General features: G+C 43.1%; 1 long non-coding RNA gene across 1 annotated transcript; it reads left to right on the forward strand.

Moving 5' to 3' along the window:
• The first annotated feature begins 33,583 nt into the window (after positions 1-33,583).
• On the forward strand, positions 33,584-36,253 carry LOC143382294 (uncharacterized). Its single transcript, XR_013088953.2, has 3 exons — positions 33,584-33,769; positions 35,701-35,773; positions 36,133-36,253. It is a non-coding gene; the product is annotated as an uncharacterized LOC143382294 (long non-coding RNA).
• The last annotated feature ends 35,836 nt before the right edge of the window (positions 36,254-72,089 follow it).

Here is a 72,089-nt window from a genome sequence, read left to right on the forward strand (position 1 = left end):
TAGGGAGAACACAAAAGAAATTGCTTGGGGTTTTTTTGCTCTTAAATAAAAAGCTTGAGCTAGTTTTCAAAAAGTTCTTTGTAATTTTGGGTTCTATTTCTCACTTGGTCTTCTGGTCTACCTAGGAAAGTGCTATTGAGGAAACAAATTAGAATTTGATCAGCTAAAAAATATTGGGATAATATTCCACTACACAAGGGAAAAGAAATACATGTCCGTATAGAAAAAAATCATGTTTTTACTTTTAAACTTTGCTCTTGATTTCCAACCTATTACATAATCATCCTGTGGAAAATGCAAGACATTTTAAGGAGTAGAAGATAAATGCCCCTATTATCTTATCCATCCAGATATTTCTTTCCATTTTGTTTGTAGGCATTATTTTATACATAATTAACTCAGTTAGAGAATGAACTAATTTGGAAATCAATTTCAAGTTGCAAGACAGTTTCTGAATTTCTTCTGGTCATCATTCTCTAAGCCAGATTCCATTTCTTCCACAAAGAAGTCTGCAAGGTTTGAGTATAAAGTAATGATGCAGATACAGCAAATCTCCCACAACTTACGCATCTAAGTGAACATCTTCCCTTGAATGTAACTTGGGAGAAAGTGAAATGGTACCATCATACATTTATTTTAATGCTGCTGACTTTGCTTACAATGTTTCTGGAATTTCTCTTATGAAATTATTTTCAGAGCCTCGAGCACTTTCTTTTATGCATTATCAGATTGACAAGTTCTCCTCCTTTGAGAGTGGGTTGGATATTTAGAAATGGCCAAGTTATCAGGGAGGTTAGGTTGAATGAATAAGGTGAGTGATCTCTCAAGCTGGGCAATATTGTTTGGGGTTGAGAACATGTTGAGTCCAAAATGTAACGAAACTTATTTTCTCATTCAGTTATAGGGTTTTGAAGAGGAAATGTTTTAGTAAAGGGAGATTTACCCTCTATGAATCCCAAGGAATTCTATAGTGTGGAGTAGAAAATTGTCTCCATAGGACTAATCCATATGGAGTCCTCTGACTTGTAATTACATCTCTGGTGGCCAAAAGCTGTTTGTTTTATAAGCTGCATGATAATTCCATCCTCAGTTTCTGGAAAACCCAATGTAAGATAGTCACTGAGGCAAATTGTTCTTAACCAATCAATTAACTAAAACAACACTTGCTGCTACTATTATCTCTAGATGCAAAAGACTCTTTCCTGCTTTTATTTCCTTGTTACCCATTTGCTATGTTCTTTATATTTATTTTGGCCTGAATGTTATTTCCCAAGTTGCTACCTCAATCTCGTCGCATAAAAGAAAATTAGATGGCCTTGTTGTCAGTACAGATTTCTAATATTGCCAATACAGAGTCATGTGTAGCTTTCTGAATCTTCAAGCTTGCATAATATTTTAAGTACAAAGCATAACTTTTCTCAATGTACTTTTATTATATTTCTTATATTTGAAAGATTGTAAGCTTTTTAAAAAATATAATTCAAGAATTTTAGTAAACAACTAGAAGAAGAGCTCAAAACATATCCCCTTACATGTTTTCCCTACGAGTTCCTCTTTCTTCCTGAGACACTGGGTTATGTAAATGGTGTAGCTGGGAAAAATAATATACATTTTATGTATTAATACATCAGTGTATTAAAATAATACATATTTTAAAATGTTTTTGCTGACTTACTCTTCACTGTTTTTTTCTTATTCCTTGGATACTAGTTTCCTTTTTTTCACTTAAAATTTTTTTTGCCCCTTTGCATTCATCAATTCTGAGAATTCTGTAAACAGTAAAACAAAATATACCTATAATCTGTGTGTAATCATGCTGCCATTTGACTCAGGAAAAAAATGGCACATGGGGAGCTGTACATACATATTACTCATCTGTGCATAGATTATTTCTGGAAATATACACAAGGCCTGTTTACATTGCTTGACTCTGGGAGAGGAATTGTATAGCAGGGGTGGGAGGGAAACTTGGCTCCATATCTTTTCTTTAAACTTTCAAGTTTTGAACAACAAAGAATGCAATGCCAATTACTAATTAAAAACAGACCAAGACAAACTTCTGTATGTTTATAAAAAGAAAAGAAGAATCAAGGAAAAAAAAAGAAAAAAAAATCTTTTTTTAGTCTGGACTTTAGTGTGAAGATCAAAAGAAATTTATTCTAGTCAGGCTCAGTGGTACACACCTGTAATCCCAGCTATTCAGGAGGCTGAGGCAGGAAGATGGCAAGTTCCAGACCAGCAACAGCAACTTAGTGAGACCCTGTCTAAAAATAGAATAAAAAGGGCTTGGGGATGTAGCTCAGTGGTAGAGTACTTGTAATACGTGCAAGGCCTTCAGTTCAATCCCTAGTACAAGGAAGAAAAGAAGAGAAAGGAAAGAAAGAAAGACAGACAGCAAGGAAGAGAAGAGAAGTAAAAAGAAAAGAAAAAGAGAACCATTCCCTTTCTTTATAACTCCATCTCTTCTCTACTTTTTCATTCTGGCCAGCAGCTTATAGCTTCTATTGATCCACTAAGAATTGACAGCACACAGGTACCAACTGCATTAAGTGTCCTCAAGCTGCCCTTAAACCTTGTAGGATCCTCAGTAGACAGACAGGGTCCTTCATAGAAGAGGGGCAGAGATCACCCTCTGCTTCCCTCATCACAGCCTGATTCTGGCTTTTGTTCAATGTGTTCAAAGCCACGTCCTTCCCGATGTTCTCCAGAAGTATTCTTGTTCTTCACTGTTCTTTAAGCACCTGTGTTTCAGTCACCTCTTGGCCTTGCAGCATATTTTTCTCTTTGTCTTGATAACTTTTGTCAACCTTTGAGGTTTAGTGGCTAGTTAGATGCCTCTCACAGTGGGGGAGAAAGGAGGAGACCCCCTTGATGTGTATTTCCTCTTTTCCCCATCTACCCCCAGAACATAATTTAGGACCCCTGTTTTATGCTTCCCTGTTGGACAAGACAAATGCCTGTAGAATGAATAGATGAATCAATCAGTGAACAGAACTTGTCCCTTTGCTCTACCCTGCTTCCTAGCCAGAAGAGATTGTGCCACCTCAAAGGCTGTCTATTTTTCCAGGGTTTCTAAGAAGGGGATTTTCTTAGGCCCTGAGCGGTACAGACCACATATATTCAACCTTCCTTAACTGAGTGCCCATTCAGTTGAGGGGTGCTGACATTTCCTTGCCACAGGATGGGAAAACACTCTTAAAATTGAGTTTGAGTAGAAAGACTGTATGAAGATAATAAACTCCAATTTGACCTTCTAGGACTTTTATTTTCTTGTCCAGGCCTCTGCTTTCAATGCTTGTTCAACATCTATAATAGAGGCAAAGTAAACAGCCATCTTTTGAGAGCTAAACCATAAAAAGTGCATTCTGTGGGGCTGGGATTGTGGCTCAGCGGTAGAGTGCTCGCCTAGTATGAGCGGGACCCAGGTTCGTTGCTCAGCACCACATAAAAAAATAAAATAAAGAAATAAAGGCATTGTGTTGTGTCCATCTAAAAAAATATATATTCTCTCTCTTAAAAAAAAAAGTGCGTTCTGTGGAAAGTGTACTTATTAAACATGCTTATGCAATACAATCAGGAAGACTGATGACAAAATAATTATCCAAAGAGCATTTGTAACATTGTGAAAATTTGAAGGTAAAAAAGATGATATTTAGTAGGAGTAAATTAAAACTCTGCATTTGGGTTTAAAAAACTCAATTGCATAAACATAGGGTGAGAGACAGCAGTCTTAGAAACACTTCATATGGAGTAAGTATTATAGATTTAACTGATTTAAATGTTCAGTCAACAATATCATGCTGTTACTTTAAAATTAAATACACAGAGACAACTTTAAAATTAAGACACCAAGCTTAGGGCTCAGGAAATAGAAACCCTTTTTGGTCACATAGATCAGTCTGCAGTATCAGGGCACCAACTTCTAAGAATATTTACAGGCCAGAGTGAATCTAGAACAGTGTTTTTTGAGCTATGGGTTACCACCTATGAATGAATGTGAAATTTATTCATAGTATAGCAATCAGTGTTTAAAAAAAAAAAGCCTAACAAAGCAGAACCAAAGAGAGAGAGAGAGAGAGAGAGAGAGAGAGAGAGAGAGAGAGAATAAAAAAAAGAAAGAATACCATAGTGCAGAATAAAATGGAGTTGAATTGGAAAATGTATGTGTTCATAGTAGCTAATAAGGCTAAATATTGTTTTATGAAACTTCTGTTGCAGTAATATATATGCATATTGATTATATAAAAAGTGAATTTCTTTCTGTGGATCATAGTCAACTGAATTTGAGAAACACTAATGGAGGTAAAGATGTCCAGGTGATGCAAGAAGGACATCTTAAGAAGTATTACTTAATAAACAGTTGCAATAACCAGGAATGTTTAGCCTAAACAAAATACTAAGAGATGACATAAAAATTATTTTCCACTAGTTGAAGAATTGTCATGAAGATGGGAAATGACTTTATTCTCTTTTGATTCAGATGATAGCAGTTCAAGGGAGGGAGTTTTTAGATTACCATCCAGTTGACTATCTGACAATTGGAGCTGTCCATCAATGAAACTGCAAAATAACACACTCCAGGAATCCTTAAGTCCCCAAGAGGGTACCATCTGTTAGAGTTACTAAGGAAGAGGATCCTGTGCTGGGAAAGAGCTTGCTTAGACATCCTGGAATGTCTCTCAATCATTTTGTTTTCTCCTGTGGGATTGTTTGAATTTCATAAGCTAAGTCAGGCAAATAATATAGTGTAAACTTTAACCAAGTGGTTATCTCTATGCATGGAAACATACAAAAAATGTAATTCACCAATTTGCCGATTATTCTTATAATGTTCTTATAATTTCATAATATTAAATATTTAGCTATGATATATCTATTTTACTGATGAGATTACTAAGGTCACTTGGGTACTTGGGTAGAAGTAAGAATAGAGTCAAGGACCCCTGACTTCTAAGTTTTACACTTAGTTATGGTAGCCTCTCAATCCTGAGTATCATCAGTGATATTAGCCAGGTTGTGACAGAGACTACTGGATCCCTTTCTCAGTATCTGCTTTCTCCTTGCTTATAACAAAGCTGCCAATTTTTACCTGGCACCATGACCACCTGTAAACACCATGTTTCCTAAGCCCTCTTGCAGCTAGCTATATATATGGTCAGTGGACTTAATTAGGTAATATGAAAGAAAGGCAGTTTCTGGGAAACTCAAGAAAAAGACAGCTTAGCTCCTCTACTTCTTCCTCCTTCCCTTTATCCTTCTTCTTGGGTGGATTTCAAGCTGCCATCTTGAACCATGGAGTGGAAACCACATTCAGAGGATGGTGGAGTCCAGTTGTTTAAAATCATGCCATACTATATCAGCTCTGGAGTGTTTCTTTTATGACAGAGAAATAATAAAACTTCTGTCTATCTATTTATATGGATATATTGGGTTCATATAGTTGAACCCAATCTTAATCAATAAGTCTGGTTTTCCACCTCTGGACATTGGGTGTCTCACTTTTATTTTCTGTGACATTCTGATGCCAGATAATCTACGTTAGAATTTTTGCATCTTTTGTAATAGACAAGCACACAATAGTGTTTGTCTGGTTTCTTTCTAGTATCTCATGGTTAAGATGGGGTCTGTTATTCTTGTAGTGCGTTAAATGCTTCTTCCTTAGTGGACACAATAGGTGAAGCTTACAAAGGGTCCTGACTCAGGCATTCAGATAAATATATTCATAGCTCTTTTTTCTTACAGAGAACCTGGGCAAAACTGTAGCCCTTCATTCTTTTTCTAATCTCAATTCACCCTAGCAAATAAACTGGAACTTGTTTGACCCTCCTTTACCACTTAATATAATTCAGTGGGGTTTTAGTTGACCATGATTTGGGGCAGGGCCAGGATTTCAGAGAACTCAGAGAGCTTGTAAAGTCTTTCCCATTTTTTCTAGACAAGAGTAGTGTGAGATGCTCCTAATATCTTCTCACAATCAGTCTGGCTGAAATATTTGCAGAATCCTAGCACAAAGAGCAAAGGATGATGCATAGGACCTGAAGTGGAACTCTATTGTCTCCTTTCAGATTTTTAGCAACAAGTAGAATCTACTATACCTTATGGTTGGTCTGGACTTAGAACTTTATCTTGTGACTTGAAATCACTGTGATGTTTGAGGACAATAGACAGAAGACTCTGTGTGCGTGCGTGTATATGTTTGTGTGTGTTGCTGGGGACTAAACCCAAGGCTTCACGCATGCTAAGCAAGCACTGAACTGCTCCTGCAGCTTTGATTCCTGGTTGTGAACTCTACTCATAGGGGTATTCAGTGGCCTCTCTCGGTGATCTCTGAGAGTAAATTTGACATATTGAAAATTGATAGCACACATATATGTCTTCCATAAATTTATAAAATTAAAACAGAGAAAAAATATTAGGAAGATGAGTCATGGTTTTAAAGCCATGATTCTCATGGGAACAAAAATCCTGATGGTGCCATACAATTGAAAGATTCATGGTATTACTGAGCTTTGATCTAAAATCCAGAGTTCTGGCTAGAGTGTCTTTTAAAAGTTTATTTTCCTTTAAGGTTAAAAAAATCGCACATGTGTTAATGGAATGCTATGCATATATTACAGGAGAAAAATAATTATAATCCACTGAATAGCACTGATACCTACAAGTACCTATTTCAAAGACAATCTAGAGTCTTTATAAGAAAGCTCCATATTGAACTACAGTAGAACAAACCGAGCTTTGCAGAAACAACACATTTTCTTTAATACTTCAAAAATATTTTTTAAAGTATTTGTTAAAGACTCGTTCATAATGAGACATCAGAAAAAAATGAGCGTAGACCAGTGTTGAGACTCAGAAAACAAAACCCCTAAGTATGGCTTTTGACATGCGGAGTCCGATTCAGAATCCAAGTCTCTCTGGCATTCTCTGTCCCCTGCCTCTCTCTCCCTTCTGTTTCTCCTGAAGCACAAGGAGGGCTTTTTCTGAGGTTCCCTTATCTTCCAGAAGGAATGCAATTGTCATGAGCCCTCTCCCTATAACTCACCAAACAGGAGCGATTAACTTGCAGGAAAGACTACAGGTGACGCTTCACCTAGAGACCAGATGAACTTTGTCCTAGCCAGAGCCTATTCATCGACCCTAAAAATCATTTACTCTCCCTCTAAAGTTGCTCACAGCCCTCTATACCCTTAAAGAGTACATATAAGCTTCTAAATCTTATTAAGCTATTGGGGACTCACTTTTCATTGTTGCGATTGCCCCGGGTATGTAATAAATGTGTGTGCCTTCTGTCAATCTCTCTAGTGTCCATTTATTTAGCAGACTCCATTATCAAAACTTCAGAGGCCTCTAAAATTCAACTGTAACACACACATTCCTCTCTTTCTCTTTCTCTTATGCTTCATTTTCTTGCTCTTTCTCTCTCTCTCTCTCTCTCTCTCTCTCTCTCTCTCTCTTTGGGGTGCTGGGGATCAAGCCCAGGGCCTTGTGTACGCTAGGCAAATGCTCTACCACTGAGCTACACCCCCAGCCTTCACTCTCTCTTTCTTAAAGTGAACCACCAGGCTGTTGTGGGAAAAAAAAAAAAAAAAAAAAAAAAAAAACACTATTAATACAAAATGGCTTTATTTATTTCTCAGATCAAGTCCTTTCAGAAGGATTTTTTTCAATGAATGTCTTTAACGTGAGATGCATGACTATGTTGAAGTCACTACATAGCCATAATGATGGAGTATGCCAAGGTTAGAATGGGTGTCCTTTACTTCATATTTGACCTCACCCTGTGTCACTTTGGACCAATCACACTGCTTGTTTCACCAAATATAAGGACAAAGCAATACCTAATTCTCAAATATAGAAATACATTATTGTCTTGACTTAAGTCTGTTCTCAAGAACACAAATTTTAGGAAAATTAGAATCATTTTAAGGTTTGATAGCTCAATTATTTTGATAAACAAAATTCTGGTAAAACAAAAGTCTTTGGGCAAATATACTAATGCTCACTGAGATAAAACTGACTTATGTTCAGTCTGTACCCAGTCATTGCAGGGGCCAAACGTAATTTAAATGCAATGTCTGTGAAATTCTGCCAACTTGAAAAACTTCACCTAGAGGAGTTTGCTGACAAAGAGGTATTTCTTTCCTGCCCTGACTGAAGGCTGCATTACTCAGGCTTCCCCTCCCAGGTGACTCTTTCCAGTATAATCACCGAATAAGGTGACCCTGCAATGGAGCTAGCCTCCTATTTACTGGAATTGTTTATGAACAGGAGGATTGTTAAAAGGGTACTTGGTTCTTTTTAGATATCATTTCCTTTTTGATGCTCTTGACTCATCAAGCCAGGGAGAGGATTGGAAACCTTATAGACTTGTGGTTTTCAAACTTAGTGAACAATGGAATCACTTGGAGAAATTTATAAATGTATTGGCCCAGGCAGCGGGACATGTAAAAATTTCCTCAGGTGATTATAATGAGCGAGTAGGTCGGAGTGGGAGGAGTTGTTGAGAACCACTGTTAGAACTTAATATGTGTATGCTTTTAATTCCAGAAGCCACAGATGGTAATACAATTAGCTGTCACTAATTGAGCACTTGCCAGGCCAAGCACTATGGTAAGTGCTTTACATACATGACATCATTGTATCCTCATCACAACTATGTGTCAAGCCCTGGTGATAATCTTCATCATCAGCGTAACGCAGCAAATACTAATTGAACACCCGTATTGTTCTAGTTACCAGATGAATAAATAGATGAGTGAGACACAGTTCATGCCCTCAGAAATTTAACAATCTAAGATGGGATGATAACAAGGATTCATTATACTGACATTATAATTCAAGATACTTTTCCTTTTCTTCATCAGGGAGTACAAATTACTAACAAATTTCAAAAGAGAGAAGACATGCTGCACATTGGAAATATCTAGAAAGGTGATATTTGTGACCAGGTAGAATGCCAGAGTCAGCTCTTAGTGGCCTCTGGGATATATTAAATCTAAACCTCCTATGTAAATGTCTAATAGAGCCTGATACATAGTTTGTGTTTAAAAAAAAAAAAGTCAATATTCTTTTTCTCTCCAATTTACTTCTCAAATAGAATTCAGACTCCCAATATTAAGGGCTTTCTACAAAAGCAGTATGGAGTAGGTATTTTTTTTTTAATAAAAAAATGATGAGACAGAACTAGTGAGGTGAAGAAACTTGACAAAGAACATGCATTAATTGTGCTTATGGGATATATTAAATCTAAGGTGAAGTAAACAGCAATTCTAAGAGGGTAACTGGGAGGATGGAGAATGGCAGCACCATCTGCAGATGGAAAAGAATTTAAGGCAGATGCGCTGAACTAAAAGGTTGGTTGTACACACATGTGGCAATCTGTGGCAGCAAAGGTAGAATTTGAGAGAGAAGTTCAGGCTAGATGCATTGTTTGCAAGTCAGTATCCAGGGCCAGGTAAGCATGAGCCTATTTTCCTTTCTTATAATCTGCTGGGCTTTAGGGCCCGGGCTTCTCCCTCTCTATTCCCCTCTTAGAGCCTGGGCAATCTGCACTGATCTCAGGATCCTGCCTCAGCTCCAGCTCACTAAAAGTACTAAGAATCCAGCAGACCTTAGAGATTCAGGTCAGTCTCTAGATACTGGGGCTTCTTGGGAGTCTCAAACTGCACCAGGCTCTTGAAATTTCAGCAATGATTTCCATTCATAGGTTGGGGGGATCTCTGAGCAATCTGGTCTCTTCCTGGCTCTCAGGACTGGGAAAACTTGGCTTTTGGTCAAGGGAATGAGGCAGACTTCTGTAACCCTTCCCAGTGTAGCCTGACCACCTGATGATAGCCAAGTGGATGGTGGGGTAATATGCCGTTCTCTCTGTGACTAGCCTGTGGTAGATAGTCCATCCCCGCAGAGCATAAGGAACAGGGTGGAGGGTCAGAGGAATCCATTTTAGAAATAGCCATTCTATCCAGTCTCATCACGGACAGATGCTCCAGGCACATTTTGAACAAACTCCTGAAGCACAAAAACTAGCCAGGGATGGAAAACCTTGCTTCTCTGCTCTTTTTCTGAAACCTTGCATACTCTGAAGAACATCTTTTAATCCTAGACTGCATTAAAAAATTTCTGGGTACAGATTGTTCCAATTAAATTCTTAAATGTCAAAAGTTTCTTAAAATAAAACTCCTTAAAATAAACCAAATCAGCCATTCTGGATCACGGCCAACATAAATCAAAGTACCTAACCAGATGGGGAGTCTGTATACTAAAGGTAAGAACAGTTGTTCACAGCACAGGGCCTGATGGGAAAAGCAAAAGGCTTTGCACAGGCCATTTTTCCTTTTCAAATTGTTTTTCAAAACACAGGCTAACAGCCTAATAAACAAATGAATCGTGCTTCCTGCAGCACCTGTTCACAAACAGAAACCCCAAGATGTGCCTGTGAGTTTTGAAAACAAGGAAGCCATAGTCCAGTTAGCAAAGTAACTGACTTTATTCAAAGTGAGAGAAGATAAACCCAGCTCCCTGTGCAACCTGGAGAGAAGGCTGTGGGAGACATCACTCACTGCCGTTTCCAGGCAGCCAGGATGAGGGCATCGGCAAGATGCAACCTGCCCTGACCCAGCAAGCAAGGTTCTGCTGGCCGCGCCACTGAGACCTGGCGGTGTCCTTGGCAGTGAGGAGATGCAGCTGTGTTTGAAATAAATTGTTCCTGTGCAAGTACTGGCCACCCCATGAACATAAACCCTGCACGGAGCCTGAGTGATTTTCCCAGCCCCCAGAGCAAACAATAGTCTGCTGGGAAAGAAAATGCTTTCTAATAAACCAATAGGAAAGTGATACCATCACATCTCTTGCCACCCAGCTGGGTGGGGACCCTGTGGGCTGTCAGCACCAATATGAGAGAAATGGGGTGGAAAATGGCCCAGACCAAGGTCAGACAGAGACAAGAACAGAGGCAAGTCTCCAAGTCCTGGCTGTAGAGCTGTAAGCACCGTGAGGCATTGGGTAAGGTCAGGATGGAGTCAACAGTTTGGAGGTGCCAAGTCAGAGCAGGGGCACTCCATGGACGATCAAGGAGCTGGGCTGGCTGGACTGGGGAAGAGGCCGGGTAGGGAGCAGGGAGCTAACTTCCACCTTTCTTTGCCTGGCTCGCCACTACTCATCCTTTGGGCCTTGACATTATTTCGTCAAGGAAGCCTCTATTATACATACTGCTGTTACCCTGCAATTCATCTACATAGTCCTTAAAAACTAAAGAGGTTCAGTTGATGATTGATTTTGCAGTTCCCCCTACTAGGACACAAATGCCTTGCGCTGGGTCCTGACTCTGTCTCCTTAATGTGATTATCTGTGTGTATTTTTAGGGCCACATCTGCATCTCTAGGACCCAGCACAGAGTGTGGCTCATTGTCAGCCTCAATCTATCTTAGTGTGAGGAAAGAAATATGAATAAAGTTCATAAAAGTGGAAGAAGGAGGGGGAGAGAGGAGAAAGTGTACCAAAGCCTTCCTCTTGTTCCAGATCCCCGTCTGAGGACCTCAGGGCAGGCTTATGAATGCAGGTGGGCTTGAATGATTCTGAAGGCACCAGCAACTGACCCACATGGTGGACCCAGTGAGGGCATATGGTTACTGAGCCTGAAACATGAATCCCTCCTGGAAAAACAGTTGCATTTTATTTCTTAGTGTTTCATCTCCTGATGGAATATTTTTTCCTTTCTCCCGTATTTGAGATGAAAACAAGCTGTAACCTGAAAGTACACTTCTCAAGGATGACGGTATGTTGAAAGAATGCAGTTAAAATGCTCATTAGGAGTCATCCACTGTGGTAAAGAACAGGATAGGGATCAAATCCTCTTCATCCTTGGATTTACTCAACGGGATTTTACCCAAACAGGATGAACCTCTGAAAAAAAGAGACAGGCATTCACAAGAGCACAGCAAACAAAATCTAATGAGAGACATCTGAAAGGAACAGGCCAAGGAGTAGCTTTGAGAAGCCTGCAATTTACAGGCCAAGACTTCTGCCAATAGCTTTGACAGCCATTGAATTATTGATGTGGTTTATCAAATATGTGAGGGACGGGCAACCAGAACTGCAAAGGAGATTGGGACAACAGAATTGGGACTATTTCTGAGGGGAGCAGAGGGTGTCCTCAAACCTTAATGTTCTTATGATTGACCTGGGTTGAGTAGGCCTGAGGCGGGGCTGCAGATTCTGTGTTTTGACAGTCTCCTGGGTGAAGCCCATATGAGTGACTTTTGGACAACATGTAGGGTGGTGAGGTTGTAGATCACTACAAGGGGGTGAGATGCTATGGGGAGAAGCATGGGTGAAGATAGTAATCTCCTGGTGTGGAGGGAACCACCTCTAGGAATTTTGTCTTTTCCCACAGGCTCTTGTACATAATAATTGTTCACATATTTCTATTTTGTTGAGATTCTTCAGGTTGTAAGGAGTAAAGGGGTCACTCAATCTAATTCAAGTGATGAGATTTATGATGAAAAAATGCAAAACAGGGTGATGGAAACTTCCAGAAAACAGCATCTGAGGACTAGCAGGTCTCTCTAAAGTACTGGAACCAAATGTCATCCTGAATTTAGGGGCACCTGGCGGGGGGGGTGGGGGTGGATTTGTGTGTCATTCTTTACCCTCCTGCTATTCTCCAAAGGGTTTTCTTCTGTCTCTTAGTTTTCACTACCTCATGACTTCTGCCTGCTCACAGCCTCTTTGAGCACACCCTGTGACTCAGAGCCTCTAGTGCTACTCCCCTACAAGGAGGACCCTCTCCAGTTCCTAATCCAGGCTCTTGAGAGCAGGCAGAGCACATCATCCTGCAGCCCCCTGGGCCGTGCCAGCCCTTGGACCAGCAGGGCAGGATGGGCTGCTTGGTACAAGCCAACTGCCAGGGAAGCAGGTGCAGCCTTCCAGGAAGGGCCTTTTAAGGACATGGTAGGTGTGGTCTTTGCCTCCTCCAGGAAATCAGGGCTGGCTAAGATCTAGGTCCTTGGAGAGTTACTTGATCTTGCTGGTTCTCTGAGGCAAAAAATATCTTTCTTTAGAAAAGTTTTGGGAGACTTCCTATTTGGAAATTTCTGGTCTGATGCACGGAAGTGGGGGAGGGGTCACTTTATAAAGTTTTAATAGAGATGGTGGTTTTCCCAAGCCTTCCTCTGGGGTTCAGAATGCTAATCACAGCTAAAACCTTCCCCAGGCCTCCTGGGGAGCAAGGATCAGCTCAGGGTCAGTCTCGCCCTGCTTCTCCTGAGAGGGCCAAAGGCGCATGCCACGCATACAGAGGTGCACATTTATTCATTCCTTCTCCTAGTATTTATGGAGAACTTGATGTACTAGGCGTAATTTTTAGGCCTTGGAATATAGCAGTGAACCAAAAAGACACACATCTCTGCCTTCAGAGAGATGATGTTTTAGTTGGAGGAAGCACTGATAAATATAATAAATACATGAATTATTCCCTATGTTAGATGGTAGTAAATTCTTTGGAGAAGAAAAACATAGCAGAGTAAGGGGTAGGAAATATGGTGAGAGAAGAGAGATGGCAGAAATTTCTGGTAGTGTGGGGAGGGTAAGGATCATTGAGAAATTGACATCTGAGCTAAGCTCTGGTGGAGGGGAGGGAAATTCTGAGAATTTTGTAATATCCCTCAGGATAAGACGCTAGAGGCACCTTGGAGTCTTGCAAAACCAGTGCTGAAAACTCTGGGAATCAACAATGGAGGAGAAAGAGCATGACAAGTTCAGGGCTTCGCACCAAGAATAGCCCAACACAAATATTGTAGGAGCAGTAGCAATGAAAGGATCTGAGAAAGAAGGAGCGCTGCAGCCATGTGACAAATCACAGCAAAGATAAGGTTCATTTCAGCATATCACGCTTTCAACTTTTCTATAGTTTAGAAAAATTCAAATTTCAAAATAATGTTGAAAAACATCATTGTTATGATAATGTAGGAGAATGGCCTTATTCCTGAGAGATGAAATGTTTGAAGGCAATGCGATGTCTTCAACTTTCTTTTATACAGTTGATAAAAATATTTTATATAGAGTAAAGCAAATATAGCAAGCAAGCTATTACCAACTGAGGAATAGAGATAAAGGATTTAGAATGTATTAGGCTTTCAGTTGTACTACAGATTTTCAAAATAAAAAGTTGGATTTTGCTCTTGGATGTGTACTCAAAAGAAATGAAAATATATGACTATACACAGGCTTGTATGTGAATGTTTATAGCAACGTTTTTCCCAAGAGCCCAAACTGGAATTAAGCCAAATGCACCTCAATTGTTAATGGATAAACAAAATGTGGCATATCCATACAACTCAGCAATAAGGAGCAACTACTGATATTTGCTATCGCCTGGATCAACCTCAAAAACATGCAATCTGCAAGATGCTAGAAGCAAAAGATTGCATATCATATGATTTCATTTGCATTAAAGCTCTTGAAAGGAAAAATCTATAGAGACAGAGGGCAGATCAGTGACTGCCTGGGGCTGGGGTGGAAGTAGGGATTGCAAATAAGCATGAGGGAACTTTCTGGGGTGATGGGAATGTCCTAGAACTGGATTATTGTGCTGATTGCACACTCTACAAGTAATTTACTAAAAATCATTGCATTGGACACTTACGAGGGATGAATTTTATTGTATGCAAGTGAGACCTCAACAAAGCTGTAAAAAAAAAATTGAGAAAAAAGATGAAGGTTTCCTTCTCCACCTAGGAATCTGGTGGTGTAACTTTATTCATTCATCAAATACTTTTTTTTTTAACCTTTACTATGTGCTAGTTGTCATGCAAAACCCTGAGGATAGAATGCTACATCAGGCCTGAAGTTTGATATACTTTATGAGCTATTTGGGGGTGTATTTTCTATGAGAGGTAGTAGAAGTATGGGCTGCATAACCTGCAGTTCATTTGCCATCTGGTTTGTTCAGGTTCTGCTAAAAGCAAATCCTGGGACCAGAATTTGGGATGAAGTTGTTTATTTGGCAGGTATAGTGGGTTGAATGGTGGCCCTCAAAAGGTATGTTTGTATCCTAACTCCTACTACATGTGAACCTTACATTATTTGGAAAAAAGAGCCTTTTCATATGCAATTAAGTTAAAGATCTTGAGATGAGATATCCCTGAATTAACTCTGTGGCCCCTACTTCCATGTCAAGCGTAGAAGAGGCCACCATGTAAAAATGGAGGCAGAGATTCGAAGGGAGGCAGTCACAAGCCAGGCATCTGGCGCCACCAGAAATTGGAAGAGATAAGGAGGGACAGTTCCCTGGAGACTTCAGAGTAAGCACAGCTCTGCCCACACCTTGATGGTAGACTTCTGGTGTCTAGAACTAGAGGCAAATGAATTTCTATTGTCTTAAGTCACCAGATTTGTGGCCATTCCTTATGGCAGCCCCAGGAAAGGAAAGCAACCAGTGACGCCAGAGGCACAGCGAGGGAGGTAGAAGTGAGACACAGAGGGAGGCAGACCGGTAAAACAAGGTGGAGGAGTACCTTTCTACCCTGGGGACCTTCTGAGGGACCATGAGGGAGCGGGGAGAAATCTGGAGAGACAACTAGCTCCATTCTTGCTGGTTGAGGGTCACTCTTGGGCAGCCACAGCCAGGACTTCTCGTCTGCAGAGCGGGCTGCCAAGGTGTAGTCTGTAGAGCTCTGGGGTGGGCTTGGGGACTTCTGATGGGGTGGAGCCCATTGGATCTGTTCCTGGCCCTTTGGCTTCATATTGATTAGCTAAAAGCCCAGTATGCACAGGCGTGGAAGACAAATGAAGGTAGAGACTAACCCATTTGACATCTAAAGCAAACGGCTAGGCCAGTGGACTCTGATTAGACTGTCCAAGACTTGATCAACTTATGTAGAAGTACCTGACAAGAATATGACAGGTAATCCCTCTCTGTACAACATGGGGATATTAACCCTTTTATTATTATTATTATTATTATTATTACTGTAGGATATTATTGGTTGGAATTTTTTTCAGGGATTCTTTGAGAACATATTTATTTACTTACTCTCTGTTTATTAATATCAGTTCTCAGATTTCCATTATATTTGAATTACATGTAAGCTCTACCCCGATGTTTCCAATCAACCATCTTCTTGTGGTTTGTGCTAGAAATTCTGTGAGATGCTGTGTGGAGGCTGAATCTCCTCTGGCTCCAGATCTCAGAGCACCTAGCACAGCTGGGCATGCTGTAGATGTGCGGTTGGGCTTACCCCACCCCTTCCTGATCTCTCCCAGCACCCTGGTCTCCATCACAGTCATGGCCAAGCAGTGCTCCCACACCTTCTGTCTTTGCTAGTCTGTTCTTTGTTGCTTCCGGCCGTCAATGTTCTTTTCTTGTCTCTTTTCTTCTAGTCTCTCTGGGTAGAAGCCTGCAGTGCTTTGTGGCATGGCTGGGTAGGGAGCTCTCAGTGGCTGTCTATATCATTTTACAAAGCTCTTGATATCAGACTTCAAATCCAGCTTCAAACATGGGTGAACTGGTGCCTTCATTGCCCCCCATCCCCGCCCAGTGGAGATTCAAGGGTGCAATTTAGCACAGAATAAATGTGTATGTCTGGAATGAAATTTTAAATGTATCTGCTCGTTTTAAAATTCAGCTTCTCCTTTTCAGGTTTGAGAAAGTGCTGCAAATGACCTGTTTTTGCTGGTGGGTTCCAATCAGGCCTTCTGGGTATGATCCTGGCTGCAGCCTCCCTTTTTTCTTAACTGTTTACTTCTTTTATGAGTTGGAACCAGGAGAGAGAAGCATCCAGAGGACTCAGGCAATTTCGTTTGTAGCCATCTTTGGCTTGAATCCTTTTGGCACCCTCTGACAAGCAGAAATAGCATCTTCTGTCTGTACTAATGGCATTATCTTAGCTGGAAGAAGGGATTTATTCCAGTGCTCTAATAATAGCTCACATCTATTGAATGTGTTCCACATGCCAGTGTCTTTGTGCTAAGTGCTTGGAAATCTTTATCTCCATTTTAATCTTTATAAAAACTTCATGAAGTCACTCTTTATCATCCCCATTTTATAGATGAGGAAACTGAGATGGGGGAAGTCCATGCACCTGGTGGAGGTCACACAGGTGAGGAGCTGGGAGTCAAGCCTAAGTCTGTCTGACTTCAGAACATGTGCGGGCATTCTGAATATAACCTTCAGGGCATGTGGCCTTAGATCAGAGGAACCCTTATCTTTTGCTCTTTTCAAGAGAGTTAAACAGGGAGGTTAAAAAGGAAACCACTTCTGAAAGTGTCCTTAGAGAACCTCACAGTTAGGAGCTAGATCTAGCCAAGTCAGGGTAAATAAAGCAAGGGATGCTGGCTAATCACAGAGTTGGCTTTTTCTTTTAGAAAAACAGGATTGCCTTTTTTTTTGGGGGGGGGATGGGGGGAATACCAGGAATTGAACTCAGGGACACTCAGCCCTATTTTGTATCTCCATTAGAGGAAGGGTCTCGCTGAGTTGCTTAGCACCTTGCTTTTGCTGAGGCTGGCTTTGAACTTGTGATCCTCCTGCCTCAGTCTCCCAAGCCTTTGGGATTGCAGGCGTGTACCACCTTGCCCAACAGGATTGCCTTTAATAGGAGATTTACTGCAAGTGACATTAGAAGGAGAATGTGAACACCTTGAACCATGGAGATGGAGGGGTACTGAGACCTGAGCATGTTCAACCATGTGGAGCAGCAGCAATGTTTTCCTGGCACCCAACTCAAGTCATTCAAGCTTGGTGTTCTTGGGGGCACGGGGACAGCAGGGCAGAGTACCAACCACTGAGCATCGAAGACTTCACTAGGGCCTGAGCGATGCATGAGTTAGATAGGGTCACTGGTTCCTTCAAGCATCAGTGAACAAGTAGTACCCTGACCCCTGGCCTTGTCAGATAGTAGGTGTGGCCTGGCATGATGATGCTGGCCCAGCGTGTTCCTGCTGAAGTGTGGCCTGGCTTCCTGTCTCTCCTGGCCTGGTCATCTGGCTTTTATCACACAGGAATAGAAGAGTAAAATATATAGGGAAGACAGATAACATTTAAGTGACTCTGAAAGTTTTGTGGCAACATGGACCTGTTTCAAGAATTATTTTTAGCTGCAGACATTTGGTCCTGTTGGGAAATAAAACTTAAAAGGACAGTTATAATTAGGTCACATTTGGAGAAACTTATTACATTTTGCTGGGTGTCCCAGGAGTAGTGGATCTTAAATGATTTTAGTATTTAGATTCAATCATGGCGCAGAATTCCATTTTTCTATGCAACAATGGGAAGCAAACAAGAGAAATTATGATTGCAGTGTTAGATAAAAGTAAAGACAGGAATACATCTAAGTTGGGACAGAAGAAAGAGAAATGTCATACAGTTGTCTCCTCACTCCTGTCCTTTTCTTTTCTCCTAAAGTAACATCCAGGAGGGGAGCCTGGAGCGGTCCCTGCATTCCCCACTAAATGTCTTTACTTCTGCTCAGGATGACTGTTTGTTCAAAGAAAACCTTTTTATTTCCCAAGTACAATTTAGTGAAGCAATTTAGTGGAGAAAAGGCTGGTGTCTTTTGGGGAACAAGATAAACTTTAACGGTGGCCTCGATATTGTTTCTGTGATCTCTGTACAGGTTTCAGAGCTGAGGACCAACTGGGAACTAGTTGGAGGACCCTTGGGAGTGCAGCTGGCAAGAAAAGGGGAGAAAGGTTGGAAGCAGGGTAAGGAGAAGACAGTGGCCAAAACAAGGGGTCACACTGCTCTTTGGTGAAAAGTGTCCCGGGAGAGCTTTATGTGACTGACACCAGCATATATGCCAGCCCTGTGCCCTGGGTTCTGTAGGCACTTGAACAAACGGTGATCTCTGGCCAACTGCCTTCCCCCAAGCCATCCCAGGCACTAAAAGGAAGATTTGAAACAAGTATGTTAGCAAATTAAAATGGGCCAGTGATGTTCTCTTCCTCTGGAAAATACATAATACATTCTTACAACTAAGGACCTGCCCATGGAGATGATTTTACCAGATATCCCCTAACCATTTTTAGTTTGGTGTTCTTTAGCATTCATCTGGAATTAAATCATAATTCGCCTTGGATAAGTGAATTTGTGGCCATTTACCAGTTAAACGAGATAGAAGCCTTGTACGGAGAGATCAAAGCGATACGTACCCCTAACTCAACCTTGGTAATCAGCAATGTGAAGGCTAGTGGCAACCATTCATGACACAGTAGCTATGGCAACAGACAGCTCACTGAGCATCCACCCCCCTCCCCCTGTAGCAGGTCAACATTTCCAGCCTCACCTGCCCTTTCTACCTCCTCTGCCACTCAGAAGTCAGAAAGTGTGTTTCACCATTGTGGAATCTATCTTGAGGAGATCAGTGGAAGTAATATTGCTCAGGGAAGTCAGGGATCAGTTTTTCATAAATAGCCAGTGAGGTCATCCTCTTTTCTAGGTCCATTCATCTCCCTGACCCAGGTTCCAATCTTTCCCAGCCCACTGTTCTCTATGTCATTCTGAAGGGGGGGGGGCTTCCCTCATATTGTGCTTCTGTATGGAAGACCTTCCTGTGACCTGGTAGACTAATCTGATGGATGATGGATGTATTACGATTTCCAGAGCACATACCACCAACACCTTATCCTGGAAGGTTACCCACTCCAACACTTACAGGACCCAGGCAAGTAATTTAACTAAGCATAGGTCATTTGAATTGAAGAAAATATACTCTTTTGTGATAATGGGTATATGGTATTATGTTGCCAGACTTCCTTTTTTTTTTTTTTGAGAATTTAGGGATCTAAATTATTTGATTTGAATATTATCTAATGTTCAAAAATTGGGTAATTAATTTAAATATTAAATAACTCTCATAGATCAAATGAACAAATTAAAACACAAATCAGACACATATACACACATGAACACCTCAGCACTGACTCGGGAGGAATTGTCTGTGTGTGGAATGTCCTCTTGGTACGCCAAACTGATGCTCGTGGTTACTCTGGGGAACAGGAGTGGGAGTAAGTGGGAGACTTTTACATTTTTCTCAGTATACGTTCCTATTGTTTGAATCTTTGACAATGGGAACACATTCATGTATTACTTTTATAATTATTTGAGAAAATCTATAGTCTGAAACTCCAAGAAAGACTGCATTTAGGAATTGAAAGACATTTAAGAATGGTTGGAGGCTGACAAATTGATTGCATGCAAGATAGACACTCCATCAAAAAAAAAGAAAAGAAAGAACGAACTTGGAAAAAGCAGAAAAAAGATCCAAAGGACTATCAATTCATAAAGTTTAAACAGGATCCTGTAAAAATCAGACAACATGAAAGAGCTCTTAGAAATTAAAAGTAATAATAGAAACAACAAAACAATAAAAGCAATAATAGAAACAATAACATTCCAAAGAAATGTTCGATATTAAAGTAGTAATACCAACTACTTGGAAGGCTGAGACAGGAAAATTGTGAATTCAAGACCAGCTTGACACCATAGAGAACTTGTCTCAAAAAAAAACAAAACAAAACAATAAACACAAAATAAGCAAAAGTTTTAAAAAAGTTAAAGTTGGTAAAATCTCATGGCAAATTCTTATTATGAATGAAGTTAACATCTCTTAGATATTTAAGAGCCACTTATTTTTCTTTTTCTCTGGACTCTGATTATGTCCTTTCCCCACATTTCTACTAGTTTTTGACCTTTTCCTTGTTGATTTCTAAGAGCTCTTTACATTTTAGGAAAAAATAATTGTTCATGTTACAATTTCGGGGGGTAGTGGGGGAAGTTTCTTTGGTCCTTACTATTCTGCTAAGTTTTTGATCATATGTAGTAAGATTTATAAATATTTCCTTTTATAGATTCTCCTCACTCAAAAACTATAAATATAATTCATTTATTTTTCATGTTTTCTTCTAGTAACTTTAAGATTTTCTTTTCTACCTTTAAATCTTTGATCCATTCAGAATAAATCCATGTATATCTTTTCCAGGTGAGTACGAACATACCCTAACTTTATTTATCAACTACTTGACACAATTAAATAGATGTATTACCATGATTTAAAAAAAAAAAAATCAATGGTGGAGAAGCCGCCCTGATATCCCCAGGAGGAGAGAGAAGGGAGGAAGTGTAAAGGTCACATCCTTTCCTCCTCCACTCCGACTCAGGTGGCCATCTCTGTAGAGGTAGCATGCCCCAGGGAGGTTTTGTCAGGGGGGGATACTTGACTGCAAACCAGAAAACAAAAATGACCCTGAGTCATGGAAGCCCCCGAGGGGCCCAGTCGGGGGATCCTGGCCATGCTCAGACACTGGACAGGTGAGTTGGATACCAGACCCTGGGAGGGAGACAGCAGGAGCAGCTCCGGGAAGTCGTGGTGGAATTCCCTGCCCCGGGATGACTCAGCGTGAACAAACTTCCTGTGTGTCTGTGTTTAGGCTTCTAATCCCTGGGAGTGAGCGTCAGTTGGCCGGGCTTGGTCACCGGCCTCTTCCCTGTCATAGCAGTCCTGGTCCTTGGATTAGTGGAACACCAGAACCGTGTGGGCGGGGTGGGGGGCCCAGTTTATCCAAGGAAGAAACGGGGCAACAAAGCCAAACAAAGCCTGGTAGCAGCTGCCCACGACATTTGTAAAAATAGTAACCATCAAAAATAGCAACTATTTGCTGACTGTTTTCCTAGAGGCCCGGGATTGTGTTAAATATTTTATCTCAGTTCTCTTCTTTTTTTAAAAATTTGTTCCAATTAATTTTATATATGACAGTGGACTGTACTTTGATATTTCACATATAAATGGAGTATAATTTCTCATTCTTCTGGTTGTACATGATGTGGATTCCCACTGGTCGTATAGTTATATATGTACATAGGGCAATAATGTCTGGTTCTTTCTACTATCCTTCCTAGCCGCCACATCCCCTCCCCTCCCTCACTTCCTCTACCTAAAATACCAGCTCTGTGAAGTGGGTAGCGTTCTTCCCTTTGACAGGTGAGGAAAATAAGGCTAAAAGGAGAATAAGGGGCTTCTCTAAGACACGGCTCGTCAATGGCACAACCAGGGCACAAACCTGAACATGTCAGCCCCAACCCAGCCTCCTGCCTTGTAACCATGAGGTGACATTGCCCTCTGAGGAAGAGACTGAGCTCTGAATGTTGTGCCTCTGACCTCCACAGACTTTAAACAGTAGCCTAGGCTTGCACTGCCACCCAGGGTACCCCTTCATGTCCCCTTCAGCCCTTTGGGTGATTGTTGCTGTTTCATGGGAGAGAGGCTCACAGCAAGAAGGACAAAGCCTTCTCATTCATTCTTGCTTCACTATCTTCAGCAAAAGTCCTCTGGGTTGGGCCATTTGAGCACAGCAGGTTGCCTCTCTTGCTGCATGCACTAGATGCCCCTTGGACCCTGCAGCCAATGTCTGGACAGTCTATGTACCTTCTACTTTCTCTTTCCTTGGGTTGGGGCTCCTCTGCATTGGCTACACTGTGTGGGACATTGAGTGATGGCCTTTGTCCCAGTGGTTTTATTCACCACACTCGAGGTCAATGACTATGCATTGAATAGGGTTCATACACACAAACACACTTCCCTCCTTCCATCTGCCCTGGAGTCTCTTCAGCTGTGCCTGGTGCTGCATCTAATCCTCATCTTGGAACCTGCACCACACAACATCCTAGTCAGTGCCAGCAACCGTTTCCTGGAGGACTAGGTGTCCAGGAGTGTGTGGGCTCCTGTAGGCCATACCCAAGCTGCAAAGTCTAACCCCTTCATGCTGCAAAGATCTTCAAATTCTGCCATTCCGTGGCACTTTGGAGAGGGGGTTGTCACCTGCCTTGTTGGGAGGACATTCAAGTGGACCAAGAGGTCCACAGCAAGAGTAGAACCTGACAGTCAAGTGAGTGAGCCATTTTGGAAGCAGATCCTCCAGATGTTCACAGCAACTTCCTGAGAGTCCCCAAACCAGAACTGCCAGCGGAGGCAGTCCTGATCCCTGACCCACAGACACTGTGAAGATAATAAACGTTCAGCATTGTTGAATCCACTGTGTTTTGGGGATAATTTGTTACACGGAGATAGAGAGCTAACATAAATTCCAATTTACCCAGCGCATTTAAAATATGACTTGCTTTTTCAGAATTTGGTATACTCTCAACCTTATAGGAAAGTGCTACTATAAATTGGATTACACCTGCAGATATATAAATAGGGGGAAGGGTTCTGGAGACATAAAATGTGAAAAATTGTCATAGTCCCCAACCTGGCCTTCATCTTGAGACTTGGGAATGTCATTTGGAGGCAGTGAATCCCTGGGAGCAGCATGCGTCAGCCATGATGATGACACAAAGGCTGGAACTCTGGCTCAGTGGCACATGCTCAGTGAACGCACTGGTCCTCTGGTTCAATTGCCCGTCATTGGTTTGTTAACGGTGCTGGTGCATAATGAAGCGCAGGACTGGGGCGGGCTCCGCAGCTCCCAATCTGGATACAACAAAGGCTGCAGCTGCTGTTGTTGTCTTCACTTAACCTCACAGTGACCTTAAATTATATCCCCTAGTGGTGACACAGCCAGAATAGTATACCGTTGGGGATGTTAATTAACCCCCTACAGGATACACAAGATAGAAAATAACCACTCAGAGAGCGACATAGGCTCCCGCATCTCTCCAGATTCACGCAGCCACTGTCCCTTTGTAGCATGTATCTATTTACTGCTGTGAATGGAGCCAGACAAGAGGCTTCGGGGGCTTCCAGGGCCTGCCCTTCTGCTACCAAGAGTCACCAACCAAGGCCTGCCGACTTGATGGTACAGAGAGGTATTTGGTCCATAGAACCCATTCCTGCTCTTAGTGTCACTGCCTGTGTGGTTTACAGAGGTGCAAATAAGGCCATGCTGAGCGGCCTTTGGGCCATTTGAGAAACTTGACCCTCATGAGAATAGTTGGATTGGGTTTTGGCAGGATGATTGCAAGTTCTCCTTTGGCTCAAATTCTCTTAGTCTATCAGATAATGGGAGGAAAAGTAGGTGAGGCTTTCTGTCAGCCTTGTTTAACAGGTGAAAGCAAAAAAGCCACAAAAAGGGGATGTTTACGGGGACTGTGAAGAGGAAGTCCAAGTTTCCTGCAGACTTTATTTGCTAGTGATAATAATAAAAACAACTATAATAGCAGATGATGTTTATTGAGCATTTGGTCTCTGCCAATGGCATGCTAAGCATTTGTCATCTATTTTCCCCTACAAGGAAAGTATTGCTTTTATCCCATTGTATCATTGAAGAGGCTGAGGTTCAGGATGGGAAGTTATTCTAGGTGACGTGGCTGAAATAGAGTCTCTCTCCAAGTCTGCCCACCAAAGAACTTTGTCTTCCCTCCAGTGTTCCCATGATGAGGCTTTGATTTTCCCTGGCTGGAGGCTGGTGATGATACATTTCCTAATATTAATAGGCTGAGCATTGATTTTGCCATCTCTCATCTGTGGGAGTTTGCTCTACCCCTTATATCTGTAATGGACCTAAGAAATATCTAGCACCACGGTAGGCAATCAGCTCAAGTTTGGTCTGAACTTGATGTCAAGGAAACAAGGGACTATTAAACTGGTAATTGGGATAAAGTATCAACACCATTATCAAACAACATTTATTGATATACCAGTAAGCAAGTAACAAGTAATGTCTGTGAGTCATCAAGAAATCATACTATCTAATGTATTATGTCTGAGTGTCTAAACCAGACATACTCAAACTTTAGCACAAATGATGATGACATGGAGTTATTATTAAAAAGACACTTAAGTCAGACTTATCCCTTGAAATCCAGGTCCTTGCTGAACATGAACATCTTCATATTTGAGGATTTCACTGTTGATTCTGATTCATACCTAAGGCTGAAAGCCAGTGTCTTTGTGGAATACAGAGCCTATGAAGAATGTATAAGAACATTAAAAGGAAACTATAATTTAAAAGTAAAATTGCTATATTTTTACTTGCATCATGTGTTCTTTTTCAACACAACAGAGTGGATTCACCTATGGAAGAACTAATATTTGTTGGGCAGTCTAAATGCATGTAGCACATTGCATTCCATAGCATTCAAAGTCCAAGCAGGAAAAAAAACCCAAAAAACTGAAATCATGCTAGGTATTTTAACCAGAGGGTATTTAATACAGTGTATGGATTTCACAGATGTTAGAACATCCAAAAGGGAGAAGTGAAATTAGCAACTACAAGAAGCAATCTTAGGGCTGGAGCGACAGAAGTAGAGGTATAACAAGAATCTCGGAGTCCAGAGGAAGGTCCACCTTAGAAGCTGAATTGCTGTAAGTACATCAAGTATTTGGTACTGAACTGCCAGTGAGCCACTATGTGGCTGGTGATAGGAGGGTGGCTTGACCCCAAGGCTAGAATATCAAAAGATGCTAGAATTGTAGCTGTCTAAAACAAGGTGCAAGCAGGGAGAGAGTCCTTTCTTCTCTCCTGCCTTCCAGTCTTCCAGTTGTACCTGCCAATTGTAGACCAGAACTGGAAATTGGTTTGCCAGGGAATTTATAATTTTCAGCCTCCAAGGCCCCAGTATCGCCACTTGCAAGACAGAAGGGTACACATTGAACTGAGAGAGAGTAGATAATGGCAAGCACACATTAGTCAATCTCAATTCATACTCTGCAACCCTGGAAAGAGTAAGTCGAAGAACCAAAGTTCAACCTGAAGAATCTAATACCAGAATCTTTGCTCTTCCTATCGCAGTAAATTTTAAATGCTTTAATTCAGTTTGTACTTATACTTTACCCTTGACTGTTTTCTCTGAACATTTATTTTGTACTGGCTGTGTATCAGGTCCTAAGTTAAATGCTTAGGTTATGTTTATCCTGCTTAATTTTTAAAATGGTGCAGATAATATTGGTGCAAATTTGCTCACTAAATAATCAAATGAAAATATTAAGGAATAAAGCCTGTTTCTTGAATTGGGAAATTGTGTGTGTGTGTGTGTGTGTAAATATTAATTAAGACCATTCTGGTGAAAAATACCATGATTAAAGAATATTGTCCTAAATTATTCAGCATATGCTTTTTGATAAAATTCAATTAATTTCAAAGTATAATTGTTAAATATATATATTTGTGTTCAGCACTAGAGATCCAGGAGACACAAGAAAAATACTCAGTAAGGGTCCTGTTCTTAAGAAGCCTTCTGTTTAGTCTGAAAAACAGCAGGATGCATCATGAAAACATAAGTGTGGGGGAATGCTGGGGGAAATCTTTGTAAGCTGTAGCTGTCAGGGAAGGATTAGGAAAAGACATGCCACTTGAGGGCATAGTGAAGGTAGCACAGGTGTGGAGAAGTGGATAGAACTTTCCCTGTTGGGGAAGAGTGTGAGTAAAGGCTTAGAGGTGGGGCACTAACCCAACATTTTGAATGACAGTGATGTGAGCATTGGTGAGAGAAGCAATGCTAAGTTAGCTGGGGCGAGGGGTGGGGTGGGCTGGATCACAGCTGAATTTCCCAATGTCATTCTCTCTCTATTTTTTTTAGGTCATAGAAGTTTAAGCTGGGCATATGGCCAGCCTCCCTTGCAGCTAGGCATGATGGTGCAACTAGATTCTGGCTAATGGGATATCAGCAGAAGTGTTATGTGAAATTCCCAGGTTCACATGTTTAAAGGGAAATGGACTTGCCTTCCACTCTCTTTCTCTTTCCTTTTTTCTGCAGGCCAGAGGGTGGACATAGTATTGAACTTTCCTGGACTGTTTGGATAAGGATGAGCAGAGAAACAATCTGGAAGAAGTCTGGTTTCCCAACACTGACAAACTGCCCTACCAGCCCTGGACTACTAGACTAAGAGAGAAGCAAGAGGAAGATTCCATCTGTGAGGCACAGGGGAGTTATTTTCTCTCAGGCACCCAGAGCACTGAATTGAAGATTCTGGCATTTGTCCATCTGAAGTAGAAATAGTTCCTCCAAATGTAGCTTTACCTTATCCACACATTTGCATGATTGCTACATAGAATGTCATTTGGGAAGACCTTTTAGAGAATGGGTACAACAGTGGGTGGAGCATTTTTTTTTCTCCATATGTCAGGTAGGGACACTCAAGTCTTTGGCCAAACATGTTCAGAAGGAATCAGGGGCTTGCTGCAAATCCAGAAAGCTGCTGTGAGATCTTACAGTTGGTGTGGGGGAGGTATTAAAAAACACTAATATTTCTGGAATTGAATGCATGAAAGATACCATAACTTAGAACAAATTGCTTTTGAAATTAAATACATCTCTTGCAGATGGCCTGACCTGGCTTTTTGGTTGCCTCTTTTCAAAATAATCCTCATTAAAGGATGAGTCATTGCATTGGCTCCAAATTTTCAGCCTCTTTCTTTTCCCTGGGAAAAGCTCTCAGAACCAGACCTGTGGAGGAGAAATGGTTTTCAGACTCTGGATTCTTTTGATGTCAGAGGCATAAGTAGCATTTTTTTTAAAATTGAGGTGAAATTCACATAACATAAAATTAATCATTTAAAGGGAATAATTCAGTACATTCACAATGTTATGTGACTACCACTTCTATCTAGTTCTAAAATATTTCCATTACACCAAAAGGAAATTCTATATCCATTAAGCAGTTGGTTCTTCTTCTTCTCTCCCTGTAGCCCTTGGCAACCACCGATCTGCTTTTCATTTTTATGGATTTACTCATTTGGTTATTTCATATAAATGGAATCCTACAATACATGACCTTTTGTATGGCTTTTTTGACTAAGCATAATGTTTCTGAGGGTCATTCAAGCTGCACCATGTATCAGCACCTCATTCATTTTTATGGCCAAATAGTATTCCACTTATGGACATACCACAGTTTGTTTATCCATTCACGTGTTGATGGTTATTTGGGTTGTGTCCACCTTTTGACTATCATGAGTAGTGCTGATATGAATGTGCATGTACAAGTATTTGAGTACAAAATGTCATTTTTAATGAGTTTAAGGCTTGGGACTCAGGGACGGGAGAATTAAAAGCATCTAAAAGTCCCAGACCTTGTTGGTTTCAATATGCAGGAGAATCAGGCTACGTGAAAGGGCTGCCATGTGGCACATGGCCAGTTCTCATGGTCCACCACTGTTGCTTAACAAAGTGTTTCTGAGCATGAGGGAGGCAGGGTCAAGGATCCCACTTCCTCTTTGCTGCTGCATTTTTCTTACTTTGAACATCCAGGCTATGGGTGAGTGAAGCCAGAGGTCCCACTGCCTCTTGCTGGGTGCCTTCTCTACCACGTTGTTCTTTTCATTGCTGTTTTGTCCAGTTGGCTCTAGGTGAGTTGCACTCACACATTCTGCAAGGTGCCTTCCTAGCTCATATGGAAAAGCACAACCTCTTAGGTTAGACCAGAAAGAAGGACCCCAGGCCTCTTGGTGGGAGAGAGAGGACAACTAAGAAAGGTACCAGTTCTGCAAAAATACTAGTAGCTGTTATTTATTGACTAGAAACTAGACACTGTCTTATTTAATCCATTGACGAACCCCTTGAGACAGGCACTATTATCTCCATTTGATAGATAAGGAAATTGAGACTAAGAAATAGTAAATACTTTCCTAAGTGTACTGAGCCCATAAATGGTGAAGTCAGGGATCAAACTCAGGCAGTGTGACTCCATGCTGGGATGGTCGGTCCAGTGGACTCTATTGCTAGCTGGGCCAGGGAAGAAAGGATGTGGCTGAGAGTAGTTTCTGGGGACCAGAGGGGTGAGGCCAGAGAGGATCCAGGGAGCTGGGATAGTGAGGTGGACCCTGGGCCAAAGCCATGCAAACTGGAGCAGAAGGCTGGACCAGGGCCATCAAGGATTGAGGAAGGAATGGTCCTGGATCAGACTGATTCAGACACGGAGCACTGTGCATGGGAATCTCATCACTGAATGGTCCATTCACTGATGGAGTAGCTTGGACCAAGTGATACCAGGGATATCAGCTTTGAAACTGCATCCTTTCCAGGATGTTTGGATTATCATTGTATAATCAGCACTAAACTTGATGCCCGGAACATGGTCGGCACTCAATAAAGACCTGTTCAGGGGTTGAATTAACACACACAGTATCTCTGTGTTATTGTAGTTCTGTGGAGCCAATGTATATATATATATATGGCTGTTCTCTGTAAAGAGTTGCTATATAGCAAGGCACTATATTTGCCTCCCATCAGGCAATTTGATTGTGTTTATTTTGTTAGTTTCAAGTGCCTGGATCTGTAGTGTCTCAGATAAGTTCAAAGGGTATCAGTTTTCTGGGACTGCTGCAACAAATTACCATGAACTTGGTGGTTTAAAGCCACACACACAAAATGTATTCTCTCCCAGTTGTGAAGGCTAGGAGTCTGAAATCAAAGGTGCCCAAGGCTTTGGTGGAGAGTCTTTCCTTGCCTCATCCAGATTCTGGTGGCTCCAGGCATTCCTGGGTGTGTGAGTGCATAACCACAGTCTCCGCCGGCCTCTTCCCAAGTTTTCTCCTCTTTCTCAAGAGTCCCCTGTCTTCTCTTATAAGGAAACTTGTCATTGGATTTAGGGCCCACTCAGATAAACATGATGATCTTAATTTGAAATTCTTGATTTAATTATCCCTAAGAGCCCTTCTTTCCACATAAGTTCATATTCACAGGGATTTGGATGTGCACAGATCTTTTCTTTTCTTTTATTTTTTTATTAGTTGCTCAAGACGATATAATGATCTTTTGAGGGCTCCACAGTTCAACCTTCTATCCAAGGCCCCAAGTTCCTGACTGAGATGAAGAGGAGCTCAGAGTCTCCGTGGGGCTAAATCCCACTTTGAACCCCCTTATGTTCAGTGTCACTCAGCAGCTCCAGGCCAGGCTGAGTCCTCCCTGACTCCCCAGAGTGGCTTGCCTGGTCCCACCTGCCTTCCTACAATCACAGAGAAACTCTGCAAACTTGTGAAGAGCCACAAGGCACTCAGGAATTACAAGAAGGAGGTCCAGATTCCCTCACTGATGATGGAGGAAACTACCCACAAGGATAGTCTGACTGCAAGGTCACACTGAACTGCAACCCAATAAAAAGTCCTTGACAAGCCAGAAGGCAGGATATGTCACAAGGCCTCTCTAGGGAGCAGGGGAGGGAAGTTAGAGCGGAACCGCCAAGCAACAGGCTTGGTAGTCCTAATGCCCTTCTGTTTGGCCACTCTGACGCCATGTTTTCCTTTGCCTTTTCCCGGCACCATCTTTGTTCTTTAGCAGAGTCTAAGCTGAAGGCTCTGGACCTCAACCCACTGGATCCTAGAATCTAGACTAGGTCCTGGGAATGTGTGATGGGTAATTTTTTTTTTCTGTGTCAACTTGGCTGGGCCAAGGTGCCCAGATCAAACATTATTCTGTGGAGGTGTTTTGAGATGTGTTTCACATTCAAATCTATGGACTTTGAGGTAAGCAGATTGCCCTTGGTAATATGGGTGGGCCTCCCAATTGGTTGAAGGCCTGAATAGAACAGAAGGCTGACCCCTCCCCACACAAGAGAGAACTGAGTGAACTGCAATAGAACCTCTCCTGTGTCTCCAGCCTGCTGGTCCATCCTGCAGGAACTCATCATTTCGTGAGTCAGTTCCTTAAAGGAGATCTCTCCTCCTCTCTGTGTCCACATTCTTCTATTGGTCCTGTTTCTTGGGATAACCCAGACTCACACCTCTGCCTTCCCAGTGAAGTTCTTGAAAGCAGGAACTCAGCTCTTCTGAGCTCTGTGCTCAGCCTCATGCACCTTCCTGTGCTTTCTGGTCTCCACCTAGACCCCAACTTCTCGCTCAGAGAAAATCTGGCTTTTAACATGAATAAGATACTCATTTGAGATCTATAGTCCATTTCTCTTTGTTTCAAACAGCTGATTACAATTTTACCCCATCCCACCCACAGCTAAGAGGATTCATGGAGGGAACCATCTGACTGAGGGGAGATGTCAGGGGAAGAAAATCACAGATGGACCTGGCTGGGATTCTGGAGGGGTCAGGCAGCCTGGGTCAGACAGAAGGCAGCCCCAGAGCGAGTGACTGCAGAGCGTGCCACTGAGGGACACAGCTAATCAAACCCTCCCAACAAGCCTGGCATGGAGGTGGGAGCAGACAGGCCCAGGAAGGTAGGTTTGTGTGGGTAAAGACCTGCCTGGCAGTAACCAGGAACAGGTCATGAACCAGGGGGTGTGAAGAGACAGGAGGAGTGGGCCTGACAATTTTTATTATTTCAACTGCCTTTGAGCTCTCTGTTTTTGCCACGCAGTGAAGGGACACGTAAGGTTTCACAAAGCGAAGTGTCAAAAGACAAGAGAATAACAGAGATCATAATTGGCTTTTATTTGCAATTCTGGAATTGAGCAACACCTTGTTCTGTAAAACAGGATCAGTGTTTCCATGAGCCTGTTGGATGGGTGGAGCAGAGAAGGTTGACTTCATAGACAGAAAAGGGCTAAGAAAAGTCTGATTGGTTCAAAGTTGTTGTACTTTTCCTTGTCATCATTAAAGCACAGGGGACTCCTTTGTCATGCTGTCGAAAACTGGCTGGTTTAGGAAACATGACTATTCTCTCTTTCTTGATTTCTTGGACTGTCTAATAAGCACCTCAGTTTCGGTTTGGTGATGGGGAACTTTAGCACCAATGACTCCATTTTGGTTTGGTTTTTTGGGTGTAGTTCAGGAGCTCAGTTCAAATTGATGGACTCCTATAAATAATATTAATCAGAAGCCACTGTTCGATGGTAGTAAATCTTGTCATTAGCCCTTTGACAACCTAGCACAGGAATATGGGAGAATTGTCTTTCTTGCCCACAGGGTGACCAGAAATTCTCTCCACATAACCCTGGAGGGACACTGCAGCATCCTGGAGGGCTAGAAGGAGAGACTGTGGTCAATACAGTGGAGGCTCATGCCTGGCATTTAGAGCTCAACCAGATTTTAGAAATGTAGGAAAAAATTGTGACCGATTTTGAAATGCAGTGGGTGGGCTGACTGGCGCAACCATCTGCCTTTATCTTCGAGTAGGCTATTTTACAAGTCTGGAGAGAGAAAGATGTTTGCTTGTAGGAACCAAATGGTAAGAATCCCTGTCCATAGGGATACAAATTGTGTCCAGCAGAACATGCCATCACCCTGAGGATATTGAGCAGTTTTGTCAAATCTGTGTGTCAATTCATGTCAGCATTCCTAATCTGATTATAAATATGTGCAAGTTTGAGTTCTCTTTTGGACTCTTTTATAATCTCCACTAAGTCCTCCTTATGAGTTAAATGAAAGTCTTTGATTGATGTATCATCATTTGACATCTGGATGAGAGAAATGATTTTTACCTTATTTTTTAACTTATCCTTTGAACCTGGCCACTCTCAAAATTGAGACTGCTTCCTCTCACTTAATTTCCTCTACACCAAACAAATCCATAGCATGGATAAAGATTATGTAATAGAGGTTTAATACTCTCACAGAATGGGACCAACTGTGCAAACAAGTAGAAACACTTTCAAATTTTTTTCTTTCCTTATCTTAATGGCAGTAGATGAAGAAGGCCCAGAGTTCCTATGCACAGAAACTTGCCCTTCCCCCTCCCTTCATTTAGTTCTATAGTTCTCAACTTGGTGGCACATAAGAAGTATTATATAGAATTACATACTTAGGACTGTTAATACTATTCATGAAAGTGATTTAAAGGACTTATTGTACTTTAAGGAAGGATTATGGTAATGTTGATAGTATAAAGATTTTTGCCATCCATGAGTTTGAAACTACCAGATTACTTCCTTCTCCCTCAAAATCTGCTTGTACCCTAATACCCCAATTGCACTCAGTGTCCAAGTGCCTGGGATCCTTACACTCTCACTTATTTTTTGGTACTAGGCATTGAACTCAGGGCACTGGACTACTGAGCCACATCCCATCCCTATTTTGTATTTTACTTAAGACTGGGTCTCACTGAGTTGCTTAGCACCTCACTTTTTGCTGAGGCTGGCTTTGAACTTACGATCCTCCTGCCTTAGCCTCCTGAGCTGCTGGGATTGCAGGCGTGCACCATTGCGCCTGGCTACTTCTTTTATTTCACATTGCATTTCACTGGGAAGGTAGATCTCGGGTGACTGAGGCCTTAACTTATTTTTTTAAAAATATTATTGAAGTGAAATTCACATAACATAAAATTAACCATTTTAAAATGTACAGTTAGTTTGGAGATTTTTAGTACATTTATAATATTGTGTAGCTCTCATCTCTACCAAGCTCCAGAACATTTTTATTCCCCTAAAAGAAAATCCTGAATCCATTAAGTCATCATTCCCCATTATTCCCCTGGCAGCCACCAGTGTGCTTGCATTCTTCTATTCTGGATATTTTACATCAATGGACTCATCCCATATAACCCAACTATCCCCCTTCCAAGTAGATATGTAGTAGATAGGTACCTGAAATAATCGAAAGCAGTATCAAACAGACACTGGAAAACTAATGTTCACAGAGGCTGAAATGGCTCAGTTTTCCCTGGTTTGGGAAAGTTTCCCTCTCTGCCTGCTTCCTTGTGGTAGATAAATCTTCCTTCGTCTGAGCCGGCTGGGTAAAGGTCAAAATGATATTGGCAACGGAGGGAAGACAGGAGCAACGTCCAGTTAGCCCTGTTGGGCTGCTTGCTGATTGAGATGACCCAAGTGACCAGTGACTTCTGTCCTTGGAGGGGTGCTAACAATGACGATTCAAACGTACCCAGACAGGAGAGGTCACCTGAGATACCCTCAAGTGGCTCACTGAAATCCCAGGAGAAGATGGGAGTGCCTGCCATGTAAGCCATAGAAATGGGGTCAGGGCAGAGTCCCTTGCCTAGAAGATAAGTGTTGCTTTTAAGTTTATTACATAAGCCAGCTGGATCTCCAGCCGAAGGCACCAGTGTGCCCAAGCGCCTTCCTATGGGTGGGGCTGGGTTCTTGTGGTCATTTTGGTCATTGCCAGTAATGAGTCTGAGGCTGGTGGACCCACTGGAAAGCAGGCCTGCTTCTAAATCTGTTCTCAGCTCATTAGTTGTGAAGCATTTTTATTCTTGCCATCTGTGGGCTTGGTTGGCACTACAACCCCAGGTTTGCAGATGAAGAAACTGAAATGGAGGCCTATTCCAATGTTTTCTTCCCTGCTCTCACTTCCGGCAATTATTATAAAGTGCACTCATTATCTTTACAATGGTTTGGAGATTAAAGCTTAATTCAGTTTGTTATTTCTATGGCTTTGCCTAGTAACATTTGTACCAATGCCACAAGGCTGTGAAGTCAAAGGACTCCTTAAATCACCAGATGCTGTAGCTTGCATCCTCACCTTGGTCAAAGGCAGTTTTCCTGAGAACATTTTAATGGGTCACCAGGGTTTTCCATGGGGACAGCTGTCTCCAAATCAGGCAAAATGGAACTTTCTTAAGAGAAAAGCTGGCCTGCAGTAGAAAAGATCAGGCTCAAATTTTTAAATGCTGTAGTTGGAATAGTTTGTACTTTTGTTGGAAGCAAATGTGGATGAAGCCACCCTCTTCTTTGGGTAAGGTACCCCAACGTACAGTTGGGAGATAAACAGATCTGGGTTCAATTCCTGACTCTGCCAGTGATTCGTGTGTTACAAGTCCTCCAAACTCCCTAAACTTCAGTGTTCCCAGCTGTGGGGTAGGACAATAGAACCAGAATTACTGTACAACTGTACAAGATAATCTGTGAGATAATTTATGGAAGGCCCTAATACATAGTAGGCACCCAAAGATGATAGTATTATTTTTCACTTGATACTAATAGCTGCCTCCAGTCTGAATTTGGCCAAAAATGATCAGGCAATATGGGGAACTTCTTTTAGTCTTACAAGGTGTGGCTTTGGTGACATCAGATCTAATATAATAGTGAGCCTTCCATTCACCAGGTAGGTGGGTTACTTAATCATTTTGAGGGTAAGCCAAGTTAAAGCAGTAATTTTAGATCTATAACTCCTGGAGGCGGGGCAGTGTCCAGAGAAGCCAGAGGAAGGGTAGGTTAGACAAGGAAGAACAATCTTTTTTCCTTTATTGCATTTAATGTTCCTTTGGTTCTATGAGAGTGAGCCAGATACTGTTCTGTCAATCATTCAATAGGGGTCAGCTGAGCGCCTGCTCTGTGGATGAAATTCCACGCCCTCCTTCCACACATATTCCTGCCTTTTTACTCTCTGCTGCCATGGGAAGGTCACTCTGATGTAATACACTATTCCCACCCTTAAGAAGAGGAAGGAGCAGGTGGGTCACACCGAGGACAGTGTGAACCAAGAGAAGACCTGGGAGGGGACAGACAGGTTTAGAAAGGAGATGTGAGACTAGAGAATAGAGGAGGCTGGCATCTGATTAGCAAAAGTGCCTCCTGCCATGGAACCTGGGATGCTAAAAGCCACCCTGTGGCAGTCTGCCATGCAGGCCAAGGTGGTGGGAGTCTCCCTGAATAATCCTGGCCCAACAACACTCAGGCTTCTTCTTTATCAACACTGCCTGTGACAGGCTGAGGGGACTCTGAAGAAATGTGGCACTGTCACAAGGAGCCCAGCCAGCCTCCAGAGAGGCACCAGGACAAGGAATAGACAAAATCGAGGGAGAGGGGAGTTGGTGCCTTCCTGCCTGGCTTGTTCATTATTACAGCTTAGGGAGGGCAATGTGTACGCTGTGCTGTTATGGCGCTCACTGCCTGCTCAAAATTGCCCCCTCTTTTCCTTTCTTTTCAGCATTCTCCCCCCTCAATTCCCCAACAGCTCAAGATGAACTCCAACACCAGCAGTGTCCGTATCTTCTCAGAAGGTGAGAAGAGAGTTGCTCATACCTTCTGGGTAATTTGTTTAATTAAAGTTCAGGACATATGTTAGCTCTTGGCATAGGTGAAGAAATGGAAAGAAAATGAGAGGTCAAGTGAATTAATTACCGGAGCCAGGTCGATAAGCTCTCCTGATTTCTTGTATCCTTTGTAGTCAAAGAAAGCAATGCAATGGGAAATCCTGACTAGGTGGTCAGTTCTGTCCAGTGGAGCTCATGCAAAAAGTGATAGACACCTGGTGGCGTTCAGCATGATGTAGCACACATCAGTTTATATGTTGAATCTCTACTGGATTAAAATGGCAATTTAATTTGTACTGCCTTTGTTGTTTTTGTAATTTAACCAGACCTGCTGCCTCGCTCCACCAGTCACTGGAAAACATGCTTCTGAGACTTTGGAAGCGAGTCTCGCTGTTACACTCCGATTGTTTTTAGAGCATCAATCATTCGAAAAGAAGAAATTGGCGATCCAGTGAGGTATGGTGTTTGGTGGTGCATTTAATATTATCCATCTAAGTCTTTAAACATTCAAGGGACGTGGCCAGGTGAAACAGCACAATATGCCCAAATGGGGCCCTCCCTGCATCCTTCTGGGTGGAGCCTGCCCATTCTGAGATTTCTGTATAACCACTAAATCCATTATGATAGATTTTCTTTTAAAATCTTGTAGTGTGCTTTTTTGGATGATGTTATTAGTTGTAGTACCATACTGTATTTATAAACACATGCTTTAAAGCCTTTGTTCACTTACTCATTACACATGTCAAATGTGTGTCATGCAGGGTTTTGCTGTTGGTACAGAAGGCAGAGTCGCTCCCTTTCCTCTGCTTTAGCTACACTTAGCCTTCTGGTAAACCTGCTCCTTCCTATTCAACCAAGTTACCTGGTGGAAATGGGGCCACTGGACAAGAGGCTTTTGCTATTTGTCATCCCTGGGGAAACATTCTGTCCTCTTTCTAATGGATGTAAAAGAAGTTTGTGCTTTTTATTGATCGGCCCAGTTTGGGTCACATGATCATATCTAACTCTTTTTTGGGCGTTGGCACCCACCTTGGACATGCCTGGGTTAAAAGTCCATTCACAGAGGTCAGGAGGCTAGTTCCTCACCACCACATGTTTTCCCCAAAGGGTAGTTTCTCAAAATAAGATAGATAGGACAGCTTAAAAAAAATTAAAAAGGCAGCACATGGCCACTACGTAGCCCAAACCTCCATTGTAAGTCCCAGACCTGAATTACCTGGCAGCTGGCTCAACATCTCCTTTGGACACCCTTCATGTACCTCCCAGTTACCATATTGAAAATTGGATTTGTCACCTCTGCCCACAAATTTACATCTCCCCCTGCTTCTAGGTGAAGCATAGTCTTCCCAACCCCCCAAACCAGGACCTGACCATTGACCTAGAGTCCTTGAACCTCCTCTCCCCAAGGGTAATGCGTCATCCGTCTACAGCATTTCCTTGTCTCTGTTCCTCTTCTCTAGCCTCCTGCCACCTCCTTTGTTCAGCTCATCGTCATCTCTTTCCACTGCAGATGGCTGCAGGAGTCTCTAAACTGGCTTTCTTCCCCCTAGCCTTGCCCCTCTCCAATCCAGCTTGATCTTTCTATAACTAAAATATGACCATGTAACTTACCTATTTCAAATCAGTCAATGACTCTCCAGTTCCTTCAGGATAAAATGCAAACTTTTAAAACTTGGCCTACAAGACTTTATCTTTTATACAGATTTCCCTCACCTGGCTTGGGGACTATTCCTTTGGCTCTCACAACCCACCCGTCATGCTCTGGTAATACCTAATGTCTGTTTACATGCCTGACTATCCCTAAGCTGGAGTTCCTTAAGAGCAAAGATACTGCAGTTTGATTCATTCAAACACCCTTTCCAAACCCTTCATGCTTGCTAAAATTTTGCTTGTGAGACTTCCTTGAAGCTGGGATAGGATTGTGATGAACATCTTCAAGAAGATAGCCTGTATGAGCCCTCAAATAGATGTGAGCAATGAAGATGGAATCTTCTGGCAAATCTGGTGGCAAAATCTAGTCCTTTGGGGCAGGTACAGTTGAGTTTCTGAGATCCAGTCCCTAGCTCAGGGTAGTTATAGCAATGATGTTTCCTCTAGAGTATGTCCTTAGTGTAGTTGGTCATTTTCCTTGGTTCATACAGTTCTCAGCTGCATTGTTGCTGTTATATAAACAAGAAGATTGGACCTGGTCCTTCTCAAGATTCTGTAGCTCACAGAATCTTTTAAAAACCTATCTTTTTAATAATAAAAACTCTGTCTAAATTGGTTAAGGGAGTACTGTTGTCTGCAACTAAGCACCTATTAATATGGATGATGTCTAATACATTTGTGTTCATAGTATCTAGTACATTGGCTGACCCATATAGTTGCCATGTATTTGTTTGCTGAAAGAATGTTTAAATGGATATATATATTTTTTTCTGCTTTTGGTGTGCTCATTGTATGATAAGGGAAGAAAAAAATTTACTAGCTAGTATCTAGACAGAGATAAAGGTCACATGAGATAGCAGGAGAGTGGTATAAAGGTGAATGTTTTTGGTGCTTTCTGGATACCTGATATTGAGCTATGTCACTTATACACATAATCTTTCTATTATTTTTGTTTTTTTCTTTTTTTTTTTTTTTTAAGATCTGGGGATTGAACACAGGGCCTCATGCGTCCTAGACAAGTGCTCTATAAATAAAACACATCCCCAGCCCTTCTTATTGAATTTTGAGACAGGGCCTTGCTAAGTTGCCCAGGCTGGCCTTGAATTTGTGATCTTACTGTCTTAGCCTCCAGAGAAGCACATTATCTCTTTTAACTCTCATTGTTATTACTCTCATTTTATAGGTTAAATGACTTGCCAAGGTTATAGAGTTACAAGAATAGAACTCATACTCAAACTGAGCTCTCTCTAATGCACGGAACAGTGTAGACTTTATCCCTACCTTAATAAAAACCAATGAATGGAGCTGGGCACGGTGGCCCACACCTGTAATCCCAGTGGCTAAGGAGTCTGAGGCAGGAAGATCACAGGTTCAAAGCCAGCCTCAGCAAAAGGGAAGCACTAAGTAACTCAGTGAGACCCTGTCCCTAAATAAAATACAAAATGAGCTGGAAATGTGTTTAAGTGGCCGAGTGCCCTGAGTTCAATCCCTGGTACCAAAAAAATAAAAACCAATGAATGTTAGACACTAATATTTCAAAATTGTTGGGGCCTAAGGATTAGAAAAGAGGAGCATGCCTGGAAGGACGGGTTAAGAATCTAGAAGAGGAGATGGGGCTGTAGCTCAGTGGTAGAGCGCTTGTCTAGCTTGAACAAGCCTTCATTCTGATCCCTAGCAACACAGCATAAATAAATAGTAATTAATTAATTAGTAATCCAGAGGAGAGATGGTAAACAGCCCCAACAAGGCAAGAGTAGTGGGAATAGGGAGGGCTGAATGTATTTGAGAAATATTTTAGAAACACAGACTCTGTAGATTGTTCCTTCGCATGTGGCAGGGTTAAGGGAGCGGCCGAGGCAGGGGACTTGAGCAGCTGAAGAGAGGACGCCATTGGCAAAAATAGGAACACAGGTGAAGAAACTGGTGCCTTATGGTTTGATGCCTTCAGAACAATAGCTGGGAGGTCACTGAGCTATCCATTTGCCCAGATCTGTGTTCCCCGTGACCCTGGAGCTAGGCCTAGTGCCCTGGGGTGCCTTGGCGGCTGTTCAAGCATGACTGGAATCTGGCTCAGCATGAGGCCCAGGGAGCACAGAGCCTGGCGTTGCTGCATATTTAAAATTACTTGTCAGGCCAAGGAGCGACAGACAAGAAAGGCTGACAGACAAGAAAGGCTCTGACGGGGGAAGGCAAACATGCGCGCTGTTCGGTTCAATAATTCAGTGCAAAGCCTGTCTTGGCCTCAGAGTTACTGTCACAAGGAGAATTTTTAAAGTCAAACCCAATTTCCGTGCTAAGTCATGCCTGGGCAAGCTGGAGAATTGCCAAAAGACAAGAGAAGACTCCAAACCTCTTTATAAACAGGCCCTGAGAGATCCAGGGTGCTGTTGGATAAAGCTGTCAGTCTGGTCTCAGCAGCCAGGCACGTGACTCATTTGCATATGTCACTTCCTTCAGCCTAATCCAGTCCCTGGGCCCCTAACTCCAAATCCTGTGGGCAAATAAAGCTGTCCAGCACAAGCTGCTACTTCCAGATTCAGGCTCTATTGATGCGGGAGGGATCTGGCCTCACATCCCTCATCCTTAGGCTGCTCTGGACCACCTGACTGTCCCTCTAACCAGAATGAAGCTCCTCTAAGAGGGCCATTTCAGAGAGCCTCAGGGACAACTGGGTTGCTGGGGCTCTGTTAACCCTCTGTTGTCAGCTGCCAAAGCCCTTGACTCTGGAGGGACTAGTGGAGACAGCATGGTTCCTCTCCACCCAACCTGGAGGGTAAGCCCCGTGTGTAGCTGTCTCCTTGGAGCCCATCTCACCCTGATTTGGGGTCGATGAATATGCAGAGAACCTTGATAAGGTGCTTGCAGCCCTGCCACCCTGCCAGGACAGGGTATTGATGCTTGGCGAAAGCAAGTGGCCTGGGTGGGACTGGATTCACACCTTTTCAGAGTCAGAAAAGGCTGCTTCCATCAGGAAGAGTCTGAGCTGGTGCTCCAGCTGGGCTAGGCTGCTTGGCCTGCCTAAGGTGCCATATCCCAACTCATCCACAGCTGTTAGCAGAGCCAGCAGCTCACAGAAACGGGGGATAACAAAAATATGTCCTTTCTTTGAGGTCTGGTGCAGCCCTGCATCAGATGCCAGGGTTGGTGGTCAGGACACAGACTGGATTTCAGCTCCCACCTGCCCCTTCTGCTGGTTTCTTTGTGCAGGCACTGGGGACCCAGCCATGGGTGGGGGCCCTGACCATGAGCAATATGCCAGTGTGTGTGATGTGCCAGTTGGTAAGCTGGGTTTTAGAGACCCTTTTGCAATTTCCTCCAAAAGCCACCATTATGTAATTCAAAATAAAAACAATACTGACTCTTTAAAACACAATCTCACACAAATGCTGAAACTAAAATGATTTTACTTGAGATGATTAGACTGCCAAACATTGGTGTTCTCAGTGAAACTGTACATTTTCTCAGTTTTGTGGGAGGGGCCTGAGTAATTAAGTTGCTAAGCCAATATTTAGGCTGCCCACTGGGCAGTCTGCCTTTGCACCCGGGACCCACAGCTGCTTCCTTACCCTGCAAGCCAATCTCCCAGGCCCCAGGTCCCATCCTCTGTGTGCAGAACCCCTGCCACCTACCTCCTCACCCTCCTGGATGCTCCTGGATCCCAGCATCCTGCAGGAGGAGACTGTCAGAATTGGCTATCAGAGCTTGTCTGCTTTCCACTTCCCTTCTCAGACTGGTTCCCTGAGTTTGGAGGAACGTTCTGGACTTAAACTTGAGTGCCCCATCCCAGGAGTGAGGCAGTTTTCCCTGTGCTTTACATTCAGAGCCCTGATCTTTTCTAACTCTTTCTGAATCCCACTTCCAATCTTCGTGGTCACTCAATCACTGAACCACATCCCTGGACCCCCCACCCTTTTTTTTTTTTTTTTGCATTTTATTTAGAAACAGTGTCTCACTGAGTTGCTTAGGGCCTTGTTAAGTTGCTGAGGCTGGCTTTGAACTTGGGATCCTCCCTCTTCAGCCTCCTGAGCCACTGGGATTATAGGTATGTACAGCTTCCTCTTGTTATTCTAACTGGATGTGTACTTATCCGTCACATTTGGAGGGTCAGGACAGTGGAGAAAGTCCAGGAAATCTGACTCCTTCATGCTGTTTGGTGGCTTTAAAATAATATAAAAAATGTTCATCATCTCTAGCAATTAGAGAAATGCAAATCAAAATCACTCTAAGATTTCATCTCACTCCAGTCAGAATGGCAGCTATTAAAAGAATACAAACAACAATAGGTGTTGGCAAGGATGTGGGGAAAAAGGTACATTCATACACTGCTGGTGGGACTGCAAATTGGTGCAGCCAATATGGAAAGCAGTATGGAGATTCTATGAAAAACTGGTAATGGAACCACCATTTGACCCAGCTATCCCTCTCCTCTGTCTATACCCGAAGGACTTAAAAACAGCATACTACAGGGACACAGCCACATGAATGTTTTTAGCAGCACAATTCACAATAGCCAAACTGTGGAACCAACTTAGATGCCCTTCAATAGATGAATGGATAAAAAAAAATGTGGCATATGTAAACAATGGAATATTACTCAGCAATAAAAGAGAATAGAATCATGGCATTTACAGGTGAATGGATGGAGTTGGAGAAGATAATGCTAAGTGAAGTAAGCCGATCCCAAAAAACCAAATGCTGAATGTTTTCTCTGATAGAAGGAGTCTGATTCATAGTGGGGTAGGGAGGGGGAGCATGGGAGGAATAGATGAACTCTAGATAGGGCAAAGGACTGGGAGGGGAAGGGAGGGAAGAGGGGGTTAGCTAGCAATGATGGTGGAATGTGATGGACATCATTACTTAGTACTCCTTCCTCTTGGTTCTTCTCCCCTAGAGTATGGCTGGACTTAGTTGTTCATTATGAACAGAACATGGCTTCTTTCTTGTTTTCTCTTGAATCTTTCACTCCAGGGGAAGCCAGCTGCCATCCTGTGAAGACATTCAAATGGCCTTGTGGAGAGATCCACGTGGCAAGCAGCTATGTCCTCCTGCGAGTGGTCCACATGGGGCAGCCATGTGAGTGAGCTGCCTCGGAGCTTCATCTTCACTCTTAGTTACACCCCTCTAACTCAGGCCCCTGCTAACCCTTCAGACGACTGTGGCTCCTGACAATATGTTGAGTCCTGCTGAACAATGACCCTGGACCAGACCCATCACCCAGCTAAGCTGCTTCTCAAACTCCCACTTGGTGAAATAATAATAAATGGTTATTTTAAGCTGCCAAGTTTTGAGGTAATTTGTTATGCAGCCATAGATAACTGATACATCCCCAAAGACGACACTAGGGAGGGGGATAGGAGAGGTGTCAAAAAAACAGCTTTCTGTACAAGGAGCTTCCATGTCATTTAGTACCCCTTTCCTCAGAGGAGATCACATTTTAATGACTTGTTTATTTCTCTCTCTCCTAGATAAACTATAGCCCCTGAGAGTAAGCATTGTGACTTACTCATCTTTGGTTTGGCAAAGTTCTAAAGTTACAGGCTTCAAGGTGGAGGCAATATAAGATTCTTTATTTTTCTATTATTCCAGCAAATATCTATTTGGGGTATCTGTTCTGAGGGTGGCAGAAATAGCAAATTCTGGAACCTTCTACCTCTTAGATCCTATTTTGCTCAGCTCCTTCCATGCCCCTTTTGGGTCAGGGGAAACTTTTAATGTCCGCTGCACCCTGAAGGATATAGGGCATTCTGCCAGGTGTTCTCAGGCCTGCTGGGACTATGAAAGACTTGTTGCAAAAAAGGTTGGCAGACCTTGTCCCTCAAATGACCCACTTGATCCTCTTCCCCAGAAAGGAAGCTCAAATCCTCTTCCCCCAACCCCCTGCAAGCTTTGAACTTACCCCAGTGCCCCTCTTCTGCTTTCTTCGTCACTCTTACTTTCCTTTAGGAGCAGAGACACTTGAGCCTTAAGGGTGTGCATGTGTGTGTGTGTGTGTGTATGTATGTATGTGTGTGTGTGTGTATGTATGTGTGTGTGTGTGTGTGTACACGTGGCTTTTGAGCTTTGCTAAAATTATAAAACATTTTAATATCCAAAAAAATCAAAAAATAATGACACCTTGGTACCCACTGACAAGGTTAAACAGATGCTAACATTTTACCATGTTTGATTTAGAGCTCTCCCTCTTAAAAAAATAATTAATCACTATAGATAGTGCCAAACACATCCCTTTCTGTCACTGCCTGGAAGTAAAGAGGAATTGTTGTTCATCTGTCTTCTGTAGATTCTTGCTCTATTGTTACTTGTTATGTGTTTAAAAAGAGTATCTTCTATGGTTATCTACATTTTAAAAGTTCTACATATGTGGTTTCATGTTGTACATAATAATATGTCACTTTCCCCAACTCCATATTATGCTTATTTCCCTCATTTGAAGGCAATGGTTTATATATAGCACAATGCACTTTTGTTTTAAGTGTACTTCTGCCTGCTTTGACAAATGTATCCATCATGTAATTAACCACCACAATCAAGATACAGAGCAGATTCATCACCTCCAAAAAGTTGCAATCAGGACCTTGATTTTTGACACTTATATACTAGGCTCTAGCAAATGGGAAGCCCAGCCTTGCTTTTGAGTCTCAAGAGGTTTTGTCTGCCTGTTGGTGATGTCATCCTCTGCCTGAAGCAGTGAATGCCTGGGAACTGAGGGGGAGTTGGCTGGAGGCTGCTGGGCAATTCACCAACAGGAATCTCAGTTCTTACCCTCCTTGGAAGTCCTAATGCCCAGCCAACCATAGAGCCACAAAAAAGACTGGTCAACTAGTGAATGAATGAATGAATGAATGAACAATTTATGAGTAGAAAGTTGTTCTTTTTTTCATTCTTTTTGAGTACCAACATCACCAAAGAAACTTCAGGGCTGGGCCACTGGTCCTCAGTGCTCTTCCTGTTCCTTTGGGTCTCCAACTGCTAGGAAAGGTAGGAGTTCATTGGAACCCAGGGACAAATACAGATGTCCTGCATTCCCACCTCTGATATTGCTCAGCATACTCTTGTAGGCCCTTCCTGGATTATGAAAGTGTCCCCTCCAGGTCCATCCTTGCTTTTGCCTGTCATCATTCACTCAAAGAATCAACAGCTCATTGGGCATTCCCCCATGAGAAGAAATGAATTCACTTGGACTCCTAAAGTAGCAAAGTGTCAATAAAGGACTCTTTAAAAAACTGTTAACTATAAGACTTAACCTTCTCAGCAAAGGCAATCAATGCTTCTCTCTGCATTTCCTCTGCAGCCTGGGGAGCTTTGTCAGCAATTCTGGCTCCCAGATGATGCGTATTTTCAAGAGAAAAATGGATCATGATTGATTAGTAATGTCTGTCTGAAGGACGGCTGGAGAGTACAAGACAGTAAATAAAGTCCTGCGTATTTATCAACCCTGATCTCTGCCTTTGGCGCTACCATATTGCTTCTTCAAGATGTTAGGGAAACATGCCCTGATGTGGCCAAGAGTCTTCCTGCCCTCCCAGGCCCAGTTTCTAATGGCATCTCACAGCCATCTGACCTAGCAAGAGTCTGGATGCCATCATGGTGGTGGCATTCTTCTTGTAGCTACATTGAAAAGATGGATAACAACAGTAGGTTGACTGAGTACTCCTGCAGACCCTCAGTGCTGGAGGCAAAACAATACAGATGTCTGAACTGACCTTCAGTTCTCATTGCACGTCTTGGCAGCAAGTCCAAGGGCGCTTTTATTATTTAGCATCCTGACTGAGCATGCACTAGTGTGAGAGAATGAGCCACATGGGTCCCGCCATCTCACTGCTTCCTGTGATGAAAGAAGACAGGTCACCTGGCCTTGGGAATTCTAAGTTGCAATGGGGAAAAAAAAAAAAAAAGTAGTCCCAACTCAAAGCCACTTTGCTATCGCCTGTGCTGACCCTGCTGGAATAAGCTGTTCATTGATGGCTTGTTGATGTTTTTGCTTCTGCTAACTGATCCCTAAATAAATAAATAAATAAATAAATAAATAAATAAATAAAATAAACAAGGCAGGATCTGTGGGGTTTTAGAAAAGAACTTGATAAAGCACAAAACAGAGTCCTTTCCCCTGATCCATGGGGCCCTGGCAGGTTTCTATCAGTGTTCAGTGGAAGAAAAAAACCTCTGTACAAAGGGTATGACTTTATCCTGCAGATCTGGGAAAAGATGGCCCCTGGGGAAGGGGACATATGGGAAACAGCAGTCCAGTAAGCTGCTGAGGGCCAGCCTCTGCTGATCTCCAGCCCTTACTGCAGATCAAAGCAGCCTTGTTGTGTCCAGATTGCATAAATATTGAATAAGGCTGCTGGGAAAATTAGATACCCTTAAAGGAGTAAGGGAGAGGAAGAGGAATACAGTACACAAGATGGTACCAGAAAATGCTGACCCTCAGCTAAGAGTTACTAGAAAAGTCAGCAACAAAAGGATGAGAATGGATCTTATCAGGCGCAGCTTCTATTCTTGGCTTGGAACTTGCTCACGTACTGCTTTTAAGGTATACATTGTGCAAGAATTTGACAGTCTGGGTTAGAGCAGCCAGCAGGAAGAAAGCGCTCATCTCTTGTTCTGCTTTCCTGAAGTTTCCTCCTTCAACTGGAAGTACAGGGAATTAACTCGAGCTTCTGGGTCTTGCCTCAGTCTCCTACACTGTGGGAGAGCTTTCTACCCTGTACCTGGGACAAATACTCTCAGGGGCCTTAGATGGGTAGAACTTTCTCCAAGGGAACCCAGTTAGTTAGGAAACCTCCCCTGATGCCTCAAACCTGGTCCAGGGCCCTCTGTCTGCATCCACACAAGCCCAGCGCTCACTTCCACCAGAGAACACAGAGCACTGGCTTGAATGTGTGACTCTATCTTCTACTGGACTAGAATGGCCCCGGCATGCTCAGGGCCTTCCTCACTGTTATATCCTCAGCCCTTTGCTGAAGTGCTCAAACAATGTATTGAATGAATACATGAAAAATTGAACAAGGACCCTCCGAGTAGGCCATGTTGAACAGATGTTCTTTCCAACCAGACAATTCCTATGAGGTGCTGGGGATGGAACCCAGGGTCTCGTGCAGGATAAGCCTGCTGTCTGCCATTGAGTAACACGCCTAGTCCTCTTCTGAGTTCTTATTCTGACTTCTCCAGGCTAATTGCTGACATCATCCAGGAGATGAAGTAGGGATGTCCCTCCTGCAAGGGCAAAGCCCTGGATTTTCTCATCACCCCTTTCCCTTCTTAGTGGTGCCCACTGATTCCCCAAGTTGCCTGCCCTGGAGTGTGTGGCACATTCAGGAAGCCAACACAAGACTCTTCCTGGCAGTGCGGCCAAGCCCTTTTGAAAAGGGTGGTAGGCCTGTGGTCAGGCCTGTGAAATATAATGATTTCTGCTATATGGTTTAGGGTGAAAGTGTTTCATGAGTCTTTTCTCAGACTTTTTAATTTCTCTCACCATCGTTGGCTGCTTTAGGCCCATTTTCTTTTGTCCTTCTTCATACTTTCCCTGACTTATTTTTCTGGCCAAAGGCGGAGACACCTCTCTTTCTTGTTCTGCTTTGTGAGTTTTTGGGAGAGCTAGGCACTTTTGGATCAGGGCCCCTAGGTTTCCAGTTGAAATTCCTTGTGATTTAACCCCATAAAGCATGCCGTGGGCCCTGTCTGGAGCCTCCTGGGTTGATGCTCTGTGTCCTTCCTTGCTCTCTATTCTCTATCCTCTTCCCTCCTGGGAGCACCATTCACTGAGTACACACATCAGGGTCTCACAACCCCCAGGCTGGCCCTCCACAACCCCTGCCCTGCAGTAGATCCCTTGCTCCACCACATCCTGGCCTGGGCCTCACATCAGCTCTCCTGCGCTCTCTCAGGGAACGCCCTCGCCCTCCAATCTGTACTACTCCCGGGTCATTTGCCATCCTGGGTCTCCCTTTGGCTCACCATGCTTTGGGAAAGTGTCTCGTGGTTTCCAATTGTTACTTTCTTCTTTCCCCACTTCCTCTTTTAATGAGAAGGCCTTGAGAAAGCGAGCAGGAATTTACCAGGAAGACCAAGGGGAAATCTTATTCCAGGAAGAGGAAATAGTTAATATAAAGGCCCCAAGGAAGCAAACAAAGTGGAAAAAAGGGACAGCCATAAACCTGGCGTGACGTGGAGCAAGGGCAGGGTGGGGTACCTGGGGAACTGGGTTGACCTTGCTTCAGGTGACTCATTGAAATGGGGCAAGAGTGTTACTTATTAACTCCATGTTTATACCTTGTTTCTCAGCTCATAGACAAAGGGTTAGTCTTGAAATTGATAAGAATGTTGGAGAAAAATTAATAAGAAATTGATTTTTAAAAATAGACAATACAGCAAAATAAAAGAGCAAAAGATATGGCCAGAAGTTCACAGAAAAATATAACTGATTCTTATATACAAAATGTTTGACCTCACTCAATAAGAGAGATGCAAATTAATTCTCTATTGAGCTATGAATTTCACCTCTTAAATTGGCAGAAATCCAAGAAATTGATAGCGTGTTCTGTGGCTCTGGAACATTGCTGGCGGAAGCATGAATTAGCACAACTTCAACGGTGGGGGCAATCTGGCAATATCAACCCAAATTGTAAAGGCTTATTTCCTTTGATCCAATAATTGCCTCTGAGATTTTACTATCAATATATTCTGTACATATATGAAATAATCTATATTCAGGTTTATCAACTACAGCATTGTTGTTATGGTAAAATATGGGCAGCAGCTAAGTGTCCATGTGTAAGTTACCATTAAATGGCTTATGGTCTAACTCTTCAATGGAATACTATGAGACTGTGAAAAAGAATGAGGGTGTGCTGTCTGTACTGACAGAGAAAAGTTCCAAGACATCCAAGACTTATCATTAAATAATTAAGCAACGTGCAGAATAGGGTAAATAGTATACTACATTTTGTGTGAAACTAGATGGGAGAAAAAATAGGCATTTTCTTACAAAACTATGAAGGAATTTGGGATGGATGCAAAAGAGCCTATTGGTAATTTCCAGGTGAAGGCAGGAAAAGTGTGGGAACCAGGCAAATGTGGGGTGAGAAGGGAACTTTTCACTGTGAGCCTTTTCATATTTTCTTAGTGTTTGAATCATGCAAACATTTGCGCTATTCAGAACATTACATTAACAAAATTAATTCCTCATGTTCCTGATCTTTTTTTTTTTTTTTAAGAATTGTTCTTCTGTAGCCTGATTGTCCAGAGAGTCCAGCACCTGGTTTTATGACTCACAGACCATCTCTAGTCATCCTCCAGTGTTAAAAAAAATATTCTACCCAAACAAATTAATGAATGTCATTAGAGGGAAGCTGTGGGGTATCAGCCCTGTAAGTCATTATAATTCCCACAAGGTTGGAAGTGCCTCTTCATTCTCTGGGGGCTCTCATTTAGGTTTGTGCACTTTCCCACGTGCTGATTTCCCACACGACTCACTGTTTTCAGCTGGTGTCTATTGGATAAAGCCAGCGTCTGCCCTTTATTCTGGTTTCTTTCTTGGGAACCCCCTCCCTAAGATGACCCAGTCCAGGAGCTGTGGGAGAGCCAGTCTCTCTCTCCCTGCTTCCAGACCCTGTGCTTTTTGCATATCAAATATGGTTGTCCAATTTGACACCTGGTAAAAACACTTCAAATGACTGGAAGAAAATCCTTTAAACAATGAGCAGCTGTGCTGGAGAAAGAGCCAGCTGCTTGCTCACCAATTTCTCAGAAGTGTGGCGGGAAGCAGAGTGTTCAAGAGTTCCAGGAGGTGAATGGCAACCTACACCTCCATGCACCCTTTGGTTGGAATGTCATTGCCTGAGACCATGGTCCCTTCCTTACCAGCTGTGTCCTTAAATTGCGCTTTTTAGAGACTCTATCAAAACTTTTCAGGAGGTTGTTATGGTTTAGATATTAAGTGTCCCCCTAACACCAAAAGCTCATGGGTGAGACAATGCAAGAAGGTCTAGAGGAGAAATAATTGTTATGAGAGCTTTAACCCGGTTAGTGAATTCATCCTCCAGTGGGATTAACCGAGTGGTAACTGAAGGTGGGTAGAGTGTGGCTGGAGGAGGTAGGTCCCTAGGGGTGCACCTTTGGGGTATATATTTTGTATCTGCAAGTAGAGTGCTCTCTCTGCTTCCTGAACACCATGTGAGCCGCTTCCCTCTGCCACACTGTTCCACCATGATGTTCTGCCTTCCCTCTAACCCTGAGGAATGGAGCTGGCTGTTGATGGACTGAGACCTCTGAAACTGTGGGCTCCCAAATAAACTTTCCTCCTCTAAAATTGTTCTGTTTGGGTCTTTTAGTTTCAGCAGTGAAAAAAAAAAAAAAAAAAAAAAAACTAAAATAGAGGTCTTTGGGTCTTGGTTTCTCTTCTCTTGGTCTCACTGCTTGGTTGGTGACACCGTCACTCTTGTTTAAGCTAACTCAACACCTCTTCAACAGATGCTGAATGGAAGATTGGTAAGTTTAAGTGGAACCAGATTGACTTGCTCCTTTGCTCTTATTCCCTACAGCTGGCCTTTTCTAAGACTTCCATTCGTTTGTGTATAGTCCACTTCATTCCCAGGATGAAAGAGTTTCTGCATCTTTGATTACTGCATGTGTCCTTCCAGCCAGTTATAAACTAGAGTACAGGAACTGCCTGTTTGACATCTTTTTTCACCCTACAGTCATTAACACACAGCTGCCCCTTTGCTTATTAAACGAACGAATCAATGAATGGTTCAGTGTATTTCTAACACTCCGTACTTGAATCACTGTCCAGTAGAGATTTCTGTGATGAAGGAGATATTCTATAGCTATGTCATCCAATACTGCAGTCACACAGTGCATGTGGCTCCTGAGCACTTGCAATGTGATAAGTGCAATGGGGAACTCAAGCTTTAATTTTAATTAATTTTATGAAATGGTTACATGTTGAAGTGGTTATCATATAGAATGGTATAGATTTAGATTATTGGCTTTATAATTTGATTAACTACATTGATATACTACATAGCCTTCCCAAGATAATTTTTTCTTGTTTCACCAGGCCCAGAAACTTTCAACATGTTTTGGAAGTGTATTAGCATGTTTTTTTTTTTTTTTTTGAAAAAGCATATTAGCACTTTCCATGATCGCCACAGGTGAACGGAGGCCAAAAGGAAGAGAGTGAATAGAAGTTGATTTTGTCTGCTTTTAATCTAAGAAAGATTTGCAGCCCCCAGGAGTGAAAATAGTCAGCCTCTTAGTGTATGACTCACCCTAGAGCCACCCCCTGCAACTGCTCCAAGCCCCCCTCCAGCAGGTGGGCACAGAGTCAGGTCTGAGGCAGAATGCATGTGGTGAGTCACTTGCACCATTTCTCAGAACAGGTGTTCTTTGGTGAGAGTCCTAGGAGAGGACTCCACCCAACCTGCCTTTACGTGCAGGGTGACTTTGGTTCAGTGACAGGCATGAAGTTCCTTCTTGTTCAGGAATGTGTGAATGTGGACCTACCAGGGACTTGTACCTAGAGACCCTCTGAGGAATTAGATGGAGGAATAGGTTCTATGCTCCAGAGAACTCCCCGGATGTGCATCAGCAACAACTTTAATGCCAAACAACAACCCTTTCTCCAGCAGTTGGTCTCTATTTACACCTGTTGTTATCACTGGTAGAAAGTAGAAGAGTTTCTCACACAAGTGCCTGGGGCCCAGCAGGACAAGTAGGAGGACAGTAGCACAGAATCCCCTGGGTGCCACTGTCCTCTGCTGGATGGCACAGGACGGAATGCTAACACCCACAGTGGACAGTAATTCCTAACTGGCTTTCTGAATAAGACAGTGTGCACAGAGCAAGCTCTCGCGATACCAGGTCACTGAGCCAGAGCTCCCACAGATGCCAGGGTCCTCTGCTCTTCTCCCTCAGGGATATAGGCAACAGGTACATGCTAACTTGTGTGCTCTAGTTCCATGCCACACTGCCCTCTCTGGAGTGGCCCAGCCTGTTTTCCATTTCTTCTTTGCAAGACAGAAAGACTGGCACTGGGTCCCTGACGCAGCAGAACTCGAAAGGTGCCTGAGGCCCAGGGCAGTGTCTGAGAGCAGTCTTCTGTTGGTGGTGAGCCATCTTCTGGAGCCCAGAGTTGTTTCAACACATCCAACACACCCTACAGGCCCAGCAGGCAGGGCGGGTGACGCCTGTACTGTACATGACACACCAGAGAAGCTCTGATTACCAGTTGCACAAACAATGCTGCATTCAGGGGCCCAGGGGAGCACAGAGGGCGCTTGTCCCTCCACACTGATGCACCTCACCCTGCCCTCACTGTGACCCTTCTCCCAAACACATCTTCAAATGCTAGGTTTGGAGAACCTGGCATCCAGGTACCCAATCATTGCCAGAATAAAGTGCAGACAGTGTGGCAGTCTAGTGTCATTTGTCATCTAGACTTTTCTTCTTAAAATTTCATCCAGCTGTGTCTAAAAGTCTGGTGGTTTCCAACTCCCTGCTTTTTCAGAGCCATTAATGCCTGCAGATCGTGGGACTGTTTCTGTGTTAAGTGTGACAGAAAGGCCAGTGTAAGCAGATCACCTTGGCTGCCCACAGGACTCCTTTTAGGTTTCCCAGAGAAGGATTCTGCCTCAGTCCATAGTGTGTGGCTCTGTGTGTTTCTTGGGATGCTGAAGATTAATACCTGCAGAAACTGTTCCTTAGATAAGGGTCACTTATTTAAAAATGAGACCATCTCTGTCTAGCATAAGTCAAAGATTTTTAGATTCTGATAACTGCAAGAGATTCTAAAGGTCATACTTTCATTTTATTTTATTAGAGCATTATTATAGTTATACATAGTAGTTGAGGTCATCATACCTTCATTTTGTGGGGAAGGGGTACCAGGGATTGAAATCAGGGGCACTCGACTGCTGAGCCACATCCCCACCCCTATTTTGTATTTTATTTAGAGACAGAGCCTCACTGAGTTGCTTAGTGCCTCGCTTTTGCTGAGGCTAGCTTTGAGCTCACGATCCTCCTGCCTCCACCTCTTGAGCCACTGGGATAACTTAATTTTAAATGTGAAGAAAACAATGCGAAATACAACTTGGCCAAAGTCGCTCAGCCTATAGGCAGAGCTCCTGGAACCTTGGGTAGACAGGAAACCAAGGTAATGCGTAAGTCAACCAGTTGGAGTTAGTTCCTAGTGGGAATTGTGATTTCCCCTGGACTTCTCACTACAAAAAGAGAAGTCCAGGGGAAGATTCAGAAATATTTTGGTTAATATTTCCCCTTTTCCCCAGTATCAGATTACTCTAAATTTTATCATCTGTTAAGTGGCATGATAACCTGTCCCCACTTTTAAGATGAAACACTTTGCTTTTTCTTTTCTCCTAGATTGCACAAAGTGAATCTCTGTAACTGGATCATGTGATTGATTTAATCTGGTCATGGGCGGAGACTCGGGTGAAACTCTCACTACCAAACAGGCAAGTCATCTCTACATCTTTCGTACTCTGGATAGTTTCACGTGTCAAAAGATGCTGAGACCTCTTGAGAGGAGTTGTGTCCAAGGTTGCACCAGGGATAAATCTTGCTTTTCCCTTTCTGTGGTAATGGCCTTAGTTTCTAAGAGATGCGGACGGTGATGGTATGAGATGGGAATGGGAGGTTGTAATGTATGTAAGTTTTGGTCAGATGAACTCTTTTGAGCGGGTTTCAGAGATCTGGAGCCTTGATGCCATGGAGTAGAATATATCATGAGATGAGCAAAGCTCCCACATTTTCTGTGAGCCGGTGAGTCTCTTTCCTCCACCTTATTCTGGAAACACAGAGCCAGAATATGGCTTCTCAAAGTAGGGCCTGTTAAAAGAATCAGTTACTGTTTTCTACAAGGTTCTTTATAGAAGGCTTTTTTCTTCTTCTTCTTTTTTAAATTGTCCCTCTGGAGGTCATTTCAGTTCTGTTCATAAAATAGTTGCTAGTTAAGAATCTGGCTGTCAGGCTGGGGATGTGGTTCAAGTGGTAGCGCGCTCGCCTGGCATGCGTGCGGCCCGGGTTCGATCCTCAGCACCACATACAAACAAAGATGTTGTGTCCGCCGAGAACTAAACATAAATAAATAAATAAATAAATATTAAAAAAAAAAAAAAGAATCTGGCTATCATCCATCCTCAGTGTCAGGCCCATTCTGTGGTTGAAATCTGCTTTTCTAGAGATGTCAGGGTTATAAACTTGTACTTGGGCTGATGGTGTCTGTATCCCACGGATCTAACACCGTATTCACCCTGTTTGGTAAAATTCTCTTAACAAGACTTCACAGTCCTTGAGCCCAAATAATGTGGTTTGTATTTTTTTTTTTTATCTCTTTTAGTATATAGCCTGAATATACTGTAATGTAAACAACTTGATTTGAGTTTTTAAAGACTTAAATTTGACAAAAACATATTCACAGCAAAATACATATGTATGGTATATAAAGTATACATTTGTAGTAAAAACATAGTGTCACTTATTCAAGTTGGCAATGAGAAACAGAATTGTTTTTTACACACACAAAAATTTATTCTGGTGGGAGACTTTGACTCCAAAGTCCAAAAGATTTCAATAATGTCCCTCAAAAAACTTGCTAGTGAATGATGCAGAGGGCAATCAGTTAGCTTGGAATGTATGAACTTGGCATTCATATATGTGAGGAAGACAGATGACATCTCTGAAAAATAAAAAATGTTGAGAAAAGCCACAGGTATTGACCACATCCCCACGAGCAGATGGTCTATCACCCTGGTGTCAGGAGCATGAACTGGGCATAAGTCTAAGGTATTTGGACAGATAAGGGGAAAGCAAGCCTTGAGAATACTGTCCCTGAGCTGGAGAGCCATGGCTGAGCCACGACCCAGAGCCACCATGAAGCGTTCTTCAAGAGGCTTTTCATGTACCTGAGGCCTAACAGAAGGGGAAGCTTAGTCCCCCCAGAAATGTTGCAGCCTGTGTCCACTGGAAATGGGAGAGAGCACCTGGTTCCTGTCCTCCTAGCTGAGTGGAAGGCAGGGTGGTGCCTGGCCATTTAATTAATTTTTTTTTTAAACAACATGAGGGGCTTCAGCAGTCCCTACTCTATGACATGATTTATAGCTGACAGATCAGGAGACAGGGACTCAAGATGTGGAAAGTAGCACTTTGCTAGAGGAAAATGAGCAGGAGTCACTAGCATATTTAAGTCCAAATTGCTCAGTTCTGGAAGGTTCTGTCAGGGCAGGAGGCTGAGGAAGGTTGAAGGGAGGAATTGTTTTACTCTCTTGGGCTCTGGTAACAGATCGGATATCAACATAACACGTGCACTTCAGTCATTCCAATGTTAGTCCAAGGTCACTTATTTCCACTTTGAGGTAAAATGATCTAAGTTGTTGCCTTAAAATTTTCAGAGGCATTTTTGAATTGGACTTTGGCCACACTGTGAGGCAGGCACTTGGGAAAACATTGTTAGTTTTGGAAAATGCTCCTTCTGCAAAGACCCTCACACCCTGGAGAGGTTAATCCATTTTCTCAGGCTCCTCTTTGGGCCTGGAGACTTTGGCAGCCACTGATCTGCTTTCCTCCTGGTTCCTGCTTAGAAGTCTCCATATTTGCTTTTTCTGAAATACCCTCCCAATTTTGGGGGCGAAAAAAACAACAAATAAAACCCAAATAGAAACATACATGTTAGATTTCTGTGTTTGGATGCTGCTTTGAGTACAATAATGTCTGTTTCTTAAAAGTACACCACTGGGCTGGGGATATGGCTCAGTGGTTGGGTGCATGGGTGAGGCCCCAGGCTCAATCCCCAGCACCACAACCAAAAAGAAGAAGAGAAGAGAACAATGTGCCCCTCCCTGCATTTTCAGTGGTGATGCCAACTTTAACAGGAGATTTGATGTTTGAAATACTGAATGTCTGCAGGGCTGTGGCTACCTCCACCCAAGATCAGTACAGACAGGCCCAGAAAAAAAGTGTGCTCATGACCCCTTGACTCAAGGCTCATCCCCATTCTGCTTTCTTTGTGGGGGACTCCTCAAGCAAATGGAGGGTGATGGGGCTTGAGCTCTCCTAAAATCCTTCTTTCCTTTCCTTCCCAGCCCTGGCTGGAGGAGTTACTTTGTTGTGGAGTCAGGTGGCACACACTTGCTGTGTGTCTTGAGCTGATGGATAAGGTCAAAAGTAGAGGGGACTTTGTTGTTTCCATAGTTAGACTATAGAACAAGGAGGGCTCAATGTATGGCGGGATTTTCCAGGGGTATCTTTTGCCAAGCTTAAACATCTGGTGGGCGCTGGAAATGTACTCACTCCAAGTTTCACTGAGAATGACAACCTTGGGACCCATTGGTGAATGCTGAACTTTGAAACAGTCTCCAAAATGGGTATGTTTAATGTTTAACAACTGACCATCTGGTTGGAGAGAAACCCTGATGTTGTATTATTTATCAATTTCTCCTAACACATAAGATTCTAAGCTCACAATATGATGTCAGTTGCTTTCAAATTTCCTGAAAATCAACAATAGATTTTCACAAATAAGATGTAGCTCCAGCTCACCACTGGCTCTATTGGAACTGGTACTATTGAAACTGACCCAAGACAGAGTGCTGGCTCTGGAGTCAGACAGCCTGGGGAGGACTTCTAGCACATTCTGATTCTATTAAGTCTTAATCAGACTCAAATAAACATGGGAGCCATTCTGATGGAGAGGCAGGCTCCTTCCACTAAGGATAACTCACTAATCAAGGCTCAGTGTGAGGGAAAGGGAGGTGGAATTTCATTGTACACATCTTTAAGTATTTTCTGTGTATCACAATAAGTCCCAGAAGTTGGAAGAGACTCAGGAGGACCATGACCTGACTTCGTGGAGATCTTGACCTGAATGGAGGGACACTTAGGCACCCCCCACTAGCTGCAGAATGGAGCAACATGGAAAATACCAGGAAGTATCTGATCCAACAAAGTGCTGAGGGAGGAAGGCAATGATCGATACAGATTCATGGGACTGGGAGAGACAGCATGTATTTGATGAATGGATGTAAATCTTCTAGCAGATCAGATGCATTTACGAGCACTTTAAACACTGATTCACACCTAGAGTCCTTTCTACCCTAAGAATTTTGTGTACAAAGGCATGGAGAAAATCTAGTAGAGGCTCGATGGGCTGTAGCTACAATCATCTGCAAAATGGAGTGCAAAAAGCCAAGGGTCTATCTGCAGTTGAATTACAGATGCTGAGAGGATCTGTCTGGCAGGAATTATTGGCTGTCCTTGCTGCCTGAAAGCTGGGTACAGTTTCCTACTGTCCATCTCACTGGAGCTAGTGGCAATGGCATCCTGATCCCAGATGCTAGTATGGTGGAGGAAGAGACAGAGAGGGGACTTGGAATGGGGACAGGGGTGTACCAATTCTGGAAGGATGTAGAATAAGTGGCACTTTGGGTAGTGGCCTCTGTGCCTTTGCTGACGTGTTTGCTGCAAGCCAGTGCCCCTCCAGAAGGGATGTGCTGGAGAATGGGCTCCCCCAGGGAAGACTCAGACACCAGACAAACTGGCAAGGGCCTCTCTGCTGTTTGAGGGAGGGGAGCGAGTGTGCTATGTGTCTGATGGGTGGGAACCGTTCCTGGGCTGTGCGGGGCGGGGTGGGGGGGTAAGAGGGAGTGAGAAAAGGGAAACATCTGATTTTTGGAGCCCAAGTCCAGGACCTCCAATGAAGTCCCCATCCCCATCCTCATTTTGAGATTAAGAAAGTGCTGGCAGTTTGCACCCTAGAAATTCTCCCCAATCCTCCCACAAGGCAAGAAAAAATGCTCAGCAAAGCCTGTGTGCCCGCCTCTGTGTGTCCGCCTGTCTGCTGCCTGGGAGAGGTGCCTGCTCTCGCCAAGCAGCCCTGCCAGCTTATGGAGCCTGGAAGGGTGTGTAGGAGTAGGGCAGGGAGGGGTACCAAAGAGGGCCTTTGGGGTTCTGATTGGCTGTGGTGGGAACATCTGTTCAGGGGTGAGAGGAAGAACAAGAGGGTGCTTGAGCCAGAGGAAGGATAATTGTTAGCTGGTTTTTATCTAGATTGCTCTCTCTCCAAAGATCAGGAAGAAATGGTTTGTAAGTTGTGTAGTGTGTGTGTGTGTATGTGTGTGTGTGTGTGTGTGTGTGTGGTGGGGGAAGGCAAAAAGAGAAGTGGGGAGAGAGAGAGGAATCATGAGCAAGCAATTTGAGAAAATAGGTAATATTTATATTTAGCATCCTTTATACTAATCAAAAATAATGTAATTCATTTTACAAATAAATATATTTGTCAAATTTGATTTACTTGTAAATGGGAATGTTGATTTTTTTTGCTGTTGTTTGTTGGTTCGTTTAAGAGATGTTAAAGAATGAGAACATTTGCTGGAACAACCAGGCCCTCCCTCCCCGTTGTTAGCCCCTGCAAAAGAAAAACATCTTCCAAGAAAAAAGGTCTGTTTCTCCCTTCCTTCCCACCAACCCACTACCTCTCATCACAATTACTTTCTCTCCTTTTTTTCCCTCTTCCCAATTTATTCTGCTTAATCTAATCGAACATGTATTCAACCAATTGATTAGCCATCTTACATATTAGTGGCACATATGCCAGGCAGTAGTATATACAGGTGGAAAAGAGGAAATAAGCAGATTTTTTTTTGTATGTTTTTGTACAGGAGATTGAACCCAGGGGTGCTTTATGATTGAGCTACATCCCCAGACCTTTTTATTTTTTGATGCAGGGTCTCATTAAGTTGCCCAGACTGGTCTCCAAATCACAATCACCCTGCCTCAGCCTCCTGAGTCACTGGGACTACAGCTGTGCATCACTACCAATGACAAATAAGCAGATTTTAATTTCCATTTAGTTTTAGAAAGAATTTTCAAACAGTTAATTTCACTCACAAAAGGAGTCGAATAGAATATACATCAGAGAAATGTCGGATTATTTGAGCCAGCAGAAGCAAGCTGAGATGCTGATGGACAATTCTTGCATCGAGTGGGCTTGGCCCAGAGGACACCTAAGGTTACTTCTAATGCCAGTTCTATAATTTTGTTGTTGTACTTTTTAATGTAATTGAAAAGACATTAAGGAAGAACTGTGGTCCCTAAATTAGAATTTATGTCCCCCAATTTCCCAAGGGATTAGTCTCAACAAAATAGACATCAAACAGTCTCCCCAATTCACACTGAGCTCCCATTTTCTCTCCAGCCCTTTACTTCTTGGAAATTAGCTAGGCTGAGCTGCTTATTAAGGGCACAGGAAGTCTCCAGCCTGGCCACAGACTTTGTGGAAAGGAGGCAGGGCCTGTCATAATCTTTCCAGGACTTGACTGGGGCCATCCCAAACAAGGGTACAGGTACTGAGTCAGAACTGAAGGTAATTATTGAGAATTAAGAACAGGAAGAAAAGGCAGAAAACTGAACACAAGACAATGCTGCAACAGGAGATCCAGCAGCATCTCCAAATCTCACTGGGCAGAATGAAATAGAGGTTTCATTTGGGTTTCACTCAACTTGCTCTCATGGCTTGTGCTTGCCTACTATGCATTCTGTTCTCTGCGGCCTGTGGGTGAGCTGCCTAAAGACACCTACTCTCCCATTGCAACCCTGCTGGTGAGGCTATAAGGACAATCTGCATTTCTGGTAGTGCAGAGGGCAGGGCGGGAAGAATCTCTTACTGCACCTTAGATGCTTTCCCTTTGCCTGGGCACCATTCCTAACAGAAAAGGCCTGATTCTTGTCTCAAGTTTCCATGATGAACAGGGAGAATAATAAGTTTTGGCTGTAATAATCCTTCCAAAAATGAAGAAATTCTCTGTGGAGCCCACCCTCCCCTTGACTTCTGTTTGCAAACTAAGTATAAATGAGAAGCTCTTCCCTTTCCTCTCTGGTCCAAGGCTGCAGGGCTTGGGGACAATTGCAGTGAAGTGTCTGTCAACGGCCTGTTTTTACAGTAGGGACCTGCCTATTGTGGGTGGTGAGGTAATTTCTTCTTAAGCTTCTGGTATCCAAGGAGAAAAAAGAAGAGCAAAACAAGGTCTGCTAATAAAGGCGTGAGTCTCAGGGTGTCTGCTGTTATTAAAGAGACCTCAAGGAAAGCTGCTGCTAGGCTGAAGGCAAACCTTTGTCAAGGGTTTTATTTTGAAAAATTCAGAAGATGAGAGAGAGAGAGAAGGAGAGAGAGAGAGAATGAGATGAAGACAGGCAGAGGTGCAGGTGACTTAGCAGTCTCAAATGCAGGCTCGGGCAGTTGGAATTTTTCGAAGATGTTTTGATCTCTGGAAGATGTTTTTTTGTTAAGGGTTGGTGAAGTGTAAGAGAAAAATCATTTTTTGTTTGTTTGCATTTGCTCCTGAAGCTGTTTGCCTAGAATGTTCTTTTCTGCCCATCTATTTTAAAGGGCTCAGTTCAAATACCCCTTCCTCCCTCAAGCCTTCTTTAGTATCCCTGGTTAGCTGTATAATTATTTCATCTTCTGCAGGTCAGTAGTGGTTATTTGTTTTGTATTTGCATTTTAAAAAATTCTAATTGTGGTAAAATACATGTAAATAATATAAAATTTACCACCTTAACCATTTTTAAGCACTCACGGCTCAACAGTGTTGAGCACATTCACATTGTTCTATAATCAAGCTCTAAAACTTATTCGTCTTGAAAAACTTAAACTCTACCTACCCAGTATCAATTCCCCATTTCTCCTCCCCTCAGCCCCTGTGTCCACCATGCTATTTTCTGTCACTATGTATGACTAATCTAGGTACCTCCTAAGTTGAGTCACACAACACTTGTTTTTATGACTGGCTTATAGCACTTAGCATAATGTCCCTAAGGTTTAACTATGCTGTAGCATGTGTCAGAATTTCCTTCCCTTTTAAGTAATTCAAATTAGATTTGATTTTCTAATGGCATTTATAAGATGCTGCCCTATTTTTAAGCTGTGTGTGCACATTATATTTTTCCCTATAGACTTCTAAATCCCTTGAGGGCAGGGTCTGAGTGTCCCTGTCGAGTTCCCATTTTACCCACTGGCCCAGTGCTTGTGAAATTTTGTGCCAACTAAACATCTGTTGAGAGACTCAGATATTGCCATATTGTCTCAACTGCACTCTTCTAGCCCACTGTGCCCCTCCCCAACCATATCCCCCCAAAGGCTCAAAAGCAACTTAAACCAGTCCATGTCATCAAGGGCAGGTGAGCAAAAAGAGATGGGCCCACTCTCTTCCCTAGTGGACTTGAATCAGTTCCTCATCTTGTCCTGGCCGGAGCCTTCTGCTTTCTTTCATAAAACACCTCCTTTGAAACAGGAAAACTGACCCGATCTCCAAAGAACCACAGAAATTCAAGATAGAAGGAATGAGGAGAGAGGAAGAGGGTTTATGGAAGAATAGAAGTTGGTATTTCGATTTTCCATCCTGTTAATTTTCTGGTTATGAATGTCATCATTTTTAGTAGGTATTGTCTAATAAAGGTGGTCTGATAATAGGGGGCAAGGGACTGTGGAGGTCTTTTTGTTTGTTTGCTTCAGGGGTGGGTACTGGGGATTGAACTTAAGGCACTTGACCACTGAGCCACATCCCCAGCCCTATTTTGTATGTTATTTAGAGGCAGCATCTCACTAAGTTTCTTAGCGCCTTGCCGTTGCTGAGGCTGGCTTTGAACTCGTAATCCTCCTGTCTCAGCCCCTCTAGCTGCTGGGATTGCAGGCACGCGCCACCCACACCCAGCAAGGTCTTGTATTTAATTGTACTAAGCATCCTTGCTGTGGTTTGAATGCATCCTCAAAGTTCGTGTTTGGAAACTTAATACCTAATGCAATAGTATCAAGAGGTGGGAACTTTTACAGGTCATTAGTCACCAGGGCGCTGCCTTCATGAATGGACTAATGCCATTATCTGGGGAGTGGCTTCTGATAAAAAGATGATTTCAGCCTCCTCTGTCTCTTTCCCCACTTTCTCTCCCTTTCTCTCTTTCTCTCCTCCCTGCCTCCCGTCATGCCCTCCTGTCCCACTGTCCCTTGCCGTGAAATAATGCATCAAAAAAGCCCTCACCAAATGCATGCCCCTTGATTGGACTTCTCAGCTTCCAGAACTGTAAGAAATAGTCTCTGGCAGGACTTGGTGACACTTGCCTGTTATCCCAGCTACTCAAGAGGCTGAAGCAGGAGAACTGTAAGTTCTAGTCCACCCTCAGCAACTTAGCCAGACCCTACCTCAAAATTAAAAAAAAAAAAAAAAAAAAAGAAGAAGGGTTGGGATACAGCTCAGTGGTAAAGCCAGTCTGGGTTTGATCCCCAGTACTACAAAAAGAAAAGTAGTGTGGGGCTGTGGAGAGAGGGAGAAGAGATATATCTCTGTTCTTTATAAATTATCTAGTCTCAGCTATTTTGTTGTAGGAGCATAAAATGGAATAATGTCATCTATTTTTTTGAAAAAAAAAATAGGTAATATTCATCCTTTCTCGCCGTCTCTCCCAAGTTGCCCGGGTAGAAGCTTTGCTTATTGTGCAACTCGGGAACAATAAGGGAAGACTTGCTAAAATTTGGCTTAGGAGGATCTTGGAGAACTAAATGTAACTTCATGCTTGGTCTGTAATAGCTATTTTTGGAGTTACTTTAGTTAGCTTGGCTCATAACCTTGCTGTTCCCTTTGTTCTTCCACAATCATTTTTTAAAGGGATTATGGAACGAACACAGGCCTGGAGTCAAATGGTCCTGTATTCTGACAAGTGTGACCTGGCACCGCTATTTCACCTCACTGAACTTCAGTTTCCTTATCCAAAAATGTAGAAAATACCACTTTCCTCATCAGGCTTTTCTGGGGATTCAGTGAGATCCTGTATATATTCATCGCTCTGTGTCTGGCAACCTGTGAGTGAATAATGTGGGTAAATTTCTTTCCCTTCTCCTTCTAAATTGACTTGATGCCCCTGTGCTGAGAACTGTGGTCAAATTGGCTTAATTTGGATCCAAGACTCCACCCGATACTCGCTGCACTGCCCTGTCTCTTCCTTTATTTCCCATAACCCCCAGGGACATCCTGTGGAAGTTCACCTTTTGGGGACAACTAGACCTATTAGAGAACAGTATTCTGGTATGGAATAAGGCCCTTTTCAGGCCCAAGGGATCCTTGTTGGAAGATGGAATTTTCAAACTCCTAAGAGAATTCATAGAAGAATGAACCTCCCACAGATTTCTCTTCCAAAGAATTTATTTCCATGTTGAGCAGATGGCTCTTGTCTGCATGTGTTAGTTAGCTTTCTGTTGCTCTGACAAAACACCTGATATGATCAACTGATAAGAAGGAAACATTAATATTTGTTGATGGTTTCAGAGGTTCCAGTCCATGGTCACTTGGCCCCGTTTCTTTGGGCTGTGACAAGGCAGAGCATCATGGCAGGAGGCATGTGGTGGAGCAACGCTTCTCATCTCATGGTGGTCAGAAAGCAAAAAAGAGAGAGAAGGGACAGAGTCTCAATATATCCTTCAAGTGCATGCCCTCAGTGAACTAACTTCCTTCCATTAGGCCCCACCTCCTAGGGGTCCCATCATTTCCCAGTAGTGCCACAGATTGGTGACTGAGCTTTCAAAACATGGCCTTTGGGGATAACTCAAATCCAAACCATAATATTGCATATGTTATTAGGGCTGTTGGAGTTCACTCTTCAGAAGAGTCCTCACTTTTTTATCTACATCACCTTGATAGAGAAGCCTAGTTTTAAGGATTAGCACAGGGGTGGGTGCTCAGCTAGCCCAACACAAGCAGAGATATGAAGGCAATTTCTGCCATAATCTAACAGAACTGGTTCCTCATTGATTCAGGATGCCCCAAAGTGAAAGCCCATTTGTCTATTCTTCCTTCTTAAGACATCAGAGACTGAAATAACTACTTTCTTCAAGGAGGTGATTTTCAAAAGTTTCATAGAAGTAGCATTTGCGTCTGGCCTGACAGGATGGGTTGGGGTGGGAAATGGAAATATCTGGAGGAAGCATTCCTGGAAGCATGAAGAGCAGTAGCAAAACAAAGTGGAAACTTGTAGTGGCACAAATGGAGGAAAGTTTGGGGAATAAGTTCCAAAATGGAATAATAAAAATAGGCACCCAAGCATGGTGGCACATGCCTGTAATTCCAGCAGCTTGGGAGTCTGAGGCAGAAGAATCGCAAGTTCAAAACCACACTCAGCAACTTAGTGAGGCCGTAAGCCACTTATAAAGAACCTGTCTCAAAATAATTTAAAAAGAGTGGAGGATGTGGCTCAGAGCTTAAGCACCCCTGGGTTCAATCCCTGGTACAAAAATTAAAAAATAATTAAACACTGTGATAGGAATTCTCTAAGGTGGTCCCCAATGGGACCTCTGCCTCCTTTTCTTCATACCCTGTATAACCCCTCTCTTTGTGGGCTTCTAATGAATAGGATATATCAGAAGTGATGGGCTATCTCTTCTGAGATGAGGTTCTAAAAAGACTGTGACTTCCTTCTTGGGCTCTTGCTCTTTCTCTCTTCTGGCTTGTGTGTGTCCAGAAAACCACCTGCCAGGCTATGAGGCAGCCCTGTGTAGAGGACCACATGGTGAAGGACTGAGGCTGCCAATGACCATGTGATTGATCTGGGGTGTGCCTCTCTCCACCTCCAGCCAAGCCTTCAGATGAGACCACTGGGTCAACAGTTTGAGTGCAATCTCATGAGAGATACTGAGCCATAAGTTTCCATTTGAGCTGTTCACAGATCCCTGACCCACAGAAACTCTCGGATAATAATTGTTGTTCTAAGCCACTAAATTTTGGGGTAACTTCTTATGCAGCGTAGTGCCAGATGCTATGATAAGCACTTCATATATCTGATATTTATTGAACAATTTTAAGTGATTATTATTATTTCAATTATTTTCAGTTGAGAAAACTAATATTTAAGCATCTCCCAAATACCTGTTCCATATCTAATAAGTGGAGAAGCTGTGATTTAAACCCAGGTGGTCATACCTTGGACTTGTAACTTGGGTACTGCATACTCTAAAGAGTCCCTGTAGGCTACAGCTGGATCTACTCCTGCTACCCCTCTGTCATGCCCCACCTCCCAGAAGTCTGTTGGCTTCCCAGCCCCATGTTTCAGTAGAGCTAGAGGGAGCCTTGGAAATTCTTTCTCAATAGCCCATGGCCTCAGCAGGCTGAACCATCTACTTGAAGCTCCACCCTTTTGATGGTAGTAGCCTTGGCTCCCCCCCCCTCCCCCCCCCCCGGACTTCTAGCTTTTTATTTCCTGTATCTTTGCCTCTCCCCCAACCCTTGGCACTTCCCATGGTCTTGGAAGTCAGGGCCAGTGGTACCTCAAGTGGGGTGGTGGCACTCTTTCTCTTACCCTGGACTGGAGCTTGTTTCCTTGGAGAACACATCATATTCTTCAGGATCCTAAAGATGCAACTTTTCCAATGACTTAAAGCTTGGATCTGGGAGAACCCAGATGGGATGGAGATCTCTAATTCCAAGTGTCCTTTTCATCTCTCACAAGAAAGTAGGAACTTTGTCCAGCCTTACCCTCCTTCCTTAGTTACTATTCTCCTTACTTAGTTCATCTCCTTAGCTTGTTTGGACAGTGGTGAGTTTCAGGGCATTCCTGGGAGACTGAAACTTGCTGCTGCCCTTTAACCATGTAAGATAGTCCCTCCTTGGGCCTTTGCAGGGGGCAAGGAGTGTGGACACGTGGGAGGCTGCAAGCTGAATCCCGGGAGACTGTAGCATTCCTTCCCATCCCAGCATTACTGGCAGTCTCATCCAGACCTTTGACACGTTGGCCAAGTCTCAAGAGCTCCATCGATGAATGATTATCTTTGGTAAAAATGAAAAACAAAGAACAAACTAATTAAACAGAACCTTAAGAGTTAGAAATGACCTTTATATCTCAGTTCTCTGTTAACCCTTGGCAACAATGAGCAGTGACCTAAGGCACAGAAAGAGCTTACGATGGATGAATCAAGTCCAAAGGCAACCTCTCCGTGGTGGCAGAGGGCTGGGCTCATGTCCCAGCCCCACCACCTGCTGGGCTTGAGGATCATGGGAGGTTCGCCTAACCTCTGTGAGTCTACTTCCCTATGGGTTAGACCAGGGGGCTGGAGCAGGGCACCCCTAAGATCCTTTCTAATCTTAACTTTGCCGTTTCATAGGACTTTGTCATTGCATTTAGGGAGCAAGATACTCCTCCTTTTGTTTCTTTTTCCCATGTCATATAGGTCCCCCACCCCTCTGCTTCTTCTTGACCAGGACTGGTTTATGTGAACAGGGTTTCACACAGAGATGTTCTGTGGGTTTGAGGCTGAAGCACTTGGGACCCTCTGATAGAGGAGCAGATCTTCCTGGTTTCCCAGATGTATCTGAACAAGAGGACTTTCAGAAGCAGCCCAGGGTACTGGTCTCTAAGGACCCCAAACAGCCACCCAACTCTCACTGACAGGTGGGGAATGGGGGTGGGACAGTGACTAACTTTCAGCCATCTCCCTCCTTCCAGAAATGGGGCACCACATTTGACAGAGAAAATGCTAGAATCAAGACTAAAATTCAGCTGACCCCAAGTTTATGGGGGAGCAGACACTGTTTCATTAATCAATGCTGCAAACATGCATTAGGGTTAAAGGAGCCTCCTTAGGGAATCTGAATTGGCCTTCATGTGATTTATCAAGCAAAGAACTATAACGATACACTACAGAATGCGTCTGACTTGCATTCTGAATTTCGGTTTGATCCCTCACCCCGCTCGCTTGCTGCTCACTCGCTGGCTCATAGGACTGATGCGAGCTCTTTTAAAATCAGTTCAAGAAAATGTAAGTTGGAGACAGTTGAGTGGCTCTGCCTTCCCTCTAGTTTCTTATAGGACTTCTCCTTTTCCAAAGGATGCTCTTTGACCTCCAGAGCAGAGGCTCCACCTATAATTGAAGGGCCAGCATATAAACAACCTTCCTCCTATCTTATCCTGGCGGGGTGACTCACTCCCAGAGGTCCTTGCATTGACCTGGGCTGGCGGAAGGGCTAATCAGGAACTGCCTTTCCACCACCTTCAGGAAAGTGTGTCCTCCACCTCCTGTGCCAGTTCCCCCAACTGGAAGCTCAAGGGCAGTTGGTTCTACTCCCTTTCCCTCTCAGTGGCTTTTAGGGACATTTGACTCTGAGAAAGTCAGACACCTGGGGGTGAGAATGGGAAATAGGGGACATAGGAACCAAGACTGGTGGTTGCAGGAAAAAAAAAAAAATGCTTTGAAATGTGAGCCAGATGGCAGGTCCCCCATGCCAAGGCAGGGGCTCAAGGAATGCTTCATTCATGCTGGAAGTATTGACTGCTCCCACGATACTGGGAGAGTGGGGTGCAATGGCACGCGCCTGTAGTCCTAACTACTCAGGAGGCTGAGGCAGGAGGACCTTTAGTTTGAGGCTCAACCTGGGTAACTTAGTGAGACCCTGAAAAAAAAAAAAAAAGAAGAAGAAAGAGAAAAACATTTTGGGGAATAAGACAAATGATTGAATTTGAGGAGAACAATGCCCTTCATACTTAACATTTTCGTTGTCATCCTGCATCCTGGCCTCAGCCAATTGAGGAACAGGAGGTAAAGAGAGAATCACATTGGTTTTTGCCGCTATCAATTTTTCCAAGCAGGGTAAATCTCCTGCCAGATATTGTGCCAGGGATGGGGGACCTGAGGGAAGCAGAGACAAGACTGGCTCCCTCCAGTCCAGCTGGGGAGAGAGACCTCCTACCAAGACATGGCGGCTGTGAGGAATGCTACCAAGCACAGGTCCTGGGGTCCCCAGAGGTGAAGTGATGGGTCTAGGAGGCCAGGACAGGCTTTCCTGAAAAAAGTGAGGTCCAGGCTGATATCTGAAGGGGCAGAAGAGGGGATAGGAGGGGCCTCCCAGGTCGAGGGAAAGACACACACAGTGGCCCTGTAAGAAAGCTTCAGGGAGCTGGAAGGTCGCCAGTGTAGCCCACTGGATGTGTATGGGGGCACCCAACACAGTGACAGTGATGAGCCTGGGCCTCTCTCCCCTTCCTGTCAAGCAGCATTCCAAGGTTCAGCCGTCAGGCAGGAGGTAGACAAGGAAATAGCAGAGTGGGGTGCCTGGGCAGGGACAAAGGCAGGAGAGCTTGCCCTCAATATCCCCTTCTCTGCAATCTGCTTTCCCCAAAGCTGCATGCCCCTTCTGGAGCCCACCCAGCCTGAGCATCCCAGTGGGAGGCTTCCCTGTGCCACTCCTGCCCGTTACACCCAGGTGTGGTGAATCACCCACCTGCATGGTGAGTCAGGGGAGGAGGCTAGGCAGGTGGGTGGGCAGCATGGCAGGGCACCCAGCTTCCTGGGGGGTGGGGGAGCCATCCTTGCCTAGCACCTGTCCCCAGGAGCTTCTTCACAGAAATCTGCTTGCCCATCCCCTGCGGGATGCCTCTCCTGGTTCTCTCTCCTTTTTCCCTCTCCCCCACTCTCTCTCTTGCTCTGCTGTCAGCAGACTGCCACCATCACCATGGCTACGCTTGCTCCTGCTCCAGGTTCCACAATCAGCAGGAGTCAGAGCAGGGGGAGGGAGGCCGGTCTCATTAGTCTTCCTATTGAACTGGGTTCTTTGAAAATCAGCTCATGGCTGCACGCTGCAGACTCCAGACCCAGCCCCTTCCCAGAGGCCTCACCTTCAACAGACACAGATGAGAACGACTCAGCAGGGCGACATTTTGCCAAGGGGGCTTATTTGCACCATGAGAGGATGTACCCTGGATGCCCTTTTTAAGCACCAATGTATAATAGTGTGTTGTGGTGACAGAATAACCAGTATTTGATTCAGGCCCACCCACTGGGTGACTTGAGGTAGACTCAGAGAGCTTTGGATGTCATGGGTAGCTTGGGGCCAGGTAGATCTGGATTCAAGTTCTACCTCTGCCACTTACCAAAAGGATGAAGCAGGACAAATTATGCATTTAACCTTGCTGGGCCTCAGTTTTCCTCATCTGAAAAAGGAGAATGAGAATATCTACTTTGCAGGTTGAGGTGAAAATTAAAGATTATTTATACAAAGTGATTGGCACATAGTAGGTGCCAAGAAATGCTTGTTACAGTTGTTATCCTTACAGAGTTCTGGGCCCTTTGAGATGTCCCACAGTATTTGCTGATTCAACAGCAGCACAAAAGGCTTTCTCCAGCCTAGGCCTGCAGATGGCAAGATGGCAGGATAGAACCATTTTCACTCCCTTGTCCTAATTCTCCACCAGACATACGTAACTCTGAACCACAGTGGATAAAGATGGTGACAAGGTAAGGAACTACCAGAGAGGAGAAGTCTAAGCTGAGTGTCTCCATCAGAGAAGTGAGTGGCTAAGTCTCCAGATTTGGGGCACCTGGAGGCTGTGGAAGGGAGAAGGTGGGGCCTGAAAACAGAGAGAGTATTGAAAAGTATTTACTTCCAGGGCCCAAAGCCTATTCCCCTCCCTGCAGGAAAGGAAGTTTATTTTCTAAAGAAACTGAACCAGAGAGGCTCTGTGCTTGTGACAGCAGGTACAGAGGCAGGGTGGGATGGGGCAAAAGTTTGTAGTGAGCCTTCCTCTCCCCTTCCATATCCTTAGGTGACCTCAGAACACAGGAGCAGGAGAAAGAAGGATTCTTTCTGCATAAACTGACTCTTGCCAGAAAAACAGACCTATAAACATACATGTAGACCTGGGGAAGTTCCTGATCTCACCCTGGAGTAAACCCCACATACAGGCTCGGGATGTGGCTCAAGTGGTAGTGGACTCGCCTGGCATGTGTGAGGCACTGGGTTCGATCCTCAGCACCACATAAAAATAAAATAAAAATATTGTGTCCACCTAAAGCTGAAAAATAAACATTTAACAAAAAAAAAATCCACATACATACATAGAACTTGAAATTAACTCTATTTTTGTTTGTTTTTGGTATCAGGGATGGGACCCAGGGGCGCTTTACCATTGAGCCATATCCCCAGCATTTTTTTAAAAAATTTATTTAGAGACAGGGTCTTGCTGAGTTGCTTAGGGTCTTGTTAAGATGCTGAGGCTGGCTTTGAACTCTTGATCCTCCTGCCTCAGCCTCCCAAGCTGCTGGGATTTCAGGCATGCACCACCGTGCCCAGAGAAATGAACCCTTTATGGCCTCCTTAAATTTGAGTGGCAGCCCAGGATCTTCACCAAGGAAAATGTTCAACGTCATAGAGAATAATGTCATTAGAGGGGAAAACAAAAGGACCCATAAGATAACAGAAATAATGAACAAGTAGGAAAAACTGAAAATATAATTGGTGTCTTTAGAGGTGTAAGAGAAGATGTTACATCCACAGGGTGTAATGGAAAGGAACAAGCAGGGCAAGAAAGAGCTCCTAGGTGTTGGGAATATGGGAGCTGAAATTTCACAAAGTTTTATAGCAGTGTTGGAAGATAAAGTTAATGAAATGTCCCTGGAAGTAAAACAAAGGACAATGGAAGGAAAAAAAATTTAAAAAGTAAGAAAATCACAAGGACAATCTAAAAGGTCTAGCATTCAATGAGTAGTTCTAGAAAGAGGAATCAGAGAAGATGGCGGCAAAGAAATAATCAAAGAAACAACACAGAAAGTGGTCTAGACTAGAAAGGCACAGTCTTAACTGAAGTGCTCCAAATATCCAGGATAATAGTTGACGATGGCCCCAGACTAGCATGCATCATTGTGACACTGTGGAACCAGAGACAGAAGATCTTTCAGAGTTTTCAAAAAGACAACTGCAAAATGTCCACGTAAAAGATCAAGAATTGGAATGACATTAAATTTCTCACTAGCAACAGGGGAGTAGAATACATTGGGGAAATGCCTTCAATGTTCTAAGGGGAAATTAGTTTTTGGCCTAAAACTCTATTTCCAGCCACATTATCAAGCATGTGTGATTGACAGCATTGATCATTATTAATAAAGAAAGACCTGTTCAAATATGCAAGATATGCAAAAATTTACATTCAACATATCCTTTCTTGGGAAGCTACAGGAAGATGCTCTACCACAGAAGAAGAAGAAGGCTTATAATCTAACTAAGGGGGGAACAGAGGGAAGTTCCAGAATGACAGTCATGGTATAGGCCTAGGAATCAGACCGTCTAGGATAGAGCAGCATTTCTTCAAGAAAAATAATGAAATACTTATCAAAAGGTTTGAGATGTCAAAATTGTATGAAGAGCTGGATGTGGTGGCTCACACCTGTAATCTCAATGTCTTGGGAGGCTGAGAAAAGAGGATCACAAGTTCAAAGCCAGCCTCAGCAACTTAGTGAGACCCTGTCTCAAGATAAAACATAAACAGGGCTGGGGAAATGGCTCAGTGGTAAAGCATCCCTGGGTTCAATCCTGGTACAAAAAAAAAAAAAAAAAATTATATAGTCAGTTGTTGGAAATATGGACTCAGATGTTTAGAAAAAGCAAAGCAAAAGCAAAATATTGAAGAATTATGAACTCTGAAAATAAAATAGATTGAGAAAAATAAATCTGTCAGTTTACTACTTGGCTGAGCAGGGGATAATGCTTATTTTACATATTTATAAAAATGAAAATACCATGTATGGGTTTAACTAAAAATTGGTAAACAATTATGTTGGAAGAATAGAAAGAACAGGAAGGGGAGGGTGAAGGATCTGAAATATTTATTTACTATAGTGGAAAATATTTTAAATCAGTGAATCAACAGAAAACAGTATTTGTCTGCTATCCAAAAATATGAATGTAAATACAAAAAACAATATGAATGTTGTAAGTATTTGCTTCTGGGAAAGAAAAGAAAAATGATATAAGAAGGTGGACAGGGACTTTTACATATATTTTGATAAAAATATAAATAAAAACAGGCTGGGGGATGTAACTCAGTGGTAGTGTCTACTTAGCATGTACAAAGCCCTGAGTTCAATCTCCAGAAAAGACACACACACACAAAATTAAAAATCCAATAAAAATAAGAAGATGGACCTGCACTGTTTAAATGGGGGCATTATCTCCCAGTTAAAACCTCTGGGGTGCTTTTCAAATCCCTCAATCATTAAGTCAACAAATATGAAGTACAGCTGTATCCATAGCAATAGGAGAATCTCTAAAACTGAAACTGACATTTCTACCAATAAGAAATCACCAACAGTAACTAGCAATGATTACCACAGCAAGGCACCCAGCAAGTTAGGCACCATCCTATTGCCTGTTTTCAAAGGCAAGAGAAGTTCAAGATGTAAATGAGTTTCTGATCTAGCCAGAGACAGAGATCGGACCTAAAGCCAGGTGCTCCATGGCAGATTATATTTTTAAAGATTCATTCTTCATGCTGTGCTTCCACCCCTCATTAAAAGGTGAAGTCTATTTCTCCAATCCCTTGAATCTGGGAAAGTCTTGTGTCAGCTTTGACCAATATAATACAACAGAAGTGATGCTAGGTGATTTTTAAGCCCAAGTTAGAAACCTGCAGTTTTGGCTCTCATTCTGTGGGATGCTCCCTCTGGGATACTCCGGTTTGGAAACAAGTTACTATCCTGGGAGAAGCCTGAGCTACACATGGAGGCTGCATAGGCATTTTAATCACCATCCCAGCTGAACCAGCATTATTGACCATCAATGCAAGAGGACCACCATCTTGAACATCACTAGTGTCT

The sequence above is a fragment of the Callospermophilus lateralis genome, chromosome 16, assembly GCF_048772815.1.
Source record: "Callospermophilus lateralis isolate mCalLat2 chromosome 16, mCalLat2.hap1, whole genome shotgun sequence".
In the NCBI taxonomy this organism is placed as follows: domain Eukaryota; kingdom Metazoa; phylum Chordata; class Mammalia; order Rodentia; family Sciuridae; genus Callospermophilus; species Callospermophilus lateralis.